A 72,089-nucleotide genomic window follows, 5' to 3' on the forward strand; every position below is an offset into this window, starting at 1 on the left:
TTAAATCCCATGACAAGGTCAGTTGTAATAGGGTTAAGAAAAAAAAATCAAATGCATTCATTACAGGCTTGTCATTGATCAGTTCAAACACATTTTTGTGCTTTAGATGTAAACAAACATTCACCTTTGGGTACTATTGCTCTCAGCTGAAACAGAAATTGCTCAATCTTTCTTCCTAGAAGTCTTCTGTGCACCTGAGTATGCAATGCTCAAGAAAAAATTTTCAACATAAGTGAAATTTTTGTAAACGCATTTTAATAGAGGAATACGTTTTTGGGGGGTTTTTTTGCACATACCTACACAAGCAAGTTTGTACAAAAGAGGGGACACATTATTTCAAGTTCAAGCAGGGAAAATCTCACATATTACGCTGTTGATAGCAAAAGACTTTGAAGACTACTGTGGAAACAATTTTATTCAGAATAAATGTTGCGAAAGCAAAGATTCAAAAAGAATTTGTACTGTCTAAGCAAATGTTCAAAAACAGAAAATTATTAAAATGAGAAGAGAAGGATATGCGTCCCCAGAGGATATGGGGGGGGGGGGGGGATTGAGGGTAGAGGATCAGGGCAGAAGGAGGGATTTGTCTAAAGACCAGGAGGCCCAGTGGCTGACCACACCCCACAGCATGTCCTGATCACAAACTGCAAAAAAAAAAAAGGGGGGGTACAAGGAGTAAAAGGTGTTTTAGTGCAAAGTTAACTATACAGCATGTAAAGTACTGAGAAACTAAAAAAACGGAACATCCTATGACATGCTACATCCTAGACATTACATGTATACCAGGAATGTTCGAAAAAGGTTTACCTTTGAAAAACAAAATAAAACCAAAAAAACAAAAAAAACAAACCTGAGAATAAATGTACACGAAATAAATGTAAATAAATCCTCATACCGTGTTGCGGCATGTTACAGAGATGACACACTCAGATGACCTTGTCTCCCCCTCAGTTCTGCAATGCTGTACCTCCTGGTAAGTGGTGTATACAGTAGCTATTCTGATAAAGAGTGAATTAGAGGATTAGCTGACTCTGCTGTAATTATTGAACAACCACACCTTTCTGCTTTAACATTACAAACTGAAAATCCCACAGACACACCAAGTGACACGACCTGGCTTGTTCAGGGGATGCCATTCAGACTCTGGCTTGTGTGTGTGGGTATTTGTGTGTGTGAGAGAGAAAGAGAGAGAGACATTATCGAAAACTCATGTGGACCGTGATTATTTTTCAAAAGTAGTGCTGACAAGGCTTTGGATTATGTTTAATCAATCATGTAGAGTGCTGCAAATTCCCCCAAACAAGAGACTGAAATAAGAGACTTTTAATGAACTATTAACACTGAGACATGATAAGGCACAGTGATGAGAGGCTAGAGTAACTGAGCTTTCAGATCTGAGAGAACAGGAATGGCTCACTGATGCAGGAATGGCTTCGCCGTTTGAGCTTAGTTAATGTTCCTTGAAAGGGCTTTCACAAGGAAAGGGAGGGATGTAGAGGCCATGTAACTTGGAGAGACACAGTTGGGGGCGGAGGGGGGGGGGGTGTTGGCAGAGACTAGAGCATCTTTTTTGAAACACACAAACACTGTGTGTACATTTAAACCAGGGGGACCTGTGGGATGCAGGAGGGGCTCGTTCAGTCAGTGTGAGGACAGTATTTCAACTGTCACATAAACAAGAAGAGTGGAAGATGCAGCAACCATTACACTCACCACTTACACTGGTTTGCAACAGGAACTCTGGTTTAAGATGACATCACAACATCCTCTGATCTCCTGCCAGTGCACATCCTTAAGAATATGCTATTATAGTTATGTATAGCCTTGGAACATAGGATTATAGTTATACATCTCTAAAAAACATGAAATTATTCTTATGTGAAACAGAAGCGTTCACTTGGTTCCATCTCTGTTCACCAAGAAAACATCATATTTTAATTCACAGTCACAAACAGCAGCACAGTACACAAAGGAGCTATGGTGGTCAAAGCTCTGGTGTCTGGGATGTAAGGAGACTTTCAGCTGTCAAACACAACCAAGAAATGAAACACAACCCCTAATTCACAACTTGGGACCTTTGTATTTTAACCTGTTCCTAAAGTTTATCCACGGTCGTTGTGTTTATGTGGTTAAAACTGGTAAACAAGTCTTTGTCAATGTGATTAAACAAGTTTTCACTCTGTAAATTGAGGCAAATAAAGTATATGCAAACAAAGCACAAACAGCTCCCATAACTCATAATGACTCAATGTTTGAATACTTTTAAAGCCTAAAATCTGGGTTTATAGCAAGTATCTGAATTACTCACAGCTGTTTTTAAGCCAGATGGACCTGAGAGAGTATCTGTGGCTGTGTGGTCCATAGCTATAGGGGCTCTGTAATCCTGCACAGGTAAAATAAAACCGTAAATTCTCTTTATGCCTGTAAGCTGCATTCTGATCTACATGTTTTATTTTGACTTTGCTGGTTGGGCTGATGAATTAAGAAGGTGACTTATGAAAGTCTTTTGTAAAAAATGATTTTGGCAGCCAGTCCAGATGTAACTTCCAACTGTAACAAAGCAGAAATGTTTGAAAACTGGACACTGGTGCAAGTCTTTTAGAAGAGGCATTAAAATAAATAAATAGTAGTAACAGAAAGGTGACAAAGTCATGGCTTGGAGTGTGTCTTCTGTTATTATCATGTACTCAAGAACACACTCAAGTCACTGAAAGTGTGAGAGGAGCAACAATATTCAATGCCTTGGGTATATTTATACAACACTAACTTATGATTTGACAGTTGTCTTTTTCCAAGCAACATTAAAAGCACATATTGAAAGTCTTTTGCCCCAAAGGTGGTTTAAACACCTGAAAGGTATCTTCTGATGAGTGCTGACATCACAACGAGGGCATACAATTATTAGTTGTTTCTACAATTTTGTTGAAGTCAGGAGGTGAAGTTTATTCTTACTGACAAATAGCTAGGTGTCCCTAAACTTTTGACAGGCAGTTTACAACAGGACTGTGTTTGTAGCACCACAACCCGACCAAAACTCTAGAAACATTTTGTAGACTCAAGGCTGATGCAGTGTCCCAAGAAATACGAACAATCATGTGTGGAGCACATTCTGGAAGAGAACTGCACAAAAGAGCCCTCGCACTTTCTCTAAAGAGAGAAAAAGAAGAAGAAAGAAGAGAAAGAGGGTGGAGAAGCAACTCTGGCCCGAGGACAGTTCTCAAAAGAAAGAGCAGCAAAAAAAGTTTCTTTTTCTCTGTCTTCCTTTGTCCTTGATGTGTGGGAAGCCTAAGGAGTGGCATTTGTAGTAATCGTTGTTTGACTCTGCTCACAGGTGCAGGGCCGCAGGAGACATGCACTGTCCAAAGACACCTGCTGAGAAAGAAGGGGGGGGGGACAGTAAAAGACTAGGAGAGAAATCTTTACAGTAAAAAAAAAAAGAAAAAAGAAAAAAAAAAGAACTAGCTAAGCATCTTTTGGTGTCTTTCTATTTGTCCTTGTAGATGAGGGTACATTCTCTGACTTCTCCAGTTGTGTGTGTGTGTGTGTGTGTGTGTGTGTGTGTGGGTGTGTGTGTGTGTGCGCGTGCGCGCGTGTGTGTGTGTGTGTGTGTGTGTGTGTGTGTGTGTGTGTGTGTGTTTGCATGTGTTTGCATGTGTGTGTTTGTGTATTTGTCAGGGGTATGGCATGGTAGGGATGTGGGGATGTTTATTATGTAGTCCTGTTCTCCTCTTATTGCACTGGCAAGGGTGAGCTTTCTCTCCTCATATCTAAAAAGTTATGCATAAAGGTTTGACATGATTCAGCAGACTGTGCTGTCTAATGGCATCTGTGATTTGACTTCAAGCCAGCTGTCCTCCACTAACCCTCCTTTGTTGAGTCACATCACATCCTTATACTGCCCTTGGAGACTTAAAGTAAACTCTTATGTCTTTATGCTTTATCAGAAGTCAGTATGCCAAACAATGGAAAAGTTGCTCTAAACATGTAGACAGTCCACATCCTAGACAGTCCTCATCTGCCTTCAAAACATTGATCTTTTTAAAGAAGAATTAAAATTTTAGACATGTTATAAGTGTATTTCAAATAATTGCTGATACGTAAGAAAGACATCAGAGTGTAAGAATGACCTTTTTGTGGCATTACAAAAGTGAAAGTGAGGACTAAATCCATCATGAACTTTGTTTTGTTTTGGTTTTTTTTGAGCAACATTGGAAAGACGCTAAACTGGAACTTGTCCGTGAACATCCTTTGAAAAACAATCAAGAAATCATTATAAATGGAGAGATAAGGTGGAATATTCTTTGAAAACTAAATAAACAAAACAGAAAGAAACTGTTCAGAAACCTAACTGAAAAGGAAATGGCAGCACTCCAATTAACTCTTGTTTTCTGTGATATAGTGAGATTTGGAATGTCTTTATCATGAGGGACAGGACTCATAATGGAAGGACTTCATTCCATATTCTCATGTTGCCAAAACTATATACTGAATGGTATTTTATATATGTGTATTTATCAGGGGGCTGGGATGTGCAAGAGCTTAAATTATTGTGTGCTTGTGTGGCCATGAACTGCAGTGACTACACAAAAGTAAGAGCCTGCTCCTGTGTGTCTACGAGCTTGTTAGGGCTACACTATAAATCTTGAGTGAAATGGTTCTCTTAAAATGGGAGCAATAAAATACATGTGCTATCACTGCACTCTAACATTTTGTAAACTGTTATTGTGCACCAAAGCTTAATTTACTCTATCAATCTGTTTTCTTCTGATGACCAGCAGTATTGAGAATGTGTACTCAGAAACACCGTTGTGCAATTGCTGGAGTCAAGCCAAAAAAAATTACAATGCATTCAATTAGAGGAAATCAGCTAAAAAGACAATATTTCCAAAAGTGAGGAAAGACAGATGAAATATAACAAGCTTAAAAAAAACCCCACAAAAAAACCCACCAAAAAAAACCCACAAAAAATGGAGACAAAAGCAGACAGCTAAGACAGACAGAAGAGTGCACCAAGGAAAGGAGCCTAAAGAATGAATAGAAATGAATGAGGAAAGAGGCAATCAAAAACCTGTTTCATAATTCAATTAGGAGAGGCCTCACAGACCGGCATGCCCTAAATGAATGACCATCAATCCCAGAAAGTGAATTGCTGATGCACTTCCATTCGTCTGATCAGACTCATTCTGCTGGCTGCTTAATGTATCTGAGAGAGGGATTTTGTGCAGTCTGATTGGCCTTTATCATGCAAATCAGGGCAAATTGCCTCCTTTCAGCCTCCAGAACCTGTGGACACATTAATGAAGAATCAGTCCTCCTCCTACCCCCCAGGTCTTCATTAAGGTAATGCCCCTCTGACTGGATTACTATTCTCTTGTGTTTGGGCTGCTTTAATAAAGAGCTTGCCCAGTTACTATGGCTGAGCGGTCAGATTTCCAAACATATCTAAACACATTAAAAAATCCCCCACTTTCTGTGCATATGAGCTGCTGACAGATGTGGGTTTTTTCATTGTCTCTAACGCACAAAAAAAAACAATAGTCCGGTCATCCATGTGTGATGCATATGTATCTTAATGCTTTATGCATGCCAAGTGTGATCCATGAAAAAAGTCTGGAGAAATGTCTTTATCCAATATGTAAAAGCCATGACAGGCGTGAGCCTCCTTAACAATATGTCATCACTGAACACTGCATTAACCATGACAAATGTTAAATCTGTCTATCTTTGTCACAGGCTGAGGCAGGGCCAAGCACTGTAGCGGAGCAGGCAGTAGAAATGCTAAGTAAATCATTGCTTAGAGTTGGAGTGTACCTGAGTCAGAGGAAGGCATACCAAATGTGAATATGTTGGTTGTGTGCTCTAGCATTAGCAGAGGTCAGTGAAAAGTTCTTTTCTGTTGGTCAAACTAAGTGACAGTGAACTGCAGGTGCTCGGGTGGTTCTGACTCCATCTGTTCCACAGCGGGATGGGCACAGCACAGCAGGCAGACAATGACAGGCTCTGATGGTAATCTTCAGAGAATGTGTGAGATTATGTAAGTATTAGATGGCACAGAAGTACTTTCTGACCTTTGTCATAATATCTAGCGATCGCAATAACATTAAAGGTCTGGGAAGATTATTACACTTTTGAAGTTACTTATGACATAACAAATTCAAGATTTGACAGTGCTCACAATTAGAGCGCTGTTTTATCACATCTGGTAAACTATGATTGTGCTTGTTTCCATGAGCTCGCTGACAATGACAAAAACAAAACAAAACAAAAACACAAAAGGCAAACTTAGAAGAGACTGCATCTCTTAGAAGAAGAGGTTAAGCTTAATTATTAGAAAAGGCACTTTTTCATGACACCTGGACTTTGACTGACAGATGAGGTAGTCTGTTCTGCCATGTGAGACCCTTCTCACCAGGGGTCACACATGTGCTCAACAGCCATTACTGAAACAGCCTTTCTTATGGCAAAATCAGAGAATGTGGGATGCACATGCAGGTTTACAAAATGTGTGTGTTCCTTTTTAACTTTTGCCTGACACAGCATAAATCAGGCCCAGTTTTCTCACCGAAAAAACATGTGAATCAATGAAAGGCCTGGATGTGCCTTTCATAATGGTGAGAATCAGATGAAGAACTGTTGTCATATGTGGGAAAAAGAGTTTATACTTTATATTAATCAGATTACGTCGGTCTGATTTTATTCTTCAGACTTTTATGTCTCAGGTTGGGGGATGAGTGTTTTTGTGCTACTTTTTTTTTTTTTCTCCTGAGACATATTCAGAATCAGAGGACCAAAAACATCTGCTGAAATGCTATGTGTACAATCACAGCTTCTCTGTTTAGAAGATAGTAAAGGTCAAACTTATCACAAGCATATGTAAGTACAAAATGAATCAATGCACAGAACCTGGATCTAAACTGAGTAAACACTAAACTTCTTTTGGCTTCCAGATGTTTACTTCTTTTTAGAACTGTACCCAAATACAGAAACCTTCCTTACAAAAAAAAAAAGAGAAATTAAAAGATATATTTCACTCCACACCTGTTTTTTCTTCCTGTCTCTGCAGGGCCTGAATAACTGATTCATAGAAAGGCCTCATTCTGGGTTTTGCACAAAAGTATAAGAAGCCGCAGTAATTTTATTCTTATGGTTACTAACCTGTCTGTAGTGCAAACAGATCACTGTGTGACGGCAGATCTTCCCAAACACAGATGGGCAAAGCAAACACAGACAGGAAGTCTGACACAGTGCTGAACATTTGTTAATATGATGTCACTGTCCAGCCAAACCCTGAACTTTTAGAACAACCACAGGGCGAGTTCATATCTAGAACCTTCACCCATAAATGTATAGGTATATACTTGTATAAACATACACATACACACACACACACACACACAGAGAGAGAGAGGGAGAGAGAACATGCAAACACACACACATCTAGATTTCCATATTTGTCCTCTTCTATGATATATACTGACATGTAGATACATATACACTTACACACACACTTACGTACATACATACATACATACATACATACAATGATAATCATGTTATTAAACTGAGTCAGATGGTCTATTCTACTGACAAATGGTTCTTTTCAAAATAGTAAACTTCAAATGTGAATCCAAGGAACAGTGAGTCAAACATAATAATGGAAATGTACATAGAGAAAAACAGTTGTTCTTTGTTCTTTTAATTTTCATTTTCTTTTCATTTCTGGAGAGGAATCGCTAATTATCTAACATTCTGAGGAATGTTTTAACTCTTGTTAGAGGCACATGGTGAAAAGAGATGTTGTACTGTTGAATTTGTGATTAAAAAGAAAATAATTCTCATCAGCTCAGTGTTAATGCTGACACCTGCTAACAGCCAAGTTATTTCTGGAGCGGAATGGCCAAAGAATTGGTTTCTAATACCTCAATGGTCTTCATGTAGCTGACACAGTAATAGTTATACCAGCTCTATGCTATAGAATATAGTCTTTACTCATACTGTGCTATGACCTTTGTTTTCTAGTCTCTGAACATCAGAACTGTGAATCTTTCTGTAGCATTAATTTGAAAGAGGCACAAGAACCACGGTGATATTTGCAGCACAGTGTGTTTATAGAAGTTAGCCCTATTTTTAATTTGCCTACCTACCTTTTCCAGGGTGGAGCTTCCCACATGTAAGCTATTCAAACTCATTCGTTGAAAAAACCCTAACAGGCATAAAATAATGACAAAAATGAAAGGTGACATCTTGGCATGGCTATGGTATGGATATTTTCCCTAGTACTGATCTCTCACCAGAGTGAGTTGCATTAACAAAGCTCTTCAGGTTTATCTTTCAAACAGTGTTATGTTTCCTGCTCGACTGCATACCGAACAGGTGGAAAGACACCAATCCAGGCTAGTTACAAATGGCTACTGTCTAGTACTGGTTACTGTTTAAAATCAAATATATTTGAATGATCCCATTCTGCCTGCCGTGTTTGATCACTCTTCGAGATACTTCCAACACTGGATGTGTAAGTTACTCAGTATTGCATTTGGGTTTCAGCTATAAAATGCAGGTTGTACTGCCAGGTAATGGTGCGTGTATGAACAACTACAGCCACACTTCCTCACATACCCACACACACACACACACACACACATACACACACACACACACACACACACATAGCTTGGCATGTTTACAACCCTCTAAGAGGAGAAGGATAAAACGAGAAGAATGACAGAGGAGTGAGAGGAGAAGAGAGAGATCTAAAGAAACCAAGAACAAGATTTAACATGCCAAAGTGGCACATAGTTAATTCTCCTCTCTCTGACGCAAACCTTGCTCTCTTCATCAGGCAAATGTCAATGAGAGGGTGATGCTTAAAAAATCTCCCTGAAGAGATTAATCACCAAGCTTCGCTTAGAGAGGGGATTTCTAAGGAGCGAGGAAGGTGAACACAGATCATTTTAATGGTTGGGAGGAGAGCATGGCGCTTTCTTCATGTCTGAGGTAGTAGTGCACACTTTTTACAGAAAATTTCACTTTCCACGCACCAGGTATGTCAGAGATCCAGACAGTTTTCTGCATTTGTGTAATGAGTGAGTAGATACTGAGATTCTAGCATGGTTTTGTAACGAGTGCAGCCTATGCTGGTTTCAAACCATAGGAGAGCATGCTGAAGGTTTGAAGTGATAATCCATTCCCCATGACATCTCTTAGCTTTACCTGTGCCACTGCTCTCAACTGGCTTGTCTCCACTACACTTGCATTAAACCAGTATTCTTCATTCCACAGATGTTATTGATAGCCAACTCTAAAAATATACTTCACACTTCTCACAAAATTACACTGAACATAGCCTGTACTGACTGTGACAGCACAACCTCACAAGATATAAAACTGTATGTTGCCTCATAATAATCACTCATGCATATAAAAGCGATCAATAATCACAGATATAATCAAGATTGCTACATAGATCTACTGCCCTACAGTGTATACCTATGTGGTTAATACTCGTTAGAAAGGCCTTAGAAAGAATAGCACAGCTTGATGAAAAACGTAATGACGTACCCCATTAAAAAAAAAAAAAGATGGAACAGAGAGGATGGAACAGAGAAGAAAAAGCAGAATTGCAGCATTTAAGTTTAGGCATCTCCAATTATGTCATCCAACTGTCTTTAAAGAAAAGAGTGGGTTTTGGCCTCGTAACCTCATCATTGCATTTGAGCGCCCCCTAGTCTTCATACTGAGACCAACTATTCATCTACAGTAGATGCATGGGAAGAAATAGATATTAAAGTGACGCTTTCAAAATGAAATTTACAAATGTATGGATGAATATACGAATATATTTATATATTGGTGGACACATATATACATATACATATACATATATAGGTGGAAGAATACAAATAGAGCATATGTGGAATACATATATAGAAATAAGCAGTAGTGGCAAACTAAGGTCACTGACATGAGAGTTTGTACATCCTGAACAAACATAGAGATGAGACACTAATAAACATACCTAATTCATTTTAGCTTGCTCTTCATATGACAGACACTTTTCAGAGAACTCTTTCCCAGTATTTCTGTGAGGCACTAGCACAATATGGTTTCATAACACTTTCTGCTCTTGCTCTCTCCCTCCCCCTCCCTCCCCCTCCATCTCTCTCTCTCTCTCTCTCTCTCTCTCTCTCTCTCTCTCCCTCTCTCTCTCTTGTTTTATGAGTAGGTAAAATTGCATGCTCATAAAGAAGCTATATAACGTGATATTAGTTTGGCAGTAGGCCAGGTGTGTGGCAGGAGGAGGTGTGCTACGTTTGTGAAACAGATCAGGTCCACAGACACAATGGCCCTTTGTAGAGCCATCGAGTAGGAATTTATGAAGAGCAGGATGAGCTACCCATATATATCAGTAACATCATTTCCTCAACATTCTCATTTTCACCATACCCTTTCTGTATGCTACTTCTGCAAATTTCTCTGTGTCTTCTATCTCTATGGATACAAACACACACACACACACACACACACACACACACACACACACACCAGTAATTACCATCACCACAAAAATATGTGGCCTGAAAAGGCTGTAAATAAGGCTCCAGTGTGTGTCAGTATATCATTTCTCTCTCCTGTTTGAGGATGAAAAGGAGATGGGTGTCCTTTTGCCTTGAACCCTTTTTGTACTCAATCATGCTAACATGACATTCTTCCACTGACTGTGAACTCTACAGATCAAAATGCTTTTTCCTATCTGTTCCATTTCTATCAAACTTCTGTACACTTTGACAGAACACTTGACAGCCTCAGCAGATACAAAATCTTGGGGAATGTGCTTTCATACATTCCTGTCTCTTACAGTGTCACTGAACAATGTTCAATGTAAGGCGTTTACATTAAAATGAAACATAGATTTTATTACATCATATAGCTCATCAAGTGAACAATTTATCACACATAAAATGCTGAAACATCAATACATTTAACACTGTTGAAACATTTGTAATATCTTACACAATAGACATTTTGTCATTTAGCATGAAGTACATATTTTTAGATGGTAAAACATAGCTTAGATGGGCCTCTTTATGCTATATTGGATTCCATCATTTTGACTTGAAATACTGGTATTTGAATCAGTTTTGGCTTGGAGGTGGTTTCCCACCCAGGTCCCACACAGCCCAGAAAACCTAACTGCGTCTCAGGTATCTTATCATTAAATGAATGGGGGATCAGCTTTATGCACTGTCATTTATACAAAACACCAGACTTTTTTGTCAAAACAAAAAGGAGGAATATTACAGATCATTTACCCCCAGGCAAGATTTGTGTTTTGAGGCACCAATTGGGTTTCTTGTTTTGTGGGTTGTACATCACAAGTTTTAATGTAACAAACAAGGGATTTAAGAGTCTCTGGGTTTTTTCAGACCTCAGGGACTGTAGACTAGTCTTGGTTTGTATTACACAGGGTAACTCATACCAGGCTCAGGGGTGACTCTTTAGTTAATTTTTTCCAGGTGGATCAAACATTTACTGGGACCCTTCAAATTTTGAACCAATTGAAATAAACAGGCTTATGTTGAAGTTGGGGTTAAACTATTAAAGTTGTAATACAGGAGCTAAAAATGAGATATGTGGCCTCTTGACAGACTGTAGTCAATGGAAAGAAGAGACCAAACAGATGTACTTTGGCTAAACCCTTCAAACTGGCATCAGTTTAACAAATTAGAGGGGCGACAGTTAGGGTTGGAGAGCATGAGTTGCAAAGACTCAAAGATAAACCCAGTTCTTCTCAAAAGGTTAAATCACAGGTACAGAAGAAGAAAAAAAATTGTAACACGCATGCATTTTAAAAACACTCTTAAAATTTTAGCTGCTCTTTTAGTTGCTTCAAACTGACGGGAACACCCAAGAGTTAGGGATGAGACAAAGGCCTTTGGTTAGGTCTCAGGCTAAAATTGGAAGAGCGGGTGAACAGAGGCTTAAAGGGACAGAAGAGTTCCAAAGACTTTACAGAAATGGTGCAAAATATCAAATTGTACCAAAATATACACGCACTATAAAATAAACCTCCAAATCACCTGGGTCTTCATCACTTTAACCAGGAAGTTGTATAAAGGACCTTAATACAAAATGCGTGGGCATTAAACACTAAGCATATGTCTGTGTTTAGTCGATACATAATTAAAGCATTTTAAGTAAGGGGAGAACCTGTAAAATCAAATGAACCCAGTGGTGTGACAGTCAGGAAAAAGTGTTCAGACCACATACTGTGTTGAGCAGAGTTTATTCTGAGTTTGCTGTTAGGATCAAACTCATGGGTAAGTGACCTGTCTGTTCTCCCCTGCTTCATGAACAGATATATAAACAAAAGATTTTGATTTATACACAAAAGTATTATATGACACAAATATTATGATCAAATTTCAAATAGTTTACATAACTTTACCAAGGCCCTAAGCATTGGCACCAGGCAGTATCTTTTCCCTAAACATTTATCCATATGTGTACAATAGCCCTCAGGTTGAGGTTAATGTTATGTGAGCATGCTTCCAGAACATATCTTTTACCTTATCCTGACCTTTTTACTGACCTATGAAAAACCATTGCATGCAGATGTAGTGTGAGTAAGACTACGCCTCTGAGTTGCAGCAGTTATTTCACTGCGACAGTATCTAAATTCAGAAAATCTATATACAGCTTAATCTATGCATGTTCTTTGAAAGTAATTGAGTCAAATGTACAATCTGTCTTGAAGACGTGATACGCAGCAGTTAAAGTTTTAATGGCCTTTTAATTTAAAGGCTCTCAGGAGGATTTTAAACCACTGGGAACAATGGTGGTGGGAACAGCTCTTCAGCAGCTCTGGTAAACAACCAGTCTGACTAACAGGGTCTTTCTCATGACCAGTATTGCTACCCCATATTCCACTTTCCCAGAAAAAGGCTGTGACATGATGAAGTGGATGCTGTTGCCTATAATATTTTGCTTATTTTACAATACATGTCAAATATTTTGTGTGAAGTGAGTGCAGGCATTGGATCAACCAAGGAGAGAGTCTGTTATTATATTCATATAAGTCACAAGTGACAACATGTTTTTTTGGTCATAGCTTATGCTTTTGCAGGGCAAAGGAGCACAGAAATACAACGTGGCCATTTGAAATGTCCTTGGAGAGATTTAGAGGTAATAAAGACAGCTGACAGAACAAGCATTTAGCAATACTTACGCCATCAAAAGGCCATGTCTAATTCTTCAAATGGTTATGAAAACAAAGTGATGTGGATTTGCGGTGTGATAGTGCTAATGCTTGTGAGCATTCTGAAAGCCTCTCTGCTGTTTTTGGTAAAGTCAAGGGGTTCACAATGAGAGAGGAGCCTTCAAACAGCACTTCAAATGCCAGTGCCCAAGGTAAAGAACATAACTTTCAACTGTGGATACAATATAGAGTTACATTTTAATTGACATCATAAATTGACCGGGGACAGTAATGGAACAGAATAGACTGGCTACATATTTCTGTTTCAAGTTAGAAGATATAAATTCGATTTTTTAAAAAAAAAAAAAAATCCAATGAGGGACATAGGGAAAGGACTACTGCCTGTATATGTGTCATCCCCTCAGAGGAACAGATGGTACATGAATAATGCAGAGGCTGTCTGTGCTCAGCCACAGCGTGGTCTGACCATCATCACAGCTGAGGGTCAAACTAGACCATTACAGAGCTAACTGTAGAAAAGTCTAGGAATCATAGGGGTGACCTATACATGTCTATCCTTATAAAAACTTCACAGCGTCCACTTTAGTCCTCTGATCACTTTGTTATGTGTGACAAGAGAGAAAGAGTGTGTACTATGAGATTGACTTACTACAACCATAAGACTCCTAGCCTCCATTATCACATTAAAGTGTTGTGTAAAGATAAGTGAAAAAAGTGATACTAGACTGATAAATCAGTTTTTTTCAATCAGTTTATGCTCTTACTGACACATAGTTTTCAAACCCACTCATGGACCTGTATTGTTTGCTGTTTAAAAAGGGTTGTAGAAAAAAGAAATCAAAAAGATTGTTGAATTGTGAATTAAATGTAAATTTATGGATATTAAAAAAGAAATTGACCAACTTTGCCATGGTTTTAATGTTTCTCTCCTCTCTTCATATTCTCTCTATCTTTGAAAAACTACTTATTGACTAAATTCCCCTCCCGTATTTTTGCTTCTCTTTGGTCATTGTTACCTTGGACAGTACAAGATTTGTGTTGTCTATACCCGCTTCTCTGTCTCAACTTTATTCCTCTTTGGCTTTCACAGAGGAACAGTCTCAGTGTCCTCAACATCCTTCCTCCACATTATTTTAGTACTCTCCATTACACTCTGTCTATCCATCACATCCCCCTGTTGCCATCTCTGATAATCGTCAGTGGCTCTTGCTCTCAGATCTTCCCACCCACATCTACTCACTTTCCTCATCTTCATCCACCTCTCCCTCAATATCCTCATTTTTTCTGTTCCCCCTTTTGCTTCTCTAGTCTAGCATGATTCCCTTCACAAAGCTCTTTGGTTTCAAGTAGAATCATTCTTTTTTTCTCTAGTCATTTGTTCTTTCTTTTGCTCTTTTCCATTATCCTCCTCCTTTTTTTCTCTTCATTTTTCTCTGTCTCAGCCTCACCCACTCTCTGTATTCAGTTATCTCTGCTATTCACCCGTCATCCTGCTTTTCTCTCGATCTGTCCCTACTCGTCCATCCCTCCCCTCTAAACTTCTCTTTCCTGCTAAATCCTCTTCCTTTCTCCTCATCACTTTCTGTATCCCCAGTTCCGTTTCCATGTATTCTCATCTGCTTTTCTCGTTTTCTGTTGCTGTGATCCTTCTCTCCATCTCATTCCACCTCTCTGTCATTAGCAGCTATCCTCATACTCTTATCTTTTCTTGCCCCGGTATCATCTTCATTTTTCCCTCTATTGCTATCACTTTCGTGACCTTTCTCATTCAAATCTTCCTCTTGCACTCTTCTCTTTTTCTCTCTGGCCATGTTCAGTAAATCACTTTTTTTTTTACTGGTGAAGTACCCCAGAGTAGACTTTTGTACTGGAGATGTATCCCTCTCCTTGCTCAACCACTCTTCAGTGATTTCCTGTGTTCAGCACTCCCTTCATTGAAATACTGCTCCCTCTCTAATTTCTCTAGCACTCAGGAATGAATTTCAACTCTCCTTGAATTGACATATTTTGCCAATCATACATGTGGACGTATTGGTTGGCTTTTGGTTGGCTTTTCAGAGCGCAAAAGAGAGTGAAAGATAGAGAACAAGAACCAGAGAGTCATCTTAGTCCATCCTATTCTTTAATTATTTCAATTGTTCCTCATTATTCATACACAAAATGTTATAGGAGAGACATCATCACGTGTACACTTAAACAGTCTAATTAAATCTACAAGATCTGAGGAATTTAGAATAAATCGAGGGATTAAGGCATCATTTTTTGTTCCACATTCTAAATATCTATAGAACATTTGCAACAGTCAGACATTTGAGACAGAGCTGAATGTGTACTGGTAGAGGTAAAAATAGAAATTCGCTGATTTAAAAAAAAAAATCTTTGCCATTATGAGCACTGTAAGAGTATCTGCAGAATATCATGCAGCCACAAGACACTACAACAATTACAATGGACTTGCCACAAATGATAAAATTACAGTGGATAATTACAAAGGAATTGTGGCAGAAAGTTACTAAAAAAATGAAAGAATGAAAAGAAAACTGTTTTGATAGGTTTCATAGAAACACTCTAACTCTTCACCTTATCCGCTTTAAATTCTCACTCTCTGTAGAATTGTGATGATGTTCTTGATTGTGATGTCATACCGTTAGGAGCTGACCTGTTGATGTCAAAGCAAAGGATATGAGGGCTGACATGAATCTTACAGGTAGGCCTCAGTACAAAAATATCTGTGTTTTCGTAACCGGTTGTAGGTCACAGGCATGGGCTTGTCCTTTCTCTTATGGGGATTATTAATCGGCAGCCTATTTGTTGACCGAATTTCTAATCCGTTATTACTACACTCGTGCTTTAATGGCGGAACGTGATGGGAAACCCCAAGAACTGCACGTGCATTTTCAAACCTCCTTTGAAACGACAGAGATTCTCAGAACAATACGTTTGAGTAATCGAGACAGACTTCTTCAGTTCTCAGTTCTGTTCAGCGCCATTATTTTCCGCATAGGACATCATGCAAAACGTTTGGTCATTGAAACAAAAACAAAATGACATCGCAGATCGCACACCACCTGCACATACCGCAAGATTTTTCACTAGAGGCGCCACACCATTGTATTACAGAGTAGACGAAAGAAAAAAGAAGTGTGTGTGTGTGATTTTATTGAAGCGAATGGAAAACAGGAAGCGGAGTGTATTTAAGCAGTAGGCCTAGATATTAAAAATAAATCTCCACGTCAATCTATTTTAAGTTATACTTCTGCTATTGTGCAAGTTTCATTTTAATTGCTTTTAATTTTTTAAAATGCTTGTTTTAATATTCTTCACAGTGCCACCACAGTGCATTATGATTCTGTCAAACAAAAATACTTGGTATTGCATCATCTTAATCTCCATTCTGATTGGAGGAGGTTTCACCGCTCCCCCATGGAACAGGTGAAAGGCATATTTTGGCAAATCCATACCTCACTATCCTTACCTTCACCATGCTGCTGTTGCAGAAGTAGATTTTTCATTTTTCCTTGAGACTAGACTGCACATGGAAATGCATGTAGTGCAAGGTTACTATTAAAAGAGTGAGCAAAAAGACTGATGTTTCTATTCCAAAGGCCAGATTTGGTGCCTCATAAATCCATTTCAGAATACTAGGCATTTCAAAATATTGACATACCTTGACTGGAGTGCTTCTCTGAGTGGCCCTGGGAAAAGTACTGATTGCATTTTCCTCCATCTCTTTCTGATGTAGAAGGTCTGTAGAGGAGAGCGCTTCGCTTGAACTGCTGTTTGATCCTGACCCCATTAAGGAAGGCTTATCTCTGTTCGATGGTTGGCTGCATTTTTTAGCACATCTTTCTAATTTACTTTATCACTGTCCATCTTCATTTCTCTTATCATCATGCTGTTATAGAAGCAGGTTGAAGGCCAGGCATGAAATTTGAATCCCCCTCTAATAACAATCGTACATTACTGGATGCAATGAACCCTAAGGGCAACTGAAGTCGTCTGAACTACAGAAACAAAAGAGAGCTTATTTTTCATGAAGGTCATGATGTTACTGCTAAAAACGTTCAGTAGGAGCATCAGTGTCTTTCTGAAAATGACAGTTTACTTCACAGGTCAACTGCCCTGAAGGTTCATTGTATTCAGTAGTTCAGATGAGGCACAATTCTTTCTATTCATAGGCTGCTACAATAACTGTTATTTCTGTGTACCAGATTATGGCATGAAGCCTATTCCACCTGAAGTACCATCTTACCTTCTACATGGATGGAACAACTATCAACCCAACCTGGAGGAGGAATATTACTGAATGTCTGCTTGAACAAAACTGCACAGCACCAAAATATAAATGTTGGTGATGTTTTTGCACCAAGCCATTTTTGTCCATACTTGCCTGCCAAAAGTCTCTTCTTTTAATTTTTAATACAATTAGGTCTGTAAGAGGAGTGAGTTAAAAGTATTCAGCTGTGTTTTTAAATAACATATTTCCAATCCCAGACTAGAACTGAAACTGGCTTCTTTACACTGAGGGACATAATCTGTCAGAAATATTTGTTGTGTTTATGACACTAAATGACTGAGTTACTGAGTGAAAGCTTTGCACAAGACAACTTATTCAACTCAACTGTATGACACTGAATTTAAACTGAATTCTCCTATTTCAGTCAACTGGCAGCAATACAAGCTGTCTTACACTAGGAGGCACCACACACAAAGTTATTGTACAACCAGTAGTTATTCATAAAACACTTGTGGGTAGACTGATCCTCCCATTAATGGAGAGCACATGATACCCTTTTCTAAGTAATTAATTTAGCCTAGTCTCTGCCACATATCTATAACCTATATATCTTTTTCATATATACTGCATAATATTTATATTTAAGATAAACAATCTGTCATTGAATGAAGTCTGTGTATTATTGTGCAAATTGACCATATGGTATGATTAGACTGAATGTCTGCCTGTAAATTTGACATATTGCTTAACTGGTGCACACCATGAGGAGAAATAAAGAAGATTAGAATAAATCTCACACTTTGCAGTGGAAGAAGAGAAGTTCACGTGCTGCAGTATAAATCATTACATTACATTTGTACTTTGTATTTCATTGTATGGTACACTATATTTATTTATATATGGCATTAATGTACACTTTACTCTTTGCTGTTTCCCTGTTTTGACAATGTTGGGTTTGTAAACGGAACAAAACGAAAAGATGAAAATTAAAATAAAACTGAAACTCAGCAATGATTATAATCCTAGGTGTGTACGTGATTCTAACTGCACAGAGGAATGCTTTTTCAACATGGCAGCAGTGAAAAGGAGCAGTACAGAGTGAAATTATATGGAAAAGTTCAAAGCAGAGTAATAGAGTTGCTTATTCCACCTCATTCTCCTTTTAAAAAGATTTGCACTTGAAGTGTCTTATACAGTATTTCAGGATGACAGACTTGCTAGTCTGGTTAGAAAAGCTGAGAGCTAAGGCCTATATTCAGTAATTAATTGAATGAGTGACTAAATATCAGGGAATCTTACAGTTTTCACATGTGACAATGTGAAGTTTATCTAGTGTGTGAGCCTCATAATTCCATGATAATATGGATAACAATGATTCCACTTAGCAAAGGTCACATCTTGCTTGGCTGCTAAAGAAAGTGAAAGATCCCACTTCAAGTTTTAATACCTCAAACCCATCAAAGCAACTTCCATTCATTTAAACAATATGTAGGTATTACCTTACTGGTCATAGAACAAAAAAAAACCCCAAACAAACAAAAAACGTATCAGTCATGTTTCCATAAGCAGATAGTTATAACTGAAGCCAAATATTTCTGGGATTTGCCATTTTGCTCTTGGAATAGGCACACTTCTGGAAATGTCACCCACTACAACACCACTTCTAAAACCACCACTCTGTCTCGCTGTGCTTAAAAGCAATGCCTGTAGATAAGAGTGTAAAAGAAAAAGAAACTAGATCAGAGTGTAAGAAAAAGAGGCACATGTGAACACAGGCCTATTTCAAAGACACACAGAGAAGTCCTGTTCTATCTTGTGCTTCCAAGGCTGGCTTTGTTACCTTCTGAAGTTCATAGTTCATATTAGTACTAAAGTGAGGAAGCATTATGATTTAAGCCACTAATCCCTCACTCTTAACTTCTGTATCAGTCTATATCAGCCTAGGCCAGCACAGCCCCTCTCATTTTTCAGGATAATGAAGTCTTCAAGGGATGCCCTCTGTAATGAATACTATTTAAGTCTATTAAACAAAACAGCCATTGCATATCTCTGAAGTAATACACTTTTTTCAGTAACACTGAACTGAATAATATACCTGATAATTTTTTTTTTTTTTAATTTCTGAGTCAAAAAGAAAAATGTGAAACTGAGGACCATCCTCTGGTCTAAAGTTATGAAACACTGCAGAGAACATGGCTTCATACACCGTGCTGAGAGTTTGATGGAGAAATTTCTGTATAATTTCTCAAACCACAATCAGGACCAAATGTGTTCAAAGAACACATTTTATAAAACGCATGATTACTGTTTTTTTTTTCTTCTTTTTAACCAAGGAAACAGAAAGAGTATTAGACATCCTGCACACTTACACGCTTGTTCAGTTCCATCAATGCCAAATGTCTGAAGCAAATGAAAACCCAGCCATCCAGCCAAGAACATTTCACTTTTTTCATCCTCCTGCACACATCACCCTTGGTAGAAATTATGATCCTTCACTTCCATGTGCTAATGAATATATAATTTGAGATGCTTGAATCCTCTCCAAAAGTGCTGAGCGTGTGCAACACTTCTTTTAGTATCTTGTGCCACTTGTTGATGTTTGAAGGAACATTCTTTCACCTCCCAGTACTTTGCCTCCTATGTGTAGTAAGCCTTGTGTTTTGTGTGGAGACACTGACGTCACTGGAGGCTTGATGACTAGGCACCGCACAGAAACAGCCTTTTGCATATTCAAATTCCCGCTCAAGATTTCCTCTCAAGAACAAGATTATGTCTCACCAGAAAGCAGGCGACACTCGAGTATTTTTTGGTCACTTTCTCACTGTCTTTCTTTTAGACAGGTGTATTAATTTTTTATGGGTTTTTGTTGTTCATCATGCAACATGGTTATGATACACATTGTTAAAAAACTGTACAAGGCTTCTCAGGAAGGCAGGGTGGGTTATTCCAGGTAGATATCTTCTGTGGGACATGTGAACTCCACAAACTCTTTGTAATACAGCTGGAAGGCTTTCCTGTTGGTGCGAATTAAAAATATTTGTTATCCATCTTTGCATTTGACAGAGCCTGTGACATGACCTGCATGAGTTAGTTGCATACACCTCCTACAGTAGGTACATTTCTTCTCAACTTTCTATTTCCTCAAAACATCTGAGAAAAAAAAGACTAATGCACTTGACACCTTGAGTTAAACAGGAGGTATGGAAATATGCTATCCTGATTTAGGGACTTACCCGACAGACTCTGCCAGTGGCTTAGTAGAGTTTTCTGACACAAACACATGACAGGCAAATCTCTGATCTGCTGGATGTTTGGTAATGAACCCAAAATACCTAAAATGAAATCACAGCATCACAAATATCAAACATATGATATACAAATACACAAAAGTATCGGAACCAGACTACATCCACATCATACTCAAACAGGACACATCTACAGCCTAAAGCTCTGACTTAGCAGTACAAAACAAATTTAAAAATTGTCTAGTCATTATTCAGACCACATCTGACATGGTACAAACTAGAGGCAATACACAAACTGGAGAAACTTCTTGAGGAATGCTGAAAGGAACATTATATAACTGTTGACTTACTTGCTATTCTTGGGATGATAACCACAGAATGAGATGTTTTTCAGCTGGAAGAAGTGGCTACACTGATCACTCTGTAAAACACACACACACACACACACACTTAATTCACAAACTCTGAAATGAAGGCAAATGTGCAGTGATCTCTGTGTGTCTTCCAAATTTATCCCACCAAAAAGATAACTATAATTTGTTGGTTTATATAGTCTTACTACTGTCTGGTAGTATGGACAAGTAGAAGCTGAAAATGCTTAGTGACATGCAGGTATAAACAGCTTGGTCTTTCTGCTGGAACACAGAGGCTAGTTTGGTTTGTCTGAAAAGCCCCTGCATCCCAAATACCAGGAGTGGATGAATAAATGAGAGAGGACTGGATGACATGTGTGTGGCAGAATGGATACAAGCTTATATAGTGGCTTAATTGGCATGGTATTGCACTGATGACACTACAGTTTTTCCTTTAATTTTATTCCCTAAAATTTCACCCAAACATCAGCATGTTCAGATGCATTATGTGAGCTTGTGCATAAATATGTTCATTAACATTTGCTCACTCTGTCAAAGGCAGCGTAGTCATCCTGCACAATCAGCTTCACTCCTTTCATGCTGATCTCCAGGATACAGGAGGAGGGTGGGTTATATTGCACTGTCATTCTCCTATTTGTGGCAATCTGGTGTTAATGAGAAACACAGTCTCAGGAGAAAGAAAAGATCATCTGACTTGCGGAATTGTGATTGAGATGTTCATAACAAATAGTAACATAATATGCAATCCTTAATATGAAAAAGAAAAATTTCCGCCAGGAACTATGTAAGAGCAGCTTTGTAAATATTAATGTGCACATCACAAACCTTCTGCATAGCCGCACAGAGCACATCATTTCCTTTGTGATAGGGTACTTGGACTGAGCCTAAGAATTTCAGTCTGTATTGTTCCACCCAGTCAGCACTTTTAACTGAAGAGACAGAGAGAGAGAGAGAGAAAGAGAGATAGAGAGAGAGAGAGAGAGCAAGAGAGAGAGAGAGAGAGAGAGAGAGAGATGTGAAATACACTAAAGTAAGTTGTTGGACAGAATATGACTTAAACATCTTCAGACATCATAACAGTTCATGTTAAAAATGCAACAAATTGAAAACTCAGTCAAGCACACAGGAAACAGGATGAAAGAAGACTGAAATTTCACCTTTAAACTGCTCAGACTCCTTGGTGACCTCCATGGCGTAATAGGCAGGGAATATCCCCCGGGTCCCTGTTCTCATATTATAACCCTCATACCAGTAATCCTCTGCCTGAACCTCCACAAGCAAAGGGTCATCCACCTCCAGCTCCAACTCATCATCGTGACGAGGGACAAACCTGCCAATACCAAGAAAATGGCAATGCTCCCTGAAACCGTAAAACTAGTATTTAACCCAGAGTGTTAGTCCATACTGCTGAAGTGGACTGGGTTTTTTTTAATTTTCATTATATGGGTTGCAGAAGTGGACTGTGACTATTACTTGATTATACTGATCATATTACTTGATTATATGATTATGCTGTGAAAGGAGAACGTATAAAGCACAGCTGTGTTGTGTATGGTCGACTCATCTCCGCTGATTTTCAGCCCATCCCCCAGCAGTGCTGAGGACACAGAACTCAGATAGAGAGTCTTTTGTATGCCTCCATCCACACGCCCCATCTCTAGGCCAGTTCCATCATTTCCTATTCACTGCACACACATACCATTCTGAAGCTACACAGGCCCTGCTACCTCTCTTTTTCACCGCAGTCCTCTCTGCTCTCTTTCGACTCTCTCTACTTTTCACACATTCCCTCTCTGGCCTAAGGGAGCGAGATTTAGCTGCAGCTGAGCCGACCTACGTTACACTCTGAGGAACTGCAGTCCACAGACTGTGCCAACAGACAGCGCACGCAGGGACAGAAAAAATATTGCAGTAAACAGATTGTCCTGAAAGATACAAATATTGTAATGAAGCATTCCCCAGGATGTCGTGTGGTTTTGTACACTTTGGGCATATATATGATTGAACGTTTGCATCTGCTGTCTTGAAAGCATGTTGCTTACCTGGTTACTATGGCTTCTCATTTATACTGTCATGAGAAACATGATCAGATCTGTTCATGCTGTTCTTAACCATTAAGGTGAATTTTACTTGTGAGAGTCTAGTTACATTGCTTTTTCTCCTTATAGTCAAAAATGTCTGGTGTCATTAATAAACCCTTTTGAAGACAAACTGTAGGTATACATGTCCAGGGGAAATAATTTCCTGATTCCAAAGGATGCCTTCTATTCAAACATCTCATGAAAATCTCATAATTGTTGTGAAATATGTATGTCTGCGTGTGTTTTCTCACCGGTAGACTGCTCTGTGGCTTTGGCTTCTTTCTTCTCCATTTATAACACATGAGAAAATACCAAAGGACTCTGCACCTAAAATGAATGAGAAGACAGGATCTGATTACACATGTTTGTTTTATGTGTTTTTGTGTGTTTACCATCAGCAGGGATTGTGGTGATGAGTGATACAGACTGCAGTCTACTGAGTGGAAGCAACAGGAAAGGGATTTAATACCAGCTTTTCACCACCTGTCCTGTCCTGGATTTGGCCTTCTTAGTCGGATATAAGCCAGTGACTACACCGATGCTTTGACATCTCACGTGCAGAACATTCATTAGCAGATAAAGAAAATATTTCAGTAAAAATATGGAAGCACAAGATGCATTTCCTCTGCTTATCAGAAAGTAATTTGCAGCATTATGCTAACCATGGTTAGTCAGAAGAAAAGAAATTCGACTGTACAAAAAACAAAACAAAAAAACAAACAAAAAAAAGCTGTCAACCCAGACACAGACTAATAGTGTGTCTGCAAGAAGTGCAACATGCATAGCTTGGGTCAATATACTTTTGTATTAGTCACTCGAACATCATGAGCCTTTTAGCACCGATAAACATTGCTTGCTGGACTCTGGTCAAAGGGAAACACTGATCATCACCAAGGTTCTAAGGTCCTGGTTACTTGACCTCTTATAACTTTTGGTCCCGGTGTCTCACAGGTGCTCTTTTAGGGAAAGCAGCTCATTTTTCTCTATCATTAGAGGGCCTCTGAAGTGAATGAGTCTATCCTCTGATCCACTAGGAAATATTTACATTATCAAATGCTAACGCTATAAACACTGATGACTGATCGCTTTCTTTAGTAGACTGTACCTTGAGGTTGTAGACGCAGATATAAGATGATAATACAATATGTAGCAACTGGCCAAATTTGTGTGTCACAGATGCCTCAACTAGCACTGGATATCAATACAGTGAAGCATACCGAATAAAGACATGCAAGAAACCTGGAAAACTTACCTATCCATTTCCACATAGTCATATTTTATAAGTATCTGAATAAAGCTTCTGCAACTTCTGATATCTGTGTTTATACAAAAACTCAAAGGCCAAACACCAAATGTACATTGAACTTACTGGAGGAGCGTGACCTGCCACTCATGAAGACATTGAGGAACTTTCTGGATAGCTGCATGTCTGCCTCAGGAGTGGAGTCTTCTGACAGGCATGCTGTGGCCTCTCTCCCACCAACTCGTGCTCCTTCCTCTTGTTCCTCCTCTTCCTCCTCTTCTTCATACTCCTCTCCAAGCGCGGACTCATAAGGAGAGGAGACGCAGTTGTCATAGACTGTAGCAGAGTCACTGTCATCGCTGTACCCATGGTAACACTGTCGTAGGCTGACCAGCTCCAACTGAGCGTGCTCGTCCACTACCAGAGTGTACTTCACAGAATCGTACGAGAGCCCACTTGCCTCTGAGCTGCTCATTGAAATCCGGGACACACCAGAGTTCCTGAAGCCCTGAGAGAAGGCCTCATCCTGGGCCTGAGCCTCACCTGCACCTCCCTCTCCATAACCCATGTCCTCCCCCATCCCACTACCAGCCCCTCTTGTGCTGAGGTCCACAGCAGCTGTAGAGGTCATACAAGCGGCATAGGAGGGGGGAAATAGGTCCTCTTCCTGTTCACTGATAGAAGGGTTTGTCCGTTCATAAAGGGGTGGCTGATAGGGTGGAGGGCCCTCATTGTCAGAACTGATGGACATGCGTCCGTGCTCGACCGTCTGAGAAAGCATGGGTGGTTTCTCCTGTTCCAGCGGCTCAGAGCACCGCTGAACTGGAGTCAGGTAGATCTCCTCTGTGGGCTCAAGACGCACGTCAGTATGGTACCGGATTCGGTCACGATGACCCTCCCCTGCAGCTGTAGCTTTAGTAGGTGGGGCTGAGGGAGCACATGCTGGTGGTGGAGGGGCGTGATTTTGTTTAGAGGACGCAGGTCGTTTTTGAGGTGCGTCGGTCGACGTGCCCCGATCTTTTGTTTGAGTCCCGCCCCCACTGCCACCGTGTTGAAGTTTGTCCTCGTCACTCAGACATATGTGTTCATGGGGTGGCGTCAGCTCACCTGGATGGCACATGGACGAGCAAAAACAGATGCAGACAAAGACACATACACATGTAAGCAAATGTGCACAAAATGGGTGTCAGGGAGACATATACGTGAATACACGCAATCTATATTCGGAAAGTCCTGCTCCATCACACAGTCAAGAGATAATAAAAATCCATGGAAATGGTGACGTGGAAAAATGATTGCGTCATAATCCAGAATGTCAAACATGGGCACCACTTTAGCATGAAAGCCATCTGTGACAGATGCCATGGGCTAACATCACAGAAAACCTGATTAAAGGATAAAGACGAATCCAGGCCTGATTCAGGAAGAGAATTCCTGTCTCTCTTTCTAACAGACAACACTCATCAAATATGAGTTCTTACTGAAATGTTTTACTGTTAGTATCTAAAGGATTATTGTGTCATGCAAAAGAACCATTTCTGTGAATGTGAATTCTGCATCAGCTTTCTTTTCATTCACAATTTCACGTGTTTCTCTGTGACATCCATTATGGCCAAAACTATAAAGTTCCTTCAAAGCAAACTAAAAAAATATTCTATTCCTGGTTTACCGCTGTGATGGAAAATCATGGACTGGTCCATCTATTTGCACATGTAAAGGGTTTTGTAAAAGAGTGAACCAGCAGTGTGTGCTGACACACTGAGCTCCAGTTGGCAGGCCCGTATGGTTAGCCTTCTATTGTCAGTGAAAAAACAGCATGAGACAGCTCAGCACCCAGAACAAACACTGACTCTAACCTCATCTCTCATGTGTGAAAATCACATACCACAACAAAAATCCTGCATCACAGTGGGCTTACTTTAAACACCATGTGGAGTTGTTGAAATGATAAAGAAAGAAATACTACATTCTTTAGAATCATCGAGTTCAACTTGACTTAAAGACAAACTTGACAGTCTGGTGATGCAGTTAAAACAATGTTACAAAACTTACCTGTTTTGAGGGGGGAGGATGAGCGAGATACCTTCTCCTGCCAGCTGTACTTTTTCCCAAGTGAGTTGTTGTTCAACGTGTCCTGTACATAGGATACACCCAGAGAGAATTACAAGTGGGTAGAGGAGAGTGAGAGAGCAAAAATAAAAATGTGGGAGACAGAGTGAGTCAAAGAGAGTCAGCCAATGAGAGGTAGTGAGCGTGACACACAGAGAGAGAGAGAGAGAGAGAGAGAGAGAGAGAGAGAGACAGAGAGAGAATAATGAAGGAAGTGAGAAGTGCTTTAAATTTTGAAGGGTGAGAAACTTCAGCACATGCTCACACTCAAAATAGGGCTTTAAGCCTAGTGAACGGGCAACACTCCTTTGTCACTGCTGTGTGGACGGCATTTACAGGGAATGACACTTTGTTCCCAGGGTGGATGCTCTCTCTCTCTCTCTCTCTTTGTCCTCTCTCACTCTGTCTGTCTCTCTCTCTCTCTCTTTCTCCCTCTGCACCCCTCACTTGTAATAGTTCCTCTATCACCGGACTCTCTCTGCCCAAAACAGTAGGGGAATTGTTTGGTTAAAGCTGTTTGCATAGGCGCAGACTGTTCCTTTAGCCCGTATTGGGCCGGGCACTATGCTCCCAGTTGCTCTGTACCCTCGTGTGTCTCCTCACTCCCCTCCGGGGCCCTTTCTCAGCTCCTCTCTTTGGTGCCTGTAAGTCTCTCAGTGAGAAAATACTATAGCTGTCTGAAACTTCAGGGCTGAAACGGATATCAAGTTCATCCTATGACTTGACCGATGGCCTTATACACTCAAAGTATTATTTGCCAGAATGAACATCTTTACAACATGTTTACAGATTTGAAGTGAGTATGAATATAACTCTTACACTCACAGCTGCATGACAGCACTTATAACCATAGCAGCACTAATCAGGACTGTCTGTTATCTCATGTCAACGCATCTATCCACATGTCACTTTGGGAAGAAAGCCTCTGCAAAAGGGATAGATGTAAATGTAAATGTAGGTGTAAATATGTAGGCTGTATGTGCTACATTTATTAACTATTATAAATACCCTAAATATTATGTGATTTCTTAATTGAGACGTGGCATATAAAATGTGACAGTTTAGCATCAAAACACAAGCAGTAGAAGTGTGAGTGTGACACAAGGCTACCTACAAATCATGACAGCTCCTCATTCCAGGATTTTACAGAACCCCCCACCCATGCACTCTACACACACACACACACACACACACACACACACACACACACACACACACACCGAGAGCTGATTCAGCCTCACTTATACTGCTGACTGACGCGGTTGTCTGTCACCATGGCAACTATACTTGTGACGCTGTTTGGGCATTTGTGTAGGTGTATATTCCAAGAAAAAAGATGGTAATTTAAAATGTAAGGTAACGCATCACACTTTCTCACATGTACATACAAAGTGTCTACTCATTCTGACCACAGAGCGAGATGCTGAGGTTACAAATTATAGGCAAATATGACTGACTGACAGACCCTTTATAACCTCTCTCCAACCAGCTCAGTCCATTTTATGAGTGTACGCATGACTACAAAAAGCTCTCAGACTATCCACACCGTCAAATTAACCTCACACAAAAAATACCACTACCACAGTTCACTCTTTCCATGTGCAGATGAGAACTGTCCACTTGCTATGATGTATTAGGATTGCAGAAGATTTATATCCAAACTTCTTGCTGAAAAACATCATTTACAAACAATCTAGGCATCTACGTTACACACACCTAGAGACATCAGAATGCCAAATGTGTATGCATTTCTGCCAAGTGTGAGTGCAAGCGAGAATTGCTTAAGGGGTAATCCCCTGCTGTAACTCAGCCTTCCAGATTAGGACTAGATTAGAAGATCATGAGCGGTTGTGAATACCATTCTTACTCTGTTAATGCCTGCACTGATCTGAACTCAGTTTTTATTACTCAACTTTTAATGAAGCAATTACACAACTCATATGCACTAACCGCACAAAACACACACACAAGGAATGAATGTGGAGGAAGACTTCAAGTTTCTAACAGTAACATCAGTCTATAGTCTGCTATGTTTGGTTGTAGTACTGGCTAACAGAATCATTTGCGCTATTATCTTTTGTGGAAGTAAGAAATGGTGCATTTTTTATACAAATGCAATAAATCATAAAGTTAAAAAGAAGTTAGCTATCTCTTATATTTAGGGGGGAGCTGTACTGTATTCACTAAACCAATTCTCTGGGACACTGTTATGCTCCCTGAGTTGCTTAAGCTAAGTTTACTTAACAGGAACACAATTTCAAAAAAAGCGTTTGATGGTCTTACTGACATTCATCATTATTATCATGAATCATTGTCTTATTTGTCATAAAGGTATCATTACACTAAACTCCTTTTTTTTCTTCCCATGACCTTTAACCTGATTTTACACTTTAGCTTAATCCAATCAGTGTTCTGAGACATCCCCCAGTAACTAGCATTTGTATTGTTATATAATCCATAACGATACCATTTGTTTACATTTTATTACAACCAAGCCCTGAAGGCAAATAAGTCATCTACCCTCTGTTGTACTCTTCTGTGAAGAACAATGCATTGTATTGTGAGAGCTGTGCACATCATAGCTTCTCTGGGCGTTTTCTTGTCTATGTTGCTTCGATAATGCCCCTTTCTTCGGTCACACCACTGTCACAAGGCCATGAGTTGTATCTCCCCTCTCACGGTGCAGATATAGAATATAGTAACGTCAGTGACCTTCCTCTAGGCACAAATCCTGAAGCGTCTAAGCTAAACCATCATTCTGATGATTTCCTCTTGGTTTGCTTCACATGACAGGGTTCAACAGATGATGCACACATTCACATTCACACACCCACACCCTCACACATGAATACATGAACACACACACACATTTAAAGACCAGCAGCTATTCCATCACAGTGGAAATAAAGACAATGTTACCAAATTTAGCTCTATATTTATGCATTGCATGACTGCCTCAGTGTAGAAAAAAAGTGTGTATATTTGTGTGTGTGTGTGTGTATGTGTGTGTGAGGGAGTGTGTGTTCTATCCATTGAAGTGAGACGCTACCTCTGTCACCTTTTATATTTCAGTTCAGTGCTCTATCTCCAATGAACTCAGACAACCACGATTACAGCGCCTGAGTTCACTGTTAACACATAGAACACATACTCAGAACTTACATGCATTCTGAATGTGTGCAGCAAGCAAAGTGAATGAGAGCGTGTAAAAAAATAATAATGTGTAGAAATAAAAGTACAATTGTGTGTGTATGGATGGCACACACAAACACGCACAAAAACACAGAAACAGACACACACAGATTTACACACACACACACACACAAGCATGCACACATACACACACACAAACAAGATCACCGCATCTCATAAATACTGTGCGGCATAACTGGTTGTCAGAGAGAAAGGATTTACCTGAGTGCGAGGCACCTGTGGGAATAGGTTGAGAGTTGTGGGTCTTTTGGGCCGATAAGTATCCATAGTGACAGGAGGAGGGTCCTTGGCAGGTGGTTTTGTGGCAGGTGGACGAGCTTCCTGCTCACGGCTACTGTCAACAGCGTCGATAAGATCCAAGTGAAGCATCTCTGCCTGGATCTGCCCAACCGCACCAGCCTCAACCTTCCCCAAGCTACCACTGGGTGCTCGCATCACATGAGTCTGCACAGATTGGATAGAATCAGTGTCAATCAAAGCAGTAAGAGAGAGAGTGGTGGAGAGAGCGAGACAGAGAGATAGAGGGAAGGAGGTAAGGGAGGGGGAAATGGGGGGGAGTTCAGCGAGCCAATTAGAGTAAGCTCTGACATCAGGCAGTGATATTAATGCAAGAGCCTTTGGAAAAAGAAAGAGAAAGAGGAAGAACAAACAACAAACAAACAACACAAAGATTCATAATGGCTGTTTGCTAAAATAAGAGATGCTCACATACGACTGCTCTCAGCCAAAGATGGCAACTGTGCTGTGCTGTTCTGTATCATTTAAGTAACGGTGAGTCATTGTATTTACCTATATGATAAAGGACACACACACAAAAAAACAATTCTTCTGATACCTGCCCCTGTGCATGGGATTCCGTATGTTGTCCCCAAATTTCAACAACAATAATTTTTTTCTTCAACTACTGTTTTATATTAGTCTCTTCTACGTCAGTATTTTACCACCATTTACAGAGTCAGGTAGTTTGAAAGAAATCCTTATCTGAACAATTGAAAACATGTGGGAGAAGAACTAAAGAAATACTGTTTGTAAATAATATGATATAATATAATGGAAAATATCAATTAGTTAGGCTGTTGCCAGACTTTAAGCACATGATGTCAGGTGTGTGTGTGTGTGTGTGTGTGTGTGTTAGGGGGGGAGGGGGCATGACTGCTCCCATCTGAAGCAGAGGTCACTGGGGCAGTGTTTACATCTCATTTGGCATGAACTCCTTCTTGGCTACTCTAAGACACGTCTTGCTGTGACTCATACATGCATATAAAGACACTTAGTCAACATCACAGCTAAAGCATAAGTGCATCTATACACAAGCAAGATATATCATGACACACAGAGATACCTACATAATAAACAGGTGAGACCTGTATTTACACAACACACAAACAACCATACACCCTGCCAACCTCCCTACACACAAACACACACTACCTGAAGATTAAGCGCTCTCAGAGTTCCTCTAGATAGTGCACGAGACGTTACGTGTGTCACTGCTTGTTGGTTCAAGCATCGATCATGTGACTCCAGGTCAGTGTCCATGTTAAGCTCGTAAAGAACTTGTAAGGATCCAGAGGCTCTAACTCTTTCTCACACACTACACTACATTAGTCTACTATTACATTTAATACTGTAATTAACTGATACGTTCCATTGACAATCTGTAAGAAAAGACCATGTGCTTGGTTCCATTACATGGTTTTAATTACTCAGGAATCAACATGTGGTCCTGTTATTCTGAGACTCCTTCATAATGACAATATCACTTTGATCCCCTAACGTCTAGAACATGACATCATGCATGTCAAAGTAATTTTACAGCACCAAGAGGGAGCGAACCAAAGAGACTGACCAATTAATCCATCACACATTGCTATAAACATGAGCAATGCCAACAGGCTGCTGTATCCAGATGGTTTAGTTATTTTCAGGGAACTTACAGGCTGGCAAAAGAGCACATTCAAAGAGAGGAGCACTCGTTAGTTGTGCGATCCTAAACAGGGAAACCCACAAAACAAGCACATCTATTTCAAAATGAGTAATGTCACTGGTTGTTAGACAGGCCCCTGTATGTAAACAAAACATTCCTGTGTCTTTTCTTCCATACTGTCATATTAGAATAATCATTTTAATGATATGTATTCATACAGAAAGACTGAATGAATGATTCTTAAGCTTTTAGGCCATCATTATACAGATCCTTTGCATTCTTTTGAGATGAAAGCTCTTGGGCTGCTCTCCAGTACCTATTCCAGGCTAGACTCACATAATGGGTGCTAACGCATGTCCCCTGAATAGAGAGAGAAAGCTAATCCTGTTCTATGGTCTGACTGCACATACAATCACACATTTGTATGCACTTCACATCAATCACATTGAATCACACATAGCCAAGGATCTGCATACTTCCTGAGGTAGAGGTGGGTTTGTAAGACTATAGAGGTGGAAGAAACTATTTTTGTCATGCAAAAGTGCAGAACATCCTGACTGAATTATTGTAACATTAAGACATACAAATATATATATCTATATATATATAAATATTGACACACATGTATGTGCATATAGATACATATGTGTATTTGTGTGTTTTCCATTCCTTTAACACGAAAATAAATAAATAAATACACGAATATCTCTTCACTCTCTCTCCCTTCTTCCTTCTCTCTCTGGTGAGGAGAAATGAACATTCTTTGGTTCTTTCTTTTTATATGGCTTTAATCACGTGTTGTCCCTTTAAGAGCCTTAGCTCTGTTGCTAGGCAACAGCCTGGAGACAGGGCAGGAGGACACAGCCAGAGAATTCTGATACTGGTCCCATGCCCCACCTCCTTCATCAAATTATCCTTAAAGGAGGGGGATAACAGGTTTGACACACAGGAAAATCATCAGAACAGTAGACAAAGCTTCATAAAATTGTACTTATGACCTTATCGCTACTCTAAATTTTAAGCTCCTTTCAGTGTCAGTGTTGGCTCACGGACAATCACATGACAAGACATAGTCTTCCAAAGGGTTATTCACTAGAGAGGGGCTCTTGTTTTTAGCGTCTGTTTCAGTGAGAGAGGTCATTCTAAGGGAACAGAGTGAGCAATGAGTGATACTGCCCACCTCTGAAACAAGTCATTTACTGACCCACTCCTGTAGGAGGCAATTACGAAGCCCTATTAAATGAGCAGGATGGTGACAGCTGTCTGTTGCAGCACACGCAGAACATATCAAATATATAAAAACTCTGTAAGCCGCACAAAGCAAATTTCAGAAACACGAGCACACACAACACACACAACTTGTAACAAAGCCAAGGGCTTCATAGAAAAAAAAGGATTAAATGATACATTTAGCAAATTCTCTCTTCAAAGTTGAAAATAAAAATATATCCAAGGTATTACAGCTATCCTGTCTCAAAAGGATTAATCCTGACAGACTTATCTCAAGAAATCTGTTTGCACAATAAGGAAAACAAAGACATCTGAAAGAGACACAGAACACAATACTAGTCATAACAATTTTGCTCTATGTTTCACTATCAGCCAGATAGATGCTTGACTCAGTGCAACCTACATAAAAGAGAGTGTTTGATAAAACACACTTCATTGTCTATGCTTTTGAAGACATTGTCACAAACTACTGGTTTTAAACCTTTCATGATAAAATTTAGATGTCTGTGTTCAATTTTCAGCTCACACTAATGTAATATGATCAGGCAACCCCCTGCTCACTCAAAGGTCACTAATGGAGGGACTGACCCCTGAGGACTCCATCCAGATAGACACTCAGCCAGGAGAGCTTATCTTCGGTTACACACACACACACACACACACACACACACACACACACACGTACACACAACCGAGAGATGCATGTCCCCAAGCCACACCCATAGAAGGATGACCTCATTTCTGCACTCATCATCAAGGGGGAGAGAGAGAGAGAGAGAGAGAGAGAGAGTTGAAAGTGTAGTGTTTCCTCATCAATTATAGATGGGCACAGATGATTTTCCAGGGTTGGGGGACATGGCCCAGAGGTTTAGGCACCATCTAGCTCTATGAGGAGGGGGGCACCAACACCAAAGCAAAAGTAACAAGGTGATGTAACCGTGTCTTGGATAACTATAGATAATAAAAATATCAGCAACCACATGGGGTATTCCCTTCTGCTCACCAAGTCCATCTAATATTCATCAGACAGAGAAGGTGCTTGACATCAGCATACTAAAGACTCCCTGCAGGTATTGATTAGCAGGAGTAGTAGGACACTGTGTATAATCTGAAAGAATCAACATGCACAGAATGTCGTGACCAGATCCAGGCTCTGAATGGGGGTGCTGTGCATTAGTCTGTCTCAATTACTGGAGAGACTCACAGAGTTAATGGATTTTGTGGTCTTTTTTACGTTGCTTGTGTGCATTCAAAGGGCCATCAGTATGTGAGACAATGTAATGGGGTGTGTTGTCTCCAAATCACCCCAAAGCACAAATATTACTAATCCTACCATTACTGTGCTGGAACAATACATGGACCTGTTATCCCTTACCGAGAACTGTCTTTGCCTGTTCTGGGAATAAAAGAAGAGAGAGGGAGGATGCAAGGGAGGAGGTGTGCATGAGTCAACCAAAACATGTATGGAGGAAAAAGGAAACCTATTTCCATGGCAACTGTATTCCTCACCCACAAGCACTGTACGTCACTGCTGAAAATACACAAGAGCTATTGGCAGCTCATGTCTGCTTCTCGCTGTCATCAACATATGAACAAACAGAGCTTACCCTAAAAGCACAGGGATGGTGAACACCATTTTATCACTATATGGGGGGTGGGGGCATGGCAGTAGTCAGAGAGGGATCTTAGGCAGTGAAGAAATGGAAATTAGGATGTGTAAAACATCTGCAATTGTCTGAATGTAAAATACATAAAAATAAGAGAGGAGCAGACATAGAGACAGTGCTTTTAGCTGCATTTACTTATCAACAGATTTACAGAAAGGTTAATTGACAGTTCAGAACATGGCTGTTACATCACCAAATCAGTAACATAACTGTTTCATTATAACGGTGTTCTCAGTCTGAAGAACATTAACTTGTATTTGGCTACAGTTCAATTCCAGTCAGTCAAGTAGACCTTGTTCCTCTGTAGTACTACGAATGAGAGATTTTCTCATGTGCACTACAAAGACAAAATGAACTGACTTTCACCTCCCGTGCTCCTGCCTTGATCTCACGTAGCTTATCCATAATTAGCTCTCTGGATACTACACCACTTTAAAAAAAAAAAAAAAAAAGAAGAAGGAAAGAAAAAGATAATGTTCACAAAGCTAAATATGTTCACTCAACCCAAGCTCTGACGTAGGCTAGCCAGGCAGAAAATGAGCTGCTGATCTTCCTGTTGCCAAGGTGATTGACTTGAATGTGGGAACGTGTGATGATTCATTACATGAAACTGAATCTCCCAGAATGCAGACATTTCCTCTGGTTGAGGGCTAACAGGAAATATTTTAAACACCTAACTCTATTTCTACCAACTCTCACTTTTATTCTCCCTCACTCTTACTATCACCCCTCAGTCTCACTGTCTGAAAACATTCTCACCAAGAGGTCATAGTTACCATTGTAAGAGTCATAAGTTAAATATATGGATAAATATAATAAATATGGATATTTATCAATATTAAATTCAAACAATAGTAACTCATTTTGGCGGATGCCTATTCCTGTGAAGATTTCAGATTTAATGTGAAGCACTGTGTTAGAACTGATCACCTCATTTTGTTATAGTCACAGGTATAATTCTGGACACGGCCTTTGAATCATATGGACGGGGGTATAGAGTGAGTTTTGAGACCGTCCGTTACCTTGATGTCCAGAGAGTTGCAGTTGAGGCTGAGTCCACGCTCATCTGTGATCTCAGTAATCTCTGACAGGTCCTCATCCTCAAACTCATCCAGACCGATGTCATGGGTCAACCTACAGACAGAGTATACATCAACACACATCAATCATCTCCTAATATTAAAAAACACTACTCTGTATCTCTTAACTTACAGACAACACAAAAACTGAAAATGATTTAGCAGATCACTATAAAAATACAAGGCAACACAATTTGTTCTTCAGCAAAACAGCTAATCTGTCAGCTGAACTAACAGTACATCTATGCTGCACATCCACAACGGAGCAAAAGTGATGCTATATGCACAATGTAGCAAAAGTGATGAGGAAAGCGTGATATTTAAGAGAATAAATGTTTGACAAAGTGTCCGACATTTTCTAACTTTACTGGCAGAGGTTCATTTGGGAAGATTTTTTTGAATTAAGGAAAAGTATCTACTCCTGAGAAATCATAGATATTGATCAAAGACTGAAATGTGAAAAAATGTCAGATATCACAATCTCACAATCCTTAATACACAACTGTAGAAGCATCTGCTTCTTGACCCAAGCAAACGTAATCTAAAATATCTTTGACAAAGTTACTAATAGCTTTCCAACTTTCTTCTGTCACAGCGGTGCTTATTTACATCAAATAATTCTTCAGTTACAACACAGTATCTTAGCAACATACTGTAACTCAAGGGAAATTATCTTGAGATAAATTGAATAATCTTCAATGGACAGTGTTAGGTATTTTAATTAATCTGATAGAGAGGAAACATTAGATTTATTTCCTCATCATTTTTGCAGTGCCCTCCCTTTCCAGCTTATCACCGCGCCGCATCCAGCGTCCATGACAGACAGGCTAAGGGATGGAAATGAGGACTCAGGAGACAGGGGTGAGGGTGACAAAGGATCACCGGAGCCCTTGAAAGACAGTCTAGACAAGCTAGATTTAAACAGCTCTGACAGGCAGAGAGAGAATGAGAGAGAGTGCACTCCATCAGACAGGATGTAGGATCCTCAGGCCAGACCAAACACAGCTGAGCATGGCCATGAGAAAGACAAACAGGCTGAAACACACGGATGAGCACCTGTGTCATAAAACAGGGCTGAGTCTAAGTTTTCGTCACAGGTAACGACTAGCAGACATGAGAGCACACTCCTGTGTCTTACACAACAGTACAATATAACAACGGTGATGATGCATGGGGAGAAATGAAAGTCCAATGATGCATGACTGACATGGGACTTGATTAGACTGCCATGAGTAAAACCTCTGTTCACAAACTTAATTATGTGCATATTATCTATTCCAAAAAGGCCTGTAAGCATAAGTTTAATTGAGAGTGTCATTATGGATGAGGAATGCACCTGTAGAGATCATTGTCCATACCATATAACTTACTAAGTCACAAAATTCAACAATCCTACAGAATCACATGGATTACAAAACATTAGGTTGCTTAATATGTGTGTTTGAGTTGGGTGTCCTTGCACGTATGTCTGTGTGTGTGTGTGTGTGTGTCACTAAAGGTATAAGAAAAGCTCCTTCTTTTGACCTTTAGTAATGAGGACACATTTTCCAGCATCAAATTCATTTTTGTGCGACTCTTGTGTCTACCTCAAATGGCCACAGGGTAAGAAGGGGAGTACTGTGTCAAAGCCGACCCAATCAATGCACTCTTAATGCCTTTTTAGGTCCCATCCGTATCATTTACTGGAGGCAGACGAAAGTAGACCCATTGGAAATGGACAGGGCGCAAACATATGGTCACATTAGAATGCAATTGATTGTATCCAGATCTGCAATTGAAGCCTGAAAGCATGTGTTACAGACTGAAGATACAGCTCCACCAGGTCACCGCTTCTCTGCAGGGCACACTGAGAGGAGGCTGGCTAAAATAGAGGGCAACATAAGAACTCACATATCTTGAATTTTGCCATTACATTGTCTCTACATAATTTGCTTTGTAATGATTACTGATGCACACAAAGACGCACACACGTACACTCCCTCCCTGACTAAGCAATCTCTGGATAAAGGTCCTCCTCTTCCTGTTGAGTCTGGTATAGTTTTTTTCCCTCATTGTTAAGTTAATTAAACATTTAATCATTATCAGCACAGAGGATGAGCAGATAACTTAATAAATGTATACCAATTTCAAAATATGTGACCACTTAAAGGTCAGTACTGCTGACTAACAGAACTGCTGACTGACTATATTTATACAGACAGGATGCAGGATCCTCAGGACAGACCAGACACAGACTTGGCTGAATACATTTATAATGCTACACATTAAAACACACGGAGAAAATGACAGGCTACATTTCAAAATTTCACTGAAAACCAACCAATCTACCAAAATCAAAATTGGAAAATTCTTGCAAAAAAGTATTCCATCACACTTTAATAAGAGCAATTCAGTGTAAATAGACATCACATTAACTTTGCAGGGCTTAAGGAGGCGTTCATCCTCAACAACATAAATGTAAGAGATAGTATCTTAACACAGCATAACTTAACATTACTTAACCGAATGTTCAGACTCATACGGTCTTGTGCACTCCATTTTTTTTTTACATGGATTAACATATTATAAATTCAAACAGTAACATTTCTTGACAAAATAAAAAAAAACCTTTTTAACAATATACAGTTTTATTTACACAATATACGTCTTTAAATCCTAGTATAAAAGTATAAAACGCATAACGCCAATTCAGCACACTCAACCATCAAATCATCCCAACGCAATCTTCGCTACGACCCCCCAGCACCCTTCAGCGTCACTCACACACATCCTCTCTTTTTCAAGGACATCCCCCGTGCCACCACCAGAGAACCGGAACGAGAGAGAGCAGCAGATTGTAACCATAACACGCATACTCACACTCTCAGACACAAGGTCAAACATAATTTCAGCGCTCTTACACAGGAAATACAACCCTCAAGGGCAAAGAGTTCCTACCATTTCTCCCACTGATCCTCCATCCACCCCTCTCCTCCGTCCCCATTTGAGTCCATGCTGAGCTTGTGAGCGGTACAGCGTGGGATTGATCTGACAGCCGATCAAAGGGCTGCCTGCACCTCCCTGGCTTCAATCTGGATTCCACCGTGTTCCATAGTTTACAGGAAGACAACAAAAATGCTCCAATGTGTATTGTATTACATAATCTCTTTCCTCTTCTTCAGCTGAACAAGTGCACTATCATCCCTCTTTCCCTCTCTCTCCCTCCTTGTGTTTATTTACATCATCCCAAGGACCACAGATTTACTAGAGGATGTTGCACAGAAAAGTGCTGTCCTGGACAAAACTGCAAAAGACAGGAGTAAGAGCTCAGCTGGAGCCAACACTGAAAAGGCTGCTCTATGACAGCCCCCCCCCCCCCCCCCCCCCCCCCCCCACGTTAATAAATGATGCAGATCGATCCAGCCTCAGTCACCTCTCTCTCTCTCTCTCTCTCTCTCTCTCTCTCTCTCTTGCTCCCGCTCTCTCTCTCTCTCAATCTCTCTCTCTTTTTCCTCCCTTGCCTGTAGGAGGATCCCACTGAGTGAAGGAGGCACAATTTGCCTTCTGAAGGAGATCAGAGGGAGGCTAAAAGGTTTGAAAATGTCAGGATTTGTGTATGCTGTAGTGTAAAATGTCTCCATACACCTCCCATAAGGAGAAGGAGACAAAGAAGGGCAGGGAGCAAAATAAACAAATTACAGGTGCAGGGAAGTGTCTGACTATTTATAGTGCTACACAGTCACAGAGGGAAATCACCATGGAGCAGAGAGGAGAGCTGTGCGCATGCTTGCTTGCGTGTGTGTGTGCGTATGTGTGCATTTGTGTCTGTGTGTGTGCGTGGGTGGATAGAGGTTGTTCGATGCAGGAGGCATTCTCTTGGCTGGCTGAGTCGGATATTGCACTGAGCCAGAGAGAGCTGTATTCTGAAGGACTGGCAGATGATCCATCCAATGAATAAGCAAGTACAGCAGGACTCAACAGCCTGACCGGATACCATAAATCGGTGAGAAAGGGATTTGTTCGTGGAGCAGAAGACAAATCACATCATTTCTAATAATCCCCTCTATAGAGTGAGGACATTTGTGAGTGATTTCAATCTAGTCCGGTGGCTTTTGAAAGTCATTTGCGATATTCTGAAAATTGTTGCAAAATTATTTCTCATTAATAACTGAAAGGAAAACAGCTATGGATTTGCAGTTGAATACAGATCAGCAATAAACTAGGCAATTACGATCTGTATGATAGACGTGTAAATGTGTTACTTAAATAAATTACTCATTATCACAAGTTTCACATTACTATCCCACTCACTCTGTGTGTATTTTATTGGTAAAATGTAAATTAAGTCCTCAATGCTTACAGAACAGAGCGTGCTTACAACCTATTGCACCCTAATGACTGACTAATATCCTCAGTGACAGGATATACTGTTGGATAGTGGTCTGATCATACAGCCCATATAAAAATACGCAAAGTCTCCAGTTATGACCAGCAAGTACATATACAAAGGACCATACAGCCCCCTGCAGCACAGACTGCTGTTGTACTTCATGCAGACATACACACATCACGCAGTCAGCATCAACCGTGCTACTGCTGGGCATAAACTAGTAGTTCCATATCACTCTGACATCACTGAGGAGTAAGCAGCTGTTGATGTAGCACAAACAGAGTGATGCCCAGGAGGAGAGAGTGGGCCAATAGTGTGACTGTGCATTAATGAGGCAGTGTTTAGGGCTGTGAAATGTGAGAGGGTCAAGTTTTGACCTGAGCGCAGAAAGAGCAGTAGTGGCTGATGTGTGCTAGGACGTCCAGAGGCGCGGTAATAGTTAACGGAAGAGCATACATATAAAAAGCCGGATAACTCCCCCATTCTCTCAGAAGAATTCAGAAAAACAAATATTCCTTCAAACCCTAAAGACACTGTGTTCTAATTGTTAATGATGGATTCTAATCCATTTTTTTAGTTATCTGGGTAACTTCACTCCAGTCCACCATCAAACACCCCTGGTTTCTCTTTACTTGATGTGCTTATTATGCTTAAACTGGTTTTTCACAATAGTGTTTGAATACTTCTCTAATCTGAGATTGGACTGAGGTAATCAGTGAAGGAGAAGCCAGAAAGATGTGGAGCACACTGCAGTGTTCACCTTGCATGAATGCCCCAAAAAGAGATAGACCAACAGACACACGCCCAATAATCTATGATGCAGCACTATGGCAATGATGCATTTAGCAAACAAAACTGGCCATTTTAAAGACATTATGATTCATGAGTTAGGGGGCTCTAAGGTAATAGATCTTTCAACTCTTCAGGTATGGCACAATTTATGTTACCATACAATGCACAGCCTCTGATGGCGCTAAAGGCAAATGTATAAACCTAGCGACAAAGACTGCGCAGAGCTCTCTTATCAGGTCATCTAACAATAGTAAACAACTTCCCAGGCTAAAGTATATTGTTGGACACTGCCTACACAAAGCTTGCTATTTCTGTGTGCCCCACAGTCAGATAAAGATATGACAAGAAAACTATACTTTACACAACTCTTCTCTATGCTGTATAAGATACTGCTACTTGTTTTGTGGGTACATTTATTCAGGTAACAATACTAAGATCATTTCTGAGTATGTAGTCTTGAGCTAACCCTTAGCTTTTTAACATATACTCTTATATGCATATGGTTGTAATGTTATCAGTGGGGAGGTATGAATAGAGGAAGAGCTGAAATGACATGAAAAGGATGGTTGCTGAGATGTATCTTCAGGGGGAGAACAACAGCAATAACAGAGGTCAGAGACAGAGTGTGGATGAGGACTTATGGTAAAAGAGAGCAGTAAATCGTTACTGCGGTGAAGCTGTGTCACTGGCTTCTCTGATGTATGGATGCTATAGGGGCTTGGCCTACCCAACTGAACACATCAAAGAGAAAATGTGCCTCTGCCTCTCCTCAATCACAACCCACCATATCATTAAAATAGCAACCCTGTTCAATCAGCAAAAAAAGGCCCATGGATCAAAGCAATCACAACGAAAGCATCTCTCTCTCTCTCTCTCTCTCTCTCCCCCTGTAGTTGAGGCTAAATCATTGGTTATGAAAGTGATGACAGACTACTAACTGAAAGAGAGTGAAATAACAGAAAAGAAGAGGCAGTATGGGCATAATTGGATGCTGCAGCATAAGAAAAGAAAGGCAAGTTCCCACAGGGCTTGAATGTGGAAGCTAACGTCAGCAAACAACGGCTGAGAATATCTCTCTTGTTAAAAACAGTGCCCTGTTCCTCCTTTGTCTCTCATAACTTTACTTTAAAATCTTATGTGTATAATAATATTAAACATTACACCTATTCTTGCATATAATTATCTTGACTTTATACAACGCGTACGCACAGTTGTAATAGTAATTCTATTTCAGAAATTTGGCAATGCAAAATGTTCTTAAGAATCCAAACCTAAATAAATAATTTTGATTAACGTTTAACGTTTGATTAACGCAAGTACAGCCAATTGAGAAAGAAGAGGCAAAGGTATACTCTTAATCCTAAATGCATGATTCTTCTCTTACATCCTCCAGGTAGCGCTATTCTGCTTCAAGACTTTAAAAAACAAATTGACATGAGTTATCTTTTAAACTGTAACAGAGTTGCCTGAAGTTCCAGTTGTCTCAGTAGCAGGGTTTCTGTTTTAGGTCATGTTTCATGTTAAATGTTTTAATTATGCTGCATCCAACTATCAGCAAAATATTGATAGGCAAACCATACTGCAGCATGTGCTTATCTAAGGACAGCCTGAGACCGTGTGAGTGAAAAAAGAGAAATAAACTGATAGAAAACAATGGTGATCCCACTGAGTCTGACAATTAATAGATAGATGAGAGAGATCTACACCTTCACTACACTGTGAAAAACACTCAGGTAATGTGGCACTGGATAAAGAGGACACATAGTATAACATAAGAAAATACAATATTGAATGCAAATATGTTAACTAAGACCAAAGTTTCTAAAAGAGTCTATTTTTTATTTTTAGCTCCTATAAGCAAATCATAACATTCACGTGGTTACTATTGCACTTTTTCTTTTCTATTGCTCTAATGAAACAAGAAGAGGTAGCAACTTTTTAAGAATACCTAACTGAATTCAACCTTAATCTCAAATAAATAGAAAAATGGAGGCACTCATCTGATTACATCACTTGTTTGAAAAGGCAAACAGCATAGTGAAAGAATTTCCATCCACCATCTACCTCATATACTGCAGGCAGCCATTTAAATATAAGAGTTTTCAAGTCCATTCTGAAGTCTCTGACTCGACACTCTGTCAGCAGTGACAGCCAGTCACTCAAAGTCCCAGAGGTTGTGCTTTAACAAGCGTCTAACAATCTCTTCATCACAGAAATACGAAGTGAGTGATCACACAGATGTACAAATTTTACGATGTAGGTTCACTGTCTTTCAGTCTTGTGAGCCTTGAACCTTTACCTGATGTGGTACCAGTGTGAGGAAATTATAAACCTTAGTCAAAAGACCTTCCCTCATTCATATTCATAGACATGCAGTAGTATGCATCAGGCTCTTGGTTTTAGCAGGGAAAAGAGACCAAAACACAGGGTGGAAACCAATATTCTCCTAGCTCTTGATATTGAATAGACAGGCCAACTGATAGAATATCTCCTTCTCAAAACAAAACCAATGCAGAAGGCTATGTCTGTAGTGTACAAATGAACTGGAAATAAAAAGCAATGTGGTTTTGCTCAACAGCACTTTAATCAGTGAAACACATGATCCAACTCACCTCATATACACACATATCTCACACCTCCACAAACTTCCAAAATTTAAGCTAACAACTAAATTTAAGCCATAAATGAGTCTATCATTAAAGCACAGCTATTTTATAGGAACTCTGTAGAGGTGTCCAACTGTTGTTCCAGACAGAAGTTTCCAGATGCACGCTTTTTCTATTCAAGAAAGCTGCTCAGATGCAGCACTCGGGCTAACCTCCTCCTGATATAACTACTCTGCCTCTTGCTTCAAATTAAGTACTATCCACAAAGAAAATTCAGCTAGGACAGAGTAGATTCTCTCGCTTCTTACCAACAGTCCCCAGAGGCCTCCCTTTCCGATCTGATAGAACAGAACTGATACATCCAATGTTGCAGAATTTCTAGCCCACCAATCAGACTGGTTTTTGATATGATGTGAAGAGGGTTGCTTCAGTAATTCTCACACCTATTAAGCTCCTTCACACTTGCAAGGAGGGTCTATGGGGTTTTACCTCCTTATAGATATCATCAATCAGAGACAGGACAAAACTGCCCAGGGATCAGTCACGTCATCAATAAGAGTATCCCAAAGTAGCCGCTCAAGGGTGATTAAACATTAATGAAAACCAACCATATTTTAGAAAGATAATCCAAATACCCACCCATTAAAAAAAAATACACGCTTATGGATGGAGGCCAAACAGGAGAGTATAGCCTTCTTTGAAAATAACATACAGACTGCTTAAAAATAATAACCTCATAAATAGATAGTACCAACCTATTTTGAGCTATGAAAATCAGAGTATTTTAATGTATTTATATGACACGAGATTTATTGCTGTAAAGCAACCAAGTAGCACAGTCTAAATAAAGAGAGGGGAACAGATGCTTTGAACCGGGAGGAAGCCACAGCCTGGAGAGCAACAGAGAGAGGATCTTTTCAGACCATTACAGCAAGCCTGCAGGACTGATTGGATCAGGGAGATGGGGACCATGAAAATATTACTGTATTTGGTAGCATCAGCTTTGCAGTGTCCAGTTGGAGAGAAGTGTCCACATACAGTTTCGTCACTCCAAACATACTCAATATAGGTGGCTGTTTTCATGACACTGGTAAAAGTTTAGCACAGACTAGAGATCTTCCTCCTATTCCAGCATTTTCAATGTGTGATATACCTCTAATGTATTTCATTTATTCTCTGTATATATATTGCAGATAGCACGTAGATTTGCTAAGACCCTACACTGAAAAACAAGCACACAAACAAACAACAACAACAATAATAGGAAAGGCCTGCTTACATTTCATTTTTGTACATTCCAAGTGAGAAACTGGCATTCTAAACCATGTATGTGACATACAAACTGTGAGAAGTACGAAGTTCAGTCAACTGTCTAGAGAATAATAAACAGTTGTTGTTAATCCACAGTTATCATGCACAACCACAGAGACTATCCATTAGTAGAACACACATACATCGTCCTGGCAGATCTCTTACAACTGCTGCTCGATAAATTACATTATGATCATCACCATTATTCAGAAACTCTTTTAAATAAAAGTATGCCTGATTATTTTTTTACATTAGAAAAGAAAGTCAGAACGAAAGGAGAACACTCAATATAGCACTACAAGATTCAAAGCTTTAAATCGTGATTTTAAAGCGTTGATGACGCTTATGCCATTCATGACATATTTTATTCTCAACTGCGATTCATCGTCTATTGTACTTGTTTTCTCTGTCTTTCTCTATCAGGCTATCTCACAGTTCTTCCTCTGAGCCTCATCGCTGACTGTGCCATCAGACGTCAACGCTAAAAGATGCTCCCCCAAAAACCACAGTGTTGTGGATGACTCCTGCTAACGTTAGTTCTAACATATTTTGCAGAGGTCGCAGAAATTTTAAAATGCTATTATTTACTACTTCTAATAATTTGTTACCCAAATGTAAGATTTTCGTCCCGGGGGAAGCCACGCCCATACATGTAGATAATGTGACAGACAACTTCACAAACAATACGCTAAGGTTGTTAAAACATTCAGCGAAATTTTTCAAAGAGTAGTTTATAGAACAAGCAAAACTCATACTACCTTGTGCTATCAACAAGCATTAGCACTTACGTTTCACTGGCATGACAGGGAGCCATCTGTTCAACGCTGCAAAATCGTTTTTTTTCAGGGTGATACACGGAGGGACAAACTGAATAATAAACTGAGTGACAGAAATTGTTTACAAAGCTCGTTACCTGAAACTGGCCGGTGAATCGACCCTTAATCCACGGGAACGGGGTACCGGTGGCGACGGCTTCCTCTTCTCTCTGTCCGCCATACCTTTCCCCTACTCATTCATTTGCCAAGGTAGCCTCAGGGAGAGCGGTACGGCGATGCTGCGATAAGAGAAAAGTGCAGTCGGGGTATTGGGCGGCGTGAAACACTTACCCTTGTATAAAGACCAATTTCTAGGCAAAAATACGCCAGCCAAAGCAAAGTAGCTCATCAATCTGATAATTGTGCTCTGCGACAAATGGCCATTTGCCCTATCAACTTAGTTTCATCAGTTACCTCAAAGTAAGATGGGTTGACGCTTTTTGTAGGACCTGAAGCCCTGCACCGAGACAAAATCATCCCCTCCTTACGGATTACCCTGCATATGGTCCTTCAGTGAAACCATTAATACTTTGCTTGCAGTGTTGTTAACAATGATGGAGACGCATTTAATAGTGGAGTGCAGAAAGCCAGTACAGTGCCTAAGTGTGTGTGTGTGTGAGAGAGAGAGAGAGAGAGAGAGAGAGAGAGAGAGAGAGAGAGAGAGAGATAAATAAATCATGTTTGGGGCAAAGCATATTTGGGTTAGGGTGCAGTGAAGCATCATACTGGTAAGGGGGGAGACAAAATTCAACTTCCCTGGAATAAAAGGATTAAAGGATAACCACATTTGCTTTGAATGAATTTTCACAAAATATTTGGTGATCTGTAACATCTACCTCTTGGCAGCTAAGCTAGCATGTCAGCATGTACTGAATGACGGCTATTACCACTGTTCCTCATAGCACTGGACTGTACATCACCTTAATGGGACTGTGCAGCTGTCTGCCTGATTATTCGAACTCGCCACATAAATCCATAGCTCATAATTCCTAATTGAATTCTAATGTCGCAAAGTCACGGATATCAGGACAAGCCAGTTTAAGATTATGGTATGTGTGAATTTCAATGTTATTAATGTAAACTTCACTATACTGCTTTTACTCTCTAGTGTGCATTCTTTCCTTTCAGAACATAAGGAAATACAACACTTCCAAAGTAACATCTAGACAAGCAATTAACACAGGATCTCAAAAACGAGATATGAAATGTTGTATTTATTTTCCCACATTAATATACCTAGCTGAAACTAGGATACTGTGCCATGACTATTGTATCTGGGAACTTCACTAAACGGGGCTCTTCTCAGAATGATTAAGGGTCTATCTATTATCTGGGTTTGATTCAACAACCTTATTTTATGATAAAACAGCCATCCCTCTTCTTTTAAATATTCATTGTTTTACTTTGGTGATCATCCTCCAGCATGTAAATCTTGGTGATGTAAAGCTGCCAACACAGCTGATGACAACAGAAGTTCAGGTGCCAAGAGTTTAGGAGGACCCCCCCCCCCCCCAACCTAGACCAGTCAGGCCAGTTCAGCCTTCCTCCATCACTCAAGTTTCTCAGCATGCCTTCTCATTGGTCTCCCAAACTGTCACAGACAACACTGCAAATTTACTTCAAAACAATACTCTATTGTTTTACTCCATTTGGTTACATATTTGTAACTCTCCATATACAGCATCAGCATATAAGAACACATCATTCTCTGATTATATGGAACCAAAACAATATCAAGGAAAAAAAATAAAAAAGAATATCTGCCATGATTTTAGAGCAGACAGTAGTATTTGTTGTATGTAATTGGTGGCTGAACGGAAATGTCATAATATGAGAATAGTAAAAAGAGTAAAAAGAAAGTAAGAAGAAAGAGCCAGTGACGGATCAGTACGGAAGATGTACATCTATTTACACCTTCTCTTCCAGTAATAACCTTAAATTCAGGCAGCGAAGTCACCTTGGTTCTCAAACACACACACACACACACACACACACATATATATATATATATATGCACAGTTTCAACTGTTTGATGTTGCAGTATTGTGGTGTGATTAATTGATTCTAAAAATAGTATCAAAATCACATTTTGTGCTGTTGTGCAAATTTGCATGGCATGTTACATTTCAATTGTAATATTCTGAATACATTGTAATATTCTGAATACTGAACAATAATCAAAGGACACTCCAAGTGCAGATACACATACCCTACCTTAAAAAAAAACTATTCTACTGAAAAAAAAAAAGTTCCAAACCAGATTTAAAGGGAGTGACTAGCCTGTAATTTGTGCTGACATACACACTTATTGATTTCCACTCTGATTAGCTTGCTTAAAGCCATTTGGGGTCAGTCACCTGACATTGACCAGTTGCCCACGAACACAAGATTTATCACAGTGCAGAGGTCAATTCACTCTGGTCTGCTGACAGGCTCATTTCAGTTTAAGTGAAAATTAATCAATTGATTAAATATTCTTATTAGTTGAGAACTCATGTTGAAATGCATTCAGACATAGCACTATGCTGTTCTTTCTGTGGTTCTTTATGTGCTGACCCACAAAACATTGCTCTTACGTAAGAAGCTATGAAGCTATTAAAATGAAAAAAATATGCATCATCAATTACAACTCAAGCAATAAATCAGTAAAAGAAAAAAAAGAGTATTAGTAATTCATTTTCTTTTTTTTTTTTTTCAAACACACACCCTAAGACAAATTATATAGGAGCCCCTGTTCTTGTGGTGAACTACTGAAGGGATCTGTCTCCCTAATGAGGCACTGGACTTTGGGCTTAGGAGTCCTCTGGGTCCTGTTCAGGACTGTTAGCCTCTCTCTTCCTGAGGGCTAGGAAAGTCCAAGTGATCAAAAGTCCTTAGTCTGAAAACGAGGCGATTTTGTAAGAGCTCAAAGAGGGTGCCACAACATGGCCCGCTCATTACACAGTTACATTTAAGTATGTTAATGCACAAATCTTCAACTACAAAAAAAAAGCCAAAAATCACTTCAGGTTAAACTGGTTTTATGAGCCTTTTAAAGAACCGTCTCTTTGCTCAGTGTTTTGTTACAATTAAGTTAATGTGTCAAAAGTATAACCTTGTTTTCTTAAATAAGTCTTTATGTGTTTCTGTATTTCGTTGTGGCCACTTTAAGAATTACAAGACGTTAGTAACAGGAGTTATGTCACGCGACCAGCAATTAGGAAGTTAGTGAGCAGGATACTAACAGCTGTTGTTTTATTATATCGGAGATAATCCAGCGATATCTGCATACGTCTCATACCTTTGGTAGCATCGTGGTTTCACCCTTCTTTGCAACATCAATAAACCTGTGGACAAGGAGTTGACTGTCTTCAGAGTCTTGGTGTTAGGAGGGCGTTTATCTGACTGTCAAGTTATATACAGTACATGTAACGAGGACAGAACACTCAGAGAAAACAGTCAGTATACCAGCATTCTGTGAGTACAGCATAACTGAAGTGCAGCCAAGGTTTTCCATGAGGATTACAATAACAACACAGGTGGCTGAGTCAAGAGCTAAAATGGTGAATATGTGGAAAAATAGACGCAAATAAAAAAGGATGAGTGGACATCATTTCATTGCCACCAGTGAATGCTAAGGATATTGTTACAGGAATATCTTAGAGGAATGAGCCACATAATGACATTTAAAAAGAAGTGATGAAAAGCTGATAGTGACTTTTATGTCTGTCAAATACCTCTGGGACAAAAACAGAAACTCCACTGAGATTTTTTTTCCGAAAATCATTAAAAATATAAGTTTGAAACAAGTAGTTCTTCATTTAACTAGCTAAGTAGAAAGATGTGGAACCCTTAAAAAAAGGAACAAATAGCATTGTGCACATTATGTTGGAATTAAGGCCTTGAGTCACCCTGTCTTCACTCATGTGCTTATGGTCAAAATCAGAAATCCAGACCACAAATTTTGGCAGTCTTTACTCATACTCCTAAAAACACATGACCACAAGCATGAACAATTACAATGTGTAATTACTCTTGCGAGGATCATGTGTAACCACAGATTTGATTGTAAAAAGAAATGTATGTTTAACAAATGTATGATGCATTTTGCTATCTGCCAGTATTGTCATAAGTAGCATTTGAACAAAAATGTGTATTTTTGAATGTGAGTGAGTGAATGAGTGAGTGACTGAGTGAGAGAAACTCACAGCCAACTGCCTGTATTAAACCCCAGGTGGAGACATACGGACGAATATGGACAAGCACAGACATGCGCATGCGAGCACACACACACACACACACACACACACACACACACACACACACACACAAAATGCTGTCAGGAGAGGATTTATGATTGCATAATTATTTACATGAGCAAATCCAAAATTGAGCCAAAGTTACAATGATTCTACAGTAGCCCTTGATATAGATATGCTTTATGTTTGGTTTTCAATGGAGAACAAGATCTCTCAGGTCTCTAAATGATAAATGCAGAAACTCTACACTTGTATGCTGGCTTACCAGCCTTAGACAGGACCATTTACCAGTCTTGGAAAACAACTGTGCAACATGAAAACATACATAATTTTTAGGATTTGCAGAATCAACATGGTCGAGCAGGTCATTGTGAAGTGTCCTGAATTTGTGTGGAAGAGCACTGAAGAGCAGAAGAAAGGGAAGCTAGTTTAGGTATACACTGTCTTAGAGGCTTCTCATTTCCGAAGTGGAAGGAAAATACAGGTTAAGCCAAAGTATATTTTAGGAAAAACATCTGATTCACTTTCATTATCTATGGGTGAAATCCAATGCAAGTTCTCTTACATCTCTTGCTATCATTCTTGTGTTCCTTTTTCCCATTACAGCTATAATGGAAGAACATAAATCATTTGGTATTCAATCCCAACCTCTTGGGGAGGCCCAATCTTCATACCCCTCACATGGGTCAAGAAACAGATGACTGCATGGTAAAATGGGTGCAGATTCCAGTACCCCTGTCTCTTCCAGGACGCGCACATGGTGCCTGTATTCATTCACTGCTCCTTTCATTATTTCCTCACTCAGCTGGTTGTGTTTCATGCCTTTCCTCCCATCTTCTTTTCTATTTTTGTAGGTCTGCACCTTAACTGTCTTCCTTCTTTCCCCTCCTACTTTCTAAGAGATTCAAGCAATTGTCTTCTTAGAACATCTTATTACCAGAATGCTGTGTACAAGTCTAAAGTGGAGTGTAGTTGCCAAAAAGGCCAATAGAACACAGCTATTTTACAGAGCTAAATTCATCATATGCTTAAACTTGGGTTGATATAATTGCTATCTGTGTTTATCAATGTCCTAATATACTACAAAGACTTATATCTGTGAAGCACAAATATTGAGACTGACTCTGCTGAATCCTGAGGTAAATCCTGTGTGCCCCAGCACATTTTCTGATACTGGAGTTATTACCACCGAATTCATCAAGTTTAAATTGTTTTCCTGATTCATTCTTTACTGTTGAGTGGGACAATGAGGATGCGAACTGAGAGTGTAGTTACAATATTATATGATTATTAGAGTAATTTGTATCATAGGAGTAGTTTTGATGCTTTATATTTGTTCCGTAAACTGATCTTTGAAAGGAAACGTTTCAGTTGCTAAGCGAGTACATCAAGTTTTCCCAGTAGCCTAATTTGTTTTTCTTCAGCCACACTGACATATTAAAACAATTTAAACCATTATTACATATGAAAAATTCATATGAGTATATTTTGTTATTAACCAGACAATTGTGTCATCTGTTACAACCAAAAGGTGCATTGTGTAAATGGTTATTGACAATAATGACCAAACCGTCAAAAATATTTTACATAGAATTTTATAGAAGAATAATAACTGTTATCAGATTCACAGTATTTTAATGTTGTGATTACATAAAGAACTTGACTGCTCCTTATAAATCTGGAGGAACACCAAAAAGTGCCCTAGAATCACAATGACCAGTTTGGTAAGGAAAATACATATCACATAAAGTCACATAACAGGAGTCACCGAGTGGAGACTCTAGCTAATGGTCCTTTTTTTATCTTCCTTCAAATATTTTAGTATTTTGCAGTTGATAAAAGGTAACAAATTGCTTACAACAATGCCTCTGAAATGTTCTTGCACTAAAAACACTTTATACAGGTTTATCCAAGACTTTCCAAACCACACGCAATGAAACATAAAGCGCACACATTACAGGACATGCTAAATGCCCTGGACACCATAATTCACAAAACTCTTATTTGTCCACTTTGATCCTCAGTAAATTGGCTAATAATTCCAGTTTAGTTTATCTGCATAATTGCAATTGTTTTATCTATAACTTTACAATACCATATGAAACAGAAGGTGGTAAAAGGTTTTCATGGTACAGAGTCATGCACTGGTGTTTTTGCATGTGACTCTCCTGAAATATTTTTGTACTCTAACACACATGAAATTCTAAACTTGCTTTTCAGCTGAGTACTTGCTTTTCAGTCATTGCTAAACTGACATATTTTAGGTTTAAAAAAAGTATACAACAATTTTCAAAGATTATTGGCTGATACCCAAAGATTTGGACATTGTGATTTCCTAGACGGTTTATGAACATACTATTGTGATATTTGAAACAACTCCTTCACCCAAAATTATGTTGTACATTCTCTAAAACATAAAAATTGTTTGAGAAAACACATGCACGCATTACTTGGTTTGTGTAACCCAATCTAAAACTGAAAATTTATTATAAAGAATTACAGAAAAATACTTTAAACTTTCTAAAAGTTTGCAGTTTAAATCAACGGTCTTTCTTTATATCTATTTATGATTTTTTAATTTAGTGAAATGGGCCATCATGTTTTTCCTTATTTAGCAAAGTGCAACATCTTATTTACCAGTGTAATCAAACATCTCTTCCACTGAAGTCATTGTAACATATTTCTGTAAACTAAAATAATCACATTCAAGCACAAGACATAGTCCCATGTATCTGAATGAGCAAGAAATCCCAGCCCTGGTCCCCTTGAATAGTGTTTTAGAAACAGAACCCAGAAAAAAATCGATGACCAATTGAGGTTCCACTTGGAACCTTTAGAAATTTCCCTGAAAATGAGTCATTTTTTTCTCAACAGGGAAGGTCTTTAAAACCTTATGATGGCACTTCTCAAGTTCTATACTCCAGGGTCACTTTTCTGTCCAGTCACTGAGGTGTGTGGCTCCTGTGGCACCTGTACTTTCTTCATCTCTAATCCTTTGACCCAGGTGTAGCCAAAGGATCCCACGAGGACCATCAGGTTACTGGTCCACCAAAGCATGCTCTTACTGGAGGCATAGTATATCACTGCCAGCACAGTCTGGGCACAGGCTTTGGCAGTACCAGACACATTGTGTGTCAGTGGGCTGGTGAACTTAATCTGAAGTCCTGTAACATAACCTATGGCAAAGCCAAATACACCACCCACTGTCATCATGCTCCAAAAGTGTAGTTCTGCCAGGCCATTAAAACGCACCACACGTCCTAATTCTCCAAACATAGCCATAAGTGGAAGGAAGAGCACACAAGCATTTAAATTGTTGTAATAGGAGAGTCTCCAAATGCTTCCATCTACCACCGGCATCACCTTTTTGGTGTAGATGGCATTGAGAGAGACACAGGCGCTAGCCAAGACCCCGAAAATGACTCCTGACCAAGATAGTGACCCCGCTACACCTTCCTGATCCACACCAAGCCAGAATCCACCTAATGGAACAGAACAAATACAAATGCATACTTTGAAAATGGTATATGATCTTGGGTTTATATTCAAACTTTACTTAAGGCATAGAGAACAGGCTTAGAAAATACTTAGGGCATAGAAAATGTTGCGCAATTTTCAAACTATGGATAGAGCAAAATTATTTAACACCATCTCTAGCAGCTGTCTCCATGGTTACCATTTAATAAATCATTCTTATTTCCACAAGCCTTCATTATAAAAATATGAAAAGATGGACGTTAGTACCTAAGCCACAATATCCTTATGTGCAATAACAGCAACACAAACAATTTTCACGCTGACTCAGTAACCGCGCAGCAATATGTTCAGGACATCTGGTTAGTAAAACAATTGTTCCCTCTGTTCATACTCGACACAAAAAACATATTTCTGGAGGAAAGAACTCACCAAGAATTACTCCACAGCACAGCAGCGCGTAGAATGACGTGGTCTGCTTGAGTATGACGTAGGATAACAGGACGTTGAACACTGTGCTCAGAGAGCGCCCCACGGTGTAGAATGCAACTCCCACGTTCTTTAGGCACAGGTTGTTAAAAGTGATCATACCAATGAAGACGATAGAAAGTGGCAACACTTCGCGTGAGACCTTCAGGTCAAATTTAATGGAGGGGAAATCCACATATCCGGGGCATAGATTTGAAAAGAAGTTCATAAGACAACATAGCCCTACACTTACAACACATTGATAGAATGTTACAAAGAGGGGCGCATCAAGTTCCTTGCTATCTAACAGATAGCTGTTAAGGAAGACCATGGTAATTGAGACGAACCAGTAGAGAGCCACAACAAGTGCTATTTTGATGGCTCGCAGAAAAAACGTTTCACCTTTTTCGCCCTGTGCTGTGGAATCTGTGCCAGCCAGCGCCATTCTTAGTATCCTTGATCGTTTCAGTTGTATCCTGTTCATATTTGCAAAAATACACAACAGTTATGAGAACGGGTCTGCAGACACAATACAACATTACAAAGTTACAGTATTTAGACAGCCCCCTCTCGACCTCTCTAACAAAGATAGAGACAAGTGCCTGGTGTGTTTCATGACAACTTCCTGAAGGCGCATCCGCTTTCTTAAAGCGACACGACTCATTTCAGTCCAAAATTCTTCACTGAGAGGCGGAAATGGTGAAAAATAAAGTTCTTAGCATTCTGTTTTGAAGAGTGCGAGTCAAAAGTTTACATTTAAAGATCGTTTCGTCGTCTGTGATCCTACATCACGTTTCTGCATGTTTTCAGTGCTCCGTCCTCGACAAAATTAGTAATAATTTTATTAAGTCCTCTAATCAACCAATAAATAGGAATATTACGTAATTTCTCGGGGCCAAAACTGGTAGTAAAAAACCCCCAAACATACGTACCCACAAATAATTTGTAAATAGTGTTTCTTACCTGACTGGATGATTCACACATGAACAGCGTCGGCGAGTTTACTGCAAAGGAAAGTAGGAAGTGGATTTTCCTTTTCACCTTCTACTGGAGTAGTCAGTTGACAAACTGTCCAATACCATGACTGTATTTTTGCATTTTGGTCCGTCCTTACTGTAATCTAATAGTTGATAGGTACATCTGCAACTGCCTACTTACTCGTTACCCGACTTAATACACCTTCGACGGTCTCTGAAACGTATCATTTGAATGTTGTGTGACCAGTCTGTCTGTCAGACTCCTTTCAAACGAAATCTGAATCTTTTTGAATAGCATTTTCGATGAGAGTAGCGTACGTCAGAAAATAATGTCTTTATCCTGCTTTTATTGTCTATTTTATTGTCTTTGTTCACGTCATAATTTCAGCGACGTCTAAAAACTTCACTTTTTTCTGTTGTACAATATCATTTTTAACTTTGTGTGTGTGTGTGCCTGAGTGAGTGAGAGAGAAGGGGAGGGAGAGAGGATTTTGGCAAACAAGGGCATGGCACCGATAACAGGCAATTGTGTAACCTGTGTGTGTGATGTTTCAATTCAATTGACATGTACAGTGGAGCGGCTTTACAGGATGCCAGACCTGATCCCTTGGGTGAGTAGGCCTTGGGCGACAGTGCCAAAGAAAAGCTCCCGTATAAAAAGAAACTTTGGGAGGAACCAACGCTCAGCAGGTGAACCCACCTGCCTCTGGCTGGCAGAAGGTGAATAGATTAATTGATACAATTACTTGAAGCAATATAAAACAAAACGGACATATGACAGGTAATGTCCACAAATACTACAAACGTTGGAGGGTTGTTAATAATCTATCAGTTGCACTATTGAAGCAATTCTGTTACTGAGAGGTAATAATCTTTACAGTTTCACGAATTGTTCACTCCAGGCTGAGAGCTTTAAGGCTGAAATTTTTTGCAAAATACTGTACATCGATTTGCATAAAATGCTGCAGTCTTGAGAAATTTCTTGTTCGTTGTTTCATTTGTTTGTTTGCTCATTTTTTCATTTATTAATTTGTCTACCTGTTTGTTTATTCATTCATTCATTGGTTTGCTTGCTCACACAGTCACAGATTCTTCAGTATCAAAATCAAGGTTACAACTACAAGTGGACTCAAGAAGCTTTAATTTTCATCTATCTATCTATCTATCTATCTATCTATCTATCTATCTATCTATCTATCTATCTATCTGTCTATCTGTCTATCTATCTATCGCTTGTTCATTTGTTTTATGGAAATATGAATTAATCTGATTGTTTGATTGTATTGTATTTGCTTGTCTCACCGTTAATGACCTGACAACCAAATTTTCCATCAAAGGCAATATAACCCGATTCATTTGAAAGCTTGAAGTCATGCCAAACCTCGGTTGCCTCAGCCAGTATCTGGATAAAACAAGGGCCTTGTTTTTATTATCTGTGATTATGCTTGCTTAGTTGTGTTCTGAATATAAATCAACAACTGAAAGGGTTATTGATACTCAATAGAGGGAAATTTAATGTGGAATCAATTTTCACAGTAAATATACCCCACTCACAACTGAAATACCACAGCTTTCAGTATAATATGAAACTGTTTGGTTAACTTACCCTTTACAAACTCATCATCACAGTCCTTTGCCAGGCCAGGAAATGATATTTTGAAATACTTTAGATTTTGTAAGAAAACTGTAGATTTTAGTGATTCCCAATTACATAGTTTAAGACACAGGTAACAAGGTATGTGGACTTGTCATTTACAGTCAGCCATTTATGTTTACAGTACATTTCATTAACAGTATCCTGGAAAATATCTTATGTCCTGAGCATTTTTCTTCTTCACTAATGTGTGCGGTGGTGAAAAGAAGAGTTGAGTAGTATTGCATATTTATAGTATAGTTTAGATCCCTACAGTTTGAACAGTGCCGATGCATTTGAGAAGTGTACAGTATAGTGAGGTGGGACTGCCTTGGAACAGTATAAATTGCCTGAATTGAACAGCCAATACAAATTGTACATAATAATGAGATTAGATTTATCGGGAATGTATGTCAGGGTTAGAAAAGGCTATATGATCTGAAAAATAGTACCTGATTTCACCAGAGTGAAAACAAAAGAGGCACTTTTGATAAAGCTTCCAATACATGTTTCGGTCTCACTGAGATGGTTTGGAAATTAGGTCTACCTGAATTAATGAAAACAGCAAAACAACATAATGCTGTATAAGAACAGAAAAGGGTAATTTTGAGTCAGGCTTTGTATAACGATCTTTTCACTGCAGATTTGCTTAGAGAACAATAAATTAGTACAAACATTATGCTTTGAGAGCGCTGATTTGGGCATGTTCAAAGTGGCAGCATCCTCCAGTGAACACATTGATCTGGAGGAATACACGGAGTGACGGCCTACATCAATAAGTGCATAGATGACGTCACGGTCACCAAAACCATCTTTTCACAGGCCAACCAGAAGCCATGGCTGACAGCAGAAGTCTGGGGGCTGCTGAGGACCCGGAATGCTGCATTCAGATCCTGTGATAAGGCAGCCCTCAAGACAGCACAGGCCAACTTATTGTGTGGCATCAGGGAGGCGAAAAGACGGTATGCTCAGAGAATCAACAGCCACTTCACTGACAGCAGAGTCGCATGGCGCTTGTGGAAGGGCATCCAGACCCTCACTGACTACAAGCCTCCTCCTCAGTCCTGTGGCGGTGACCCCACCCACCCAGATGTACTGAATGACTTCTACGCACGGTATTAGAGATTGAATAATGTGCTGGCAGTTAAGACTACCCCCCTGATGGATGACCAGGTTGTGCAGGTGACCACAGAGGTACCGGAGCATCCGTGCCGCCACCACCAGACTATGCAACAGTTTCATTCCTCAGGCTGTGAGGCTCTTCAACAGCCTGAACACTCAGAACTTCCAAACATCGACTCTCTGACCTCTTCCTTTTGCACAGTAAACTGCACTTTGCACAATCAACTGCACTGTCACCCCAAACAACTCACCTACCTGCACAACTATTTGCTGCTAGTAATTAATTGTCCATGTCAGGTGTGCTTGTTATGTCTAGGTTTGTGATATGTACAGGGTTTTTTGTATATTTTGTACGTTGTACACTGTACTGTATATTGTATTGTATCGTATTGCATTCTGTATTGTATATTGTATATTGTACAGGGTTCTACTTGGCACCTTTTGTTTTTAGTATTTATTACTTAATTCTTCTTGTTTTTTTTGTTTTCAATATTTATTATGCGTTATTTATTTGGTTTATGTGGCACTGTGGTCCTTGTGTAATGCAATCTCGTTCCCCTGTATGTATGAGTTACGCATATGAAGAAATGACAATAAAAGCCGTCTAAGTCTAATTATACACTTTAAAAAAAAATCACACAACACAATGATTTTTCTGACCTTACTTTGTATCTTATTGCATATTTCAATCTTTACAATGTTTTTATTGACATACTGTTGCGTACAAACATATAAAACATGTCTTTCGTTGTAAGCACAATGTAGGTATAGCCATGTCTTAATCTTTGAATAACTGACAAAATGACTTTCATGACAGAAACAAAGGAAACCAGCAAGATTCTGCTTTTCTAACAGCAACTTCAATAAGCCTTTAAAACTCAGCTGAACATTGAGAAGACAAAGCAACGCCCCTGAGCATACATAAAAAAAAATCTTTCCAGTAAAATGATAGAAACAGTAAAATGATAGAAATTTAATCTCCAAAACACAAAATTTGTGCTGAACATCTAAAATGCAGCACATTGTTATGCTTTTGTAGCATCTGTCCAAAAAACTACCTTTTAATCATCTATAAACACTTGTGTGTAACATTATGAGCAAGAACCATAACTGATTATGAAAGTAATTAAATGAAATTTACAAAGGAAATGAAAAAAGCAGAATTGTTATTTTCCACACCTGCCTGTCAGTGTATTAGAGATACAGTTCATGCTAAACTGAACTGGAAACTGACCCCCGCCCCACTCCAAACTGTAATTACACAATAGCCACACTATGTTAAAAATGGAGCTCTGAGCACATATTTTTATAACATTTATTTATTTTTCATCTTTGTGTTCAAACCTGAAAACCAGAAAATGGTGCACTTGAGTTTCAATTTTGAGAGCACCGTGCTTCTAAAAACAAGGAGGAAATATACTGGGGTTTTTTGGACTTTAATAAATGTGTCACAAACAAATAGCACAAGAAAGCAAATAATATAATTTTCATGTGTTAATTTTTAACTCCTCTGCTTGCCTTAGACAAACTTCGGTTGAGCAGTTGGACACTCGCTTCTTTGTTGTAATGGACCTGGAGGTTCTAGCATTTTGGATAAATTTAGGCTCTAGGATTGCATGTTTTCTAAATCATTAATTTAAATCAATGGGTTTTTGCAATGAGCTTTTCTGTCAGGGAAAACAGGGGACTCAGTTGCAGACTCACTGATGAATAAATAAAATGTTTATTGTGCCAGGCAGAAGTCTTTCAATACACTAGGCAGAAAGCGGAATCCAAAAAACAAGCAGAGGTCGTACCACAGAGCAGTCAGAGGGAGGCAAACAATCCAAAACGGCAGGCAAAGGCAAAATCCAGAGACAGGCAAATGTTCAAAAGCAGGTACAGGGCAAGGCAGGCAGGCAGGCAGAAGAGGCAAAATCCAACAGGCAAAAAGTCAAAAAACAGGCAGAGGTCAAGAACAGAAGACAATCAGGATAACAAAAGGCTAGGACGACACACTGTGGAAGGCGGTACGAACTGACAAACAAAGGGTAGAACAGGCAGGGTTTAAATAGACAGACTAATACTACTTCAACGAGACACAGGTGAGCACAATAAGTGAGGGGCGGGGCCAGGGCACATGGAAGACCAAAATAAACAAAAGCACATGACAAAACCAAAAACAAATGACAGCTGTCACCAGACCTGACCAGCAGGGGCACAATAGAGAGCAGGTCACGCAGGAACCCTGACAGTACCCCCCCTCCTACGGGCGCCTCCTGGCGTCCCAACTGGTGGTGTGGGATGGAGACGGTGGAACTCCTGGATGAGTGTGGGGTCAAGGATGTCCCGAGCTGGGACCCAACACCTCTCTTCGGGACCATAGCCCTCCCAGTCCACGAGGTATTGAAGTCCGCGACCCCGGCGCCGCACATCCAATAAACGGCGCACCGTGAAGGCCTCTGAGCCATCAATGAGGCGGGGGGGAGGAGGGGGCTTGGGGACAGGGCAGAGGGGGCTGCGGATGAAGGGCTTAACTTGTGAGACATGAAATGTGGGGTGGATACGACGGAGAGTGGAGGGCAGTCTCAGCCTCACAGCGACAGGACTGATCACCTTGGCGATGGGGAAGGGACCAATGAAACGAGGGGCCAACTTGCGGGAATCCACCCTCAGGGGAATGTCGCGGGCGGAAAGCCACACGCGCTGACCTTGCCGATAGCGTGGAGCCGTGCTGCGATGACGATCAGCATGTAGTTTTATCCTGGCTGTGGAACGAAGCAGGGCCCTCCGAGCGCGCCTCCAGGTCCGTAGACATCTCCGGATGAATGCTTGTGCTGAAGGGACTCCGACCTCCTCCTCCTGGGCAGGGAACAGAGGGGGCTGATAGCCCAGGCAACACTGAAAAGGGGACAGACCAGAGGAGGAAGAGGGTAGGGAGTTAATAGCATATTCAACCCAGGGAAGTTGTTGGCTCCAGGAAGAGGGTTCTTGGGAGGACAGGCAGCGGAGCATCACTTCCAGTTGTTGGTTGGCCCGTTCAGTCTGGCCATTAGTCTGTGGGTGAAAACCAGAGGAGAGATGGACCTTTGCTCCAAGCAACTTACAAAAAGCCTTCCAGAAGTGAGAGGTGAACTGTGGTCCTCTGTCCGACACTACTTCCGTGGGTAAACCATGAAGCCTGAAAACATGATGAATGAGGAGGACTTGTTTTGGGCGCAGACTGGGCAGGCTGAGACAAAGCTATGAACATCGTCCCTCATGGAAGGCCACCAGAACATCCGACTGATGAAGGCAGCCGTACGTCGGATCCCAGGATGACAGGAAAGTCTTGATGAGTGTCCCCACTGGAGAACCTGGGAGCGGACAGATTGAGGAACATACGAAAGGTTAGGAGGACAAGAGCTGGGTCCAGACTCACCCTGCTGTGCAGATCGGACCACCGACTCGATATCCCATCGAGCAGCTGCGACCAGACATCGCTTGGGGAGAATTGTAGTGACCTCCGGGGTGTCCTCAGATGCCTGAAACTGACGAGAGAGGGCATCTGGTTTGCTGTTCTTGGAACCAGGGCGATAAGACAGGGTAAAGTTAAACCGAGCAAAAAAGAGAGACCAGCGAGCCTGACGGGAATTGAGACGTCTTGCAGACCTGATATATTCAAGGTTCTTATGATCAGTCCAAACCAAGAAAGGAGAACTTGCCCCCTCGAGCCAGTGCCTCCATTCCTCCAGAGCAAGTTTGACAGCCAGTAACTCCCGGTCTCCGATGTCATAATTACTTTCCGTGGGGGTTAATCTGTGGGAGTAGAAGGCACAGGGGTGTAGCTTACCATCCACAGCAGAAAACTGAGACAAAACGGCACCCACTCCCACGTCAGATGCGTCAGTCTCAACAATAAATTGGCGGGCAGGATCAGGCTGGATGAGGATGGGAGCCGAGGTGAACCGCCTCTTCAACTCAGAGAATGCCCTCTCGGCAGTTGGGCTCCAACAAAATCTCAGTTTGGATGAAGTCAGGGAGGTGAGGGGGGCTGCCAGGGTACTGAAATTGCGAATGAAGCGGCGATAAAAATTGGCAAACCCTAAGAACCGTTGCAAGTCGCGACGGGAAGTGGGCTGGGGCCAATTCTCTACCGCCTTTATCTTTTGCTGATCCATTTGAATCCCTCCTGCCGTGATCACATAGCCCAGGAACGAGATGGTGCTCTTGTGGAATTCGCACTTCTCCGCCTTCACAAATAACTGATTCTCCAAGAGACGCTGGAGCACCCGTCGGACATGTTGGATGTGTTCAGGGAGTGATCTGGAAAATATTAAGATGTCATCCAGGTAGACAAAGACAAACAGATTTAGCATATCTCTAAGGATGTCATTAACAAAGGATTGGAAGACGGCAGGGGCATTAGTGAGACCAAATGGCATAACCAAATACTCATAGTGGCCTGATGGTGTATTGAAGGCAGTCTTCCACTCATCTCCCTCCCTTATGCGGACTAAATGGTAGGCGTTACGGAGATCAAGCTTGGAGAAGACTGTGGCACCTTGCAGCAGCTCAAGAGCGGATGACATCAGGGGTAGCGGGTAGCGGTTCTTCACAGTGATATCATTGAGGCCTCTGTAATCAATGCAGGGACGGAGAGACCCATCCTTCTTGCCGACAAAGAAGAACCCCGCCCCAGCTGGGGAAGAAGAAGGGCGAATTATGCCAGCTGCTAGGGAGTCCTGTATGTACCTGTTCATGGCTTCCGTCTCTGGTGGCGACAGGGAGTACAAGCGGCCTCTGGGTGGTGAAGTCCCTGGAAGGAGCTCTATGACGCAATCATATGGACGGTGAGGCGGCAGAGAAGTGGCTCGTGCTTTGCTAAATACCATGCTGAGATCCCGATATTCAGGGGGAACTGAGGACAGGTCAGGGTGCTCCTCTGGAGACGAGGGAACCGGGGTTGAAGGAGCCTGAGCAGCACGGAGGCAGTGATTCGAACAGAAGGAGCTCCATTCTAAAACCTTATTGTGGGACCAGTCAATGTGGGGATTGTGCTGAGCTAGCCAGGGATGGCCTAAAACAACAGATGCCTGGGGTGAATCAATCAAATGAAAAACAATGTTCTCCCAGTGATTGCCAGAGATGAGAAGCCTCACCGGAGCTGTTGTGTGAGTGATCCGAGCAAGCCTTACTCCCGTTAGTGCGTTGGCCTCCACAGGGAACTGCAGCGGAGTGGAAGGGATGCCAAGTTGGGCGGCCAGACCTGCATTCATAAAGTTCCCCTCTGCCCCAGAGTCGATGAGTACTGAAATAATGTGTCTATGGCCGTCAGTGACAAGGTAAGCTGGTAAAAGAGTACGTGTGGTAGAGGGCCGGGAAAGCGGAGTATTGCTCACCTGTAGTCCTGTGTTCAAAGGTGAGCGTTTAGCTTTTACTGGACAGGTGGACACAAAGTGGCCGGGCCGGCCACAGTACAAGCAGGAATTGGTGCTGATCCTCCTTTGTCTCTCTGAGACGGACAGACGGGCATGGTCGACCTGCATGGGTTCTGGGGTGACAGTCGATGGTGACGGATGACTTGGCGCAGACGACCCTGATTCAGGCTGGCGAGTGAACATATGAAACCTGGAGGGACCCCGTGCTCCTTCAGTAATCCACTCCTGACGACGTTGCTTCATGCGGTTGTCGATTCGTATGGCCAAATCTATCAGATGCTGAAAGCCAGTTGGTAGCTCACAGGTGGCTAGCTCGTCCTTAATGGCCTCGGACAAACCGTTCAGAAAGGCATCATATTGGGCCTCTGTATTCCAGTCGGTCGTGGTGGCAAGAGTGCGGAACTGGATAGCATAATCTGAAACTGAGCGGACTCCCTGCCGGATTCTCAGCAATTCTCTGGCGGCCTCTCTCCCATGCTGGGAACGATCAAAGACCCTCCTCATCTCATCACAAAATGCCTGGTAGCTGTCACAGAATGGAGCCCGAGTCTCCCACACTGCCGTTCCCCACTCTCTTGCTCGACCAGACAGCAAAGTGATGACATATGCAATACGGGCTCGATCAGTGGGGAAGGTGGTGGGCTGGAGCTCGAAAACCAGAGAGCACTGAGAGAGGAAGGACCTGCAGGTTCCTGGTTCGCCGTTGTATGACTCAGGTGGTGGCAGACGGGGCTCTCGGGCCAGCTGAGCTGGAGGGGTTTGCTGGGGGGCGGATGACGTTACTGGTGGTGAATGGCTAGGTTTCAGTGCCAGCTGGATCTGTTGTAACTGGGAAGTGATACTGGTCAGGGTGGCAGAGAAGGCCTCCATTGTCTGGTTAACGTTGGCAAAATGGCCCTCATGTCTTCCCAACATTGCACCCTGTCGAGAGAGAGCCTCTCGAAGCTGGCTGGAGTCTGCTGAGTCCATTATGGTCAGTTCGTGTTGTCAGGGAAAACAGGGGACTCAGTTGCAGACTCACTGATGAATAAATAAAATGTTTATTGTGCCAGGCAGAAGTCTTTCAATACACTAGGCAGAAAGCGGAATCCAAAAAACAAGCAGAGGTGGTACCACAGAGCAGTCAGAGGGAGGCAAACAATCCAAAACGGCAGGCAAAGGCAAAATCCAGAGACAGGCAAATGTTCAAAAGCAGGTACAGGGCAAGGCAGGCAGGCAGGCAGAAGAGGCAAAATCCAACAGGCAAAAAGTCAAAAAACAGGCAGAGGTCAAGAACAGAAGACAATCAGGATAACAAAAGGCTAGGACGACACACTGTGGAAGGCGGTACGAACTGACAAACAAAGGGTAGAACAGGCAGGGTTTAAATAGACAGACTAATACTACTTCAACGAGACACAGGTGAGCACAATAAGTGAGGGGCGGGGCCAGGGCACATGGAAGACCAAAATAAACAAAAGCACATGACAAAACCAAAAACAAATGACAGCTGTCACCAGACCTGACCAGCAGGGGCACAATAGAGAGCAGGTCACGCAGGAACCCTGACATTTTCTTAGTATTTGACGTGTATTAATTCCTGTAGCTACTGTTAAATAAGAATCTGTAGGCTTTACTCAATAATGTTATGGCATTTTCACTGTATGGACTTAACTCTGATAACTATGTGACAGGGCTGATCACGGTACAGGAGAAATTCAACACCAAGCAAGTCAGGTGAATTTGAAGCAGGCCGCATGTTTAAGTGATTACTGTCTGAGAGTCTGATCCAGTAGAAATGAGTGCAGACAGAGCCATCGTGTCTTGACGATTTGATGAGATCTACATTAAAAAAGAGATGTTGAACAGTCTTCAGAATTATATCCTCCCCATGAGAATTTATTTTACTTCTCTGGATTGTTTTGTTTATGTTTATGAATTTCAAGGGCTATAGTGAAATGTAGTCACAAAATAGTCAGCACAAAAGTGGACTCTACCTTATGTTCCTGATGTCTGTGTCCTGGAACTGTTCTAGTTCTGTGGTGAAAAAAAAATTCCAAAAGATATTACTGCACAGCATATATCAAATTACACAATTACACAGAACTACATTGAACTCTATAATGTCACACCAACAAAAGCTATTCAAAACAATACAAATTTGCTTCTATAGCACATGATAATTCGCTAAAAAGCTGCAGAAGTCAGGTGTACTTGGGAAAAAGAAATGTAATCATGTCTAAAAAACAAAAAAATATGAACTCACCTTGTCTTAACCTTCTTCCCTGAAATCAGTACAGGCAGAGAAAAGGAGACAAATACAAGACTAATCAAAGCTACGTTTGGTATCTAACGAACAGAAATATAACACATCATATTAGTACAGTCTGTGCATGATACACTATGTCCAGATGATACTTACAGAGCACATAGAGCTGTAAAATGAGCCAAAAAAAGACAAAGACACTTTCAAATGGAAGTACAACGAGTCGCAGATCTGTCAGTTTTCGCTCTCCAGTTTCTGAACATAAGATACGAAAGTTAGAAATCAACAGCTGTTAATAATCAATTTACCAACTCTGAGGACAACTACATCCATACATTCTTTACAAAACATGCGTCAACATACAAGGCTGTTGATGCCAAAAGAATCTGCTATCACAAAATATACAAGCAGTCGCTTTAATAACAAGAGCTCAGTATACTGAATGTAGTACATTTTTGAATATTTTTCTGTATTTTACAACAATGTGCCCAAGTTATCTAGTGTGTAAAATGTCCTGGATTAAAATGCAACTTCACCAAATTTAGTGAGTTAATACTTGGTGTTGATACCATTAGTAGTACTTATCAGTCTGTTGTCAGAATCCCTACAATCTGTACAGTGCTAATTTTGAGAATATTTCATAATTCATGTCCACAAAATTGTTTAAAGTCAGTCACTCCTGTCAAGCCATAATTAAGAACAATTTTCTTTTTGTGCTTGTGTCAGATAGGCTGTGGTTGAGCACCAAGCATGATGGACAAGAGATAATTCAGTGCCTGATCAGCTGAGTAAGGAGTAATCGGTCACATCTACCTTGTATTATGTGTATATTAACCCTTATTTTCACTTCAGTAGGTTTCTAGTCCGGGATAGAAATAAAGAAATAAACTTGAACTTCTTAGTTTACCGTAACTCCTATAGTTACAAATCTTTGCAAGTAGGGTCCACTGCCCCCATAAAGACATATATGACTATGCTGAACTACACATTGTTTAAGAATATGGTTGTAACATGTAACATGTTGTGGGTGTGACCTTTTCAGAAAAAAATGCTCTACTCATAAATGCTTTGGTTGATCCTAAAAATAGAGTCTGGTACATGCCTCTGTTGCATCATTTTATTCATCAGTTTTCCTCCATATGTCTGATGTAAACTATTTCTATTTTTCCTCTTTTTAAAGCCAGTGGCCATCATATTTGCCTCTGCTTTCTGCTCAGTTTTATCCCTTGTGCTGCTGATTTTTAAACCCTCTTTTTTGATATCTGGAGATTCATTCTGCCTATTCTGAGTCTGTGTGTATTCAGTTTACCTTCTCCAGATATCACAGTATTAGGATCACAGAATCCAGATTCTTCAAGTGTAATACATCTCTAGCTTACAACTATCAGAGAGTAAACTTTTGTCGGCCCAAAGGTTTAATTCAGCAGCTTCCAAGCCATTTAGAGGGTTTTTTTTAATAACTGTATTGTATTCAATAATTTATAAATTAAAACATTTAATGTTATCCCAAAGCTGTACTGAAGAGACATATTACTTTTTCTTGGTTACAGTGTCTACCACCATTTTAAATCCACTATGAAACCCCCTTAAAGTGAGATAAATATTATTCAGTTTTCTTTTGTTCATCATCTTCTTTTTTTTCTAGATCAAAACAATGCTAAGTAGGGCTTGAAGATGAAAATAAAAATTAAAATAGAAGTAAAATCAAAATGTACATGAAATAAAATTTTAAGTTCAAAAGTCAAAATTATAGTAGTTAAAAATGTTCACTTTCAGTGTTATGGTCCAACAAACCTTTTTGTGGTTGCTATATTTCAAGTAAAACAATACATGTAGAAATCTACAGAATGAAACACGCAAACAAACAAAATATCACTAATAATAACCTCTGTGACTTTTCACATGTCTCACCAGATCATTTTCAAGATCCTAATCCTTTTTTCAGCGTTATCTAAAAGCCCTATAGCATGTTTACAGCTATATCGTTGCTTACAGTTTCAATATGCGCGATTATTCCGTAGTGTTGTTGTGACGACATCGTCTCCTCCCACAATGACTCCAGCCATTCAGAGATCTGCGTCACCGGTCTACTAATGATTGGCCTGTTATCTCATCATCCCATTCACCTGCATTCACTTTGTCACCTTTGTTTCCCCTCTCTTTAAAAAACCCTTTTTTTGGCACCACGTCGCGAAGTCTTCATGTTCAATGTGATTTCTGAGCACTCCTTGACCTAAACTAGATAGTCTTGTATTGTTTACTCCAGTCTTTGATTCTGTTTGTGTTTCTTGCCTGTCACCTGTGCTCCTGTGTCTCCCCTGGTCTGTTTTTTTTCTTACCTGTGACTTATTTTGGATTCAGCAATTAAACACCCTGCTACTCCGCATTTGCGTCCTGCTCTCTAGTGTGTGTGTGACAGTTGTACAGGTTAATTTAATTTTCTTTCGTCCAGTGTAGTGGGTGAGTGAGAGAAGGGATGGTTTGAATTCCATTCTCACGGGAACCTATCCTCTAAGGTGATCTGGTCTTCATTGGGATTAATATCAACTTTTGACCAAATGATATGGGGGCTGTTGCACTAAAACATTGACCCTGGTGTCTCTTAGGTGTCAAAGTGAGTGGTTTTTGCTTTGGTGTGCACCTGAACGTAGGGAGGCATGGGCCATAAAAAGGGTGAAAGAAACAGTGGGTGAGGAAGAGCGAGAGAGAGAAAAAGGAGGACGTGGGGAAACTCTGTACAATGTTTAACCTCAGAATCAATGAAACATTTATTAACCCACACACTGCAATGTAAAAAGTCTCTCCTCCAGTTGTCGCCCAACAGCTGTGATGGTTGTGAACACTGTTTCTTCTTCTGGTCACCAGAAAGCAACATAGACCCTGTTTTCACCACTTCTTATGCTTAAATGTGTGTATATCGCAGTTGTGGGTAACATTTTGTTTGACAATATGTCTTGAAATGGGCTTTCAAGTAAGAAGTGCTTGTATTTAGATCTCAAGTGTGCTTTACAGTAGTTGTCTTTTGTTTGTTACAGCATTTATTCAACCCATGATATGAAGAATGCTAACATTAGTTATACAGCTAATTTAGATACCTTGATATTAACTACTGCCTGAATATTAACCTGCCTGAATATTAGCCGTACTTTGAGTATATTGAAAAGTAAGTATTAGGGCAATAAACATTAACAGTAAATATATATAGTTTTCATTTAACTTGCTGTTTCAATTTGAGTAACTATTGTTTGTTCAATTTTGTGATACTGAAATAAGGGAAAGAGGACTCACGGGACTTGATTATTAATTCTGTTGCCAGTGTGATTGAATTCACAACAATCAGGGCCCCAACTCCAAATATATAGACAATCATATGCGGTATGTCTGTAAAGAAAAAATTTTTGCATCAGCTTGTACTATTTAAATTATACAATAAATGTGGGCTTATCCTTTGCAACCTGCATGAAAAATATGCATGAAAAATATCTTACTAATAAGGAGTTGGAGACAGCAATAATGCCTCTGTTTAGCTATACAGAATTAGAATACATAAGTTTAGAAGAGACAGTGGATGGCGTAAGTTGCAGGTTAAGTGCTAACTGAATTACAGTGTAATTATAACATAAACCATGGAGTGAATACTATACCAGGTAAGTTATCCTGATGTTTGATGACACTGATGAAGAACAAAATATGGAGAAAGGCAGTCTCATTTATCTGTCCAACAGAGACTGTAGAAAAGAACACTATATGTTAGCACTTCTACGCTATGTTAATGCTATGCTATTCTGTGCTATGCTATGTTTATATAAATATGACTATTCTGATATTTTGAGTAAGTTATGTCAAATATACAGATCAAATATAGTATAAAAGCATGCCTTACCGTCACGCATAATATAGCCCATCATAAAGGCAATAAATACATTGCACAATATTGGTAAAATTTCTGCTATTTTAGCACAACAACCTGTGAAAAAAAGAGAGAAAACACCTTTTTCACAGAGTGATGTTGCACGCTATATCATGTTTGACCATGTTCTATGTACCTCCTGGTTCCAGAGGATTAATTTAACTAGGAAGAAACTGATTCCATTCTAGGGCAGATGAAAAGTTCAAAGGACAGTAAACAACTGTGATTTTACAAATGTCAACCAATTGTGTAACTGTCTAAAGTTGTGAAGAGATTTTTTCAACATGTAGTTCAAGTAATGCTGTAGTATTATCATCTCTGCCATTAACTTCAATAATATTAGCTTTTTATAAACTCATGTTATGTGCAATTCATTTCAATCAACTAATTACATACATAAATAAAAATGATGCATTACAAGTTATACTTGCCTTCACTTTTTGCAATCAGCAAAATATCAAGGAAAATTATTTGTAGGTGTCACAACCTGCACCGCCATTTTGGACTTTTAGTTTGCCATGTCTTTGTGCTCTTGTTCTGTGCCTGTCTCCGCCCCTCACCTGTTCCCGTTTGTCTGATTATTACCTTGTTAATTTCGCCCAATCCTGTTTTGCCCTGATTAGTTTTCCTTCTATTTAAGTCCTAGTGTTTGCCTTGTCTTTGTCTATCGTTGTTTGTGTATTTTGCGCACTGTTACGCTGCACCTTTTTGTTATCGGCTTTTGTTATTAGTTTGCACTGTATTTTGGTCTTTGTTTTAAGTAAAACCTTCTGTTTGTCACCGTCAACCATCGTGTCTTTGCACTTGGGTCCTGCACCACACCACCAGCCGTGACAGTAGGAGAATCAAGACACCACACCCTATCAAAATTCCTAAAAATAAATAAATAAATAATGCAATCATTGACAGTACCATTCATTAAGTAAAATTTACAACCTGTTTAAGACTGATTTAACAGTTTCCACTGAATTACTTTTAGTCTTAATCTTAAAAGCTAGAGTGTCACCTACCTGCGCTAGTTAGTCCGATATACATTAGGAGTGCAAATTGGAAAATAATGCTGAGGCACAGTAGAAACAACTTCTCTCTTTTTTTCTTCCCTAAATAATCAAAGCAGATTAATAATGGTTTAGAAATTCATGGTAGAAACTAATATAACAATATCTTGATGTTAAGGTTCTACAATGCATTCTCTATAAATGGTATGTCAGTCTTTGTCTGATTCAATCGTGGGACATGTCCCTTCATCGGGTAGCTCCATTTATGAGCTGGAGGCTGGGGAGCAACGTCAGGAGAGGCAAACCAGGCAAATGTTTGGGGCCCCCCGAAAAATCTGGGAAAAGGAGCCCCCGATGGCCACTCTTACTGGCACATTTTGCAATGACAGTTCTCACAAATATATTATTAATATCTGGTTAATACTTATCTCTTTTAATTTAAAAAAAACATTACATTTTCAAAGACTTCTGGGACTTTCCCATAAAATAAAATACAAAGTGGAACATACAATTCTGTCTGCCATCATATGACATTGTGTCATTCACATTTTTTCTCTATGATTGCTGTTTGCAGTATACAGGTGTATTTCTGTCACTGCTTAAATCTTTCACATAAAATCGAGTAATCAACCAATCAAAGCTGTGTCCATGGTTTTCTTAGGTCATTAAAGAAAATTAAGATAAGGTGTCTCAGGTGACCGAATTATTGAATTCACTACCAGGATCAGCTGACTACTTAACTGACACACAGCTGGGGCTGGGGAAAAAAGAAGCTGGGAGAAATTAATTGGGTTCATCATGGCAAGAGTTCAGAACTTACTGAGCACAAGCTGTTCATGTGACAATGTATCAGACAGGTATGTACGGGATTCACACCACCGCAATGCTCCAGTGAAAAGTTGGATGGGACAAGATTATCACTAACTTCAATGCCAGATTTACAGGCAGATGGCCGAATCGTACTGTAAAGCTGAAACACTGAAAAATTGACTGGTATAAGCAGCTTCTCCCTCGGCCACAAGGAGCTGGCTAACTTTAACACCGCAGCTACTTGTGGCTGGCCTCAATGCTGGTGATTTTGCAGGTAGTGTATTCCCTCGACAATCATTGCCAGTTATTTTTAGTCAGCTGCTAGGAGTAACCATGCTGATGAAAAATAAAGAATGTTTATGTTCAGTTAAAGAGAAGTGTCTTTTACTGTTTGGCTTTATGGTGATAATATAGTGAAATCATCTCTTCATATAGACTACACCTCATAATGCACTACACCTCATAATGCATTGGTTAATAAGTGGTTGCTATGCAGAGGCCTATTCAGCTGATCAGAATGCTGCACATTGACATGATTCTTTTAAAAATCATTAACAGTCTCTGGCTTTAAAAATGAAGGCTTTAATTTTAAATACATCCAATTACACATTGTTGCCTTTATTTGAAACTATCAGAGTAGCCTACATAGCACCAAGTATAGTGAGAAATATTGTAGCTCTAAATATCAACAATATCTAAACAAGAGACAGGTTTAAATTATCGCTGTCTCCTGTTAAACATCAGCTAACTATGTATACAGCAGGTTTCAGATAAACCAGAGAAAAAGTGACCAGTAGTGGAGGTTAGGTGATTTCTAAATGGCACAGCAATTCGGTTTAGTTTAAAGTGCAAGTGACCTTTAAAGTGCAGGTTCCAAGGAACAACAATTAAGAAATCATGTGACTTGTTCCGTTCTTAAACTCTATACTATTTTCAGTCTTTAAAACTGTGGGCATACTGTCTTTACTGTTCTACAGACTTCTGTGCCAAGTTGAGTGACATAAAAAGCACATCTGAACTCTTTTATTTGAAAAATTAAAACCATATATGTTTACAAAGCAATCTACATCGCCAGTTTGTTCCCAGAAAGAAAGTTTCCTCCAAATAGGTGGAGGCAATCATGGCAATAACAATGGCAAGTGCTGAACATCACTCAATACTTACATGTGACCACACTGGAGAGTGATGAAAAGCTCTGCATTTTTTAGAGACAAGTGGTAGATGTTGGTGACCACAAATACAATCTCCTTTTCAATGAATTCACTGATATTAGAGGGTGAAGGGCATTTTAGTGAGGGAAA

At 40.0% G+C, this 72,089-nt stretch overlaps 2 protein-coding genes across 3 annotated transcripts; both read right to left on the reverse strand.

Moving 5' to 3' along the window:
• Window positions 1-20,394: 20,394 nt before the first annotated feature.
• mapk8ip1b (mitogen-activated protein kinase 8 interacting protein 1b) lies at window positions 20,395-45,695 on the reverse strand. The gene is made up of 15 exons (XM_030765114.1): window positions 45,613-45,695; window positions 38,559-38,648; window positions 35,565-35,676; window positions 29,920-30,162; window positions 26,449-26,530; window positions 25,220-25,503; window positions 24,985-25,189; window positions 24,523-24,951; window positions 23,405-23,480; window positions 22,230-22,402; window positions 21,898-22,001; window positions 21,600-21,716; window positions 21,049-21,119; window positions 20,687-20,785; window positions 20,395-20,467 (listed from the first exon to the last, which is right to left on the reverse strand). The coding sequence occupies exons 1-15, from the start codon at window positions 45,693-45,695 to the stop codon at window positions 20,395-20,397; spliced, it is 2,241 nt and encodes a 746-aa protein (XP_030620974.1).
• A 6,552-nt stretch (window positions 45,696-52,247) lies between these two features.
• Window positions 52,248-54,903, reverse strand: slc35c1 (solute carrier family 35 member C1). 2 transcript variants are annotated; one of them, XM_030765998.1, is made up of 3 exons: window positions 54,658-54,903; window positions 53,659-54,170; window positions 52,248-53,234 (listed from the first exon to the last, which is right to left on the reverse strand). In XM_030765998.1, exons 2-3 carry the CDS (start codon window positions 54,137-54,139, stop codon window positions 52,666-52,668), a joined length of 1,050 nt encoding a protein of 349 aa, XP_030621858.1. In that variant the 5' UTR covers window positions 54,140-54,170; window positions 54,658-54,903; the 3' UTR covers window positions 52,248-52,665. The 2 variants fall into 2 exon arrangements, with proteins under 2 accessions (XP_030621858.1, XP_030621857.1); XM_030765997.1 differs by lacking the exon at window positions 54,658-54,903 and having other exon boundaries at window positions 53,659-54,240.
• Between the last annotated feature and the right edge of the window lie 17,186 nt (window positions 54,904-72,089).

The sequence above is a fragment of the Chanos chanos genome, chromosome 2 (assembly GCF_902362185.1).
Source record: "Chanos chanos chromosome 2, fChaCha1.1, whole genome shotgun sequence".
Taxonomy (NCBI): Eukaryota; Metazoa; Chordata; class Actinopteri; order Gonorynchiformes; family Chanidae; genus Chanos; species Chanos chanos.

What these genes read in the sequence shown, in the direction of transcription:
- mapk8ip1b (XM_030765114.1), bottom strand. Translation starts at nt 45,695, where the DNA reads ATGGCGGACAGAGAGAAGAGGAAGCCGTCGCCACCGGTACCCCGTTCC. An exon ending in AGGAGATCTACCTGACTCCA is followed by an intron (nt 25,190 to 25,219) that starts GTTCAGCGGTGC and finishes CCGCTGGAACAG; the next exon opens with GAGAAACCACCCATGCTTTC. An exon ending in ACTACGCTGCCTTTGACAGA is followed by an intron (nt 21,120 to 21,599) that starts GTGAGCAAATGT and finishes TGTGTTTTACAG; the next exon opens with AGTGATCAGTGTAGCCACTT.
- slc35c1 (XM_030765997.1), bottom strand. Translation starts at nt 54,178, where the DNA reads ATGAACAGGATACAACTGAAACGATCAAGGATACTAAGAATGGCGCTG. An exon ending in GTGCTGTGGAGTAATTCTTG is followed by an intron (nt 53,235 to 53,658) that starts GTGAGTTCTTTC and finishes CTGTTCCATTAG; the next exon opens with GTGGATTCTGGCTTGGTGTG.